The 72,089-nt window shown below is 40.0% G+C and overlaps 1 protein-coding gene across 2 annotated transcripts; it reads left to right on the top strand.

Moving 5' to 3' along the window:
- Positions 1 to 5,987: 5,987 nt before the first annotated feature.
- LOC142099237 (dimethylaniline monooxygenase [N-oxide-forming] 2-like) lies at positions 5,988 to 51,809 on the top strand. 2 transcript variants are annotated; one of them, XM_075182485.1, is made up of 9 exons: positions 5,988 to 6,095; positions 22,926 to 23,065; positions 23,180 to 23,368; positions 25,355 to 25,517; positions 34,109 to 34,251; positions 43,424 to 43,620; positions 44,785 to 45,140; positions 45,249 to 45,321; positions 51,126 to 51,809. In XM_075182485.1, exons 2-9 carry the CDS (start codon positions 22,934 to 22,936, stop codon positions 51,469 to 51,471), a joined length of 1,599 nt encoding a protein of 532 aa, XP_075038586.1. In that variant the 5' UTR covers positions 5,988 to 6,095; positions 22,926 to 22,933; the 3' UTR covers positions 51,472 to 51,809. The 2 variants fall into 2 exon arrangements, with proteins under 2 accessions (XP_075038586.1, XP_075038585.1); XM_075182484.1 differs by having other exon boundaries at positions 6,043 to 6,111.
- Positions 51,810 to 72,089: the final 20,280 nt, after the last annotated feature.

Consider the following 72,089-nt stretch of genomic DNA (forward strand, 5'->3'; position numbering starts at 1 on the left):
TCCCTATCTATGCCACACACTAGCTTTGCGATACTAATTACCACCACCAAGGTTTTTCGGACAAGAGTTGACGCTCTTATTTAGGAAGCCTTCGGTTCTCCCTAGCATTAATCTAGCACAATTTACTTTAATCAGAGTTCACATAAACCACAAGGTTTGCACAGTTTCAATTAGGTAGCGTCTTGACCAAACTGTTGCGTGAATTCGTAAGAACACAGAGACTAGAACTAGTGTAATTTAATATGGAAAATACATCCACAATGCTGAAGATAAAAAGATAATAAAAGACAGACAAATATAGTGCAATTGTTTCTTATAAAATAAATGGGATGAAAGTACAGAGCATTACTTACAAATAAAAATCCGTATGCCTGGGGCAGGCAGGAAAGATGGACAGTCCTTCAATTAGATTGATTCCCCAAGAAGCTGACAATTTGTCCCTCCAGACACAGGTTTTTAAGCAAACTCAAATGGGACGGCATTCACAGTGGCAGCATGAATGCTAATGTGGGGGGCAGAAATGTCCCCTGGGTGTTACCTCAGGTTTGGTCAAACTATTCCTAAGTTTTGACCTGTTGGTAATTCTTCACAGATATATCTCAGAGAAATAACACCCCCCTCAATAAACCGGTCATAATCCCCCGCATGTTTAAATACCAAACATAATGGAATTGCAACAATATCCAATCTCATCCTGAAATACATGTGCCTATGGCTGTTCCCTGTGTAGTTGGTATCTGTTTTAAACCCCTGGGTGGTTTTTTCCCCTTAGTACAGAGCGGCATCCAGATTTCCCAAAATATGAACTATGACAACATTTTCCTTTGAAGGTCATATTTCTATATACCTGTATAGGCTTTCATATGCTGCCTACCAGAATCTCCAGCTGTGATTAGCACCACAAAGTCTATTCAAGTTTCTAAAGCGAACATCCTGGAAGCTGCTAAAAGTGACAGGCTTATCTCCTCACACTGGGATGTAAAAAGCCATCAAACACAATTACATCAGACTCTGGGGCATATTCAATTAGCTTTTGGATTCGCGGTAACGCGCGTTCCCGCGAAAAGTGCGCGTTCTTGCGGGTATTACGGTACCGCATTAATGCAGATTTTCGTTCGCAACCCTATGGGCTGCGAACGAAAATCCACGTTATTGCGGTACCGTGTATTACGTTTCGCGGCTGTTCCGGCGCGTTACCGCGAATCCAAAAGCTAATTGAATATGCCCCTCTGTGTCTTTTACTGTTACACTAACTTATCAATGGATTCATTTGATACAACCTATTTACCATGCAGTTATGAATTATCCCTTAGAAATAACTGCAAGCTCTCTATGTTCACGACAATATCTTTATCCTGTATTGTAAAAATATTGATAATTCTCTGCTGGAGTGTGTATAGGAATTAGTCCCTAGAGTTATTTTATAATATTCTTGCTAGTGCTTACACGCTGAAGATATAGATATTGGAGTCATTTGAATAAATCTTCTTACCGCTGTAGCGGCTATTATGAAGAGAAAAAAAACCCCCACAGATGTCCTCAGGGGTAATTAATTCTGGCTCCTCATCAGCACGGCACATCGATCCAAACAGAAAATAGAATAGGGTTTTACCTTAACATCGCCAAAGCGGTATCATCGGCATGTATAAAAAGCAATTTTCTTCGGTGCGCACCTTTAAACAATCCCGATGATTGACACTTGCACATTGAAAAAACTTTCGTTTGTAACAGAGTATATTGATAGAGTTCAACTCAATATCCAAGAGGCAGCATCTAACAAGCGACGCGTTTCGTCTGTACACAGACTTTCTCAAGCTATCAAACTGAGACTCAGGAGCTGCCTTTTAAGGGAGAAATATCTCATTACTTGTAATTCCAAACACATGGGTCCAAAACTAAGGGATTGTGAAAATGCTCATATGTCTCTCAAGGAATCTTCCAATTCATCTGATAAAGACTTATATGAGTGTGAGTTGCTTAGGCAATATCCTATTCATTGATTTCCAATTTATATACATATGATCTCATGACCAGAATCACTAATTAATCGCATCAATCAAACCCAAGTAATAATAATAATAAAAATGCATTTTTAAAAAAAAACATATATATGACATGTATAAAAAACATATCTGTATTGAAATTAAACACATATGCATATATAAATAATAAATAAAAACATATACCAAACATGTATTAAATGGTATATAAAACTCTAAAAATCCTGTAACAAATATACAGTATAAAGCATATGATCAAAAAAATATACACAGACACCATACATAATGGTCTTGTGTATATATAAAAATATTTAATTAAATTGAGTATAAAAACAAATGTATACATACATAAAAATATAAAAATAATAAACAAAAGATATATATATACATAGTACATGAAGGTAATTGGCACATGAACTATACTGTATCTAAATCCTATATAAGCAATAAACATACAAATGCCACATGTGGTTTTGATCCATGATTGTCTCCAAACCTAAACCTAATGGTAATAGATATGTATTTGATAAGAAATAACTATAAAAAATATATATATATATATATAGAAAATATAATGTATTTCCACATATAGATCTAATATTTCCTTCTTCATAAACTAACAAAAATGGGATATAATCTATAATATAAAAATAGTAATGATGATAACTAACATTTATACATGACTCCCCAGAACACAGATTAATGTACACTAAATTAAGACTCCTAATCGTTAAATTCTATAGTTTCATTGAGGCCCTCTGAATGTAGAGTTTGTAATCTAAACATCCATAAAACTTCGCTTCTACATAATCTTTTATAGCGGTCCCCACCTCTTAATGTTGGATCAATTCTTTCGATACCAATAATTTTCAAGCCCCTGGGATTACTCTCATGGGTCTCCGTAAAATGTCTAGAGACACTATGTTTCTGATAACCTTTGATAATATTGAGTCTGTGTTCCCTGAAACGACTTTTGAGGGAACGGGTTGTCCTTCCTAGGTACTGGAGGTCACAAGGGCACTCCAGTACGTAGATAAGGAATGTTGTCTCACAATTGATAAATTTAGAAATAGCATATTCTGTGCCATTTTCCCTAGATTTAATATTAGTCACCGACCTGCCGATGTAATCACAAGTGAGACAAACATTTCTGTTACAACTAAAACAACCCAATATTCTAGAAGGTAACCAGGTTTTCGATGTATCTGTAACAACTTTTGTGGTTTTCAAAGCACTTGGAGCTAACAAATTTTTGAGGTTGGTATTTTTCTTAAATATTATTTTCGGAGCCTTTTCAAGGACATTGCTTAGAATGTTATCTTGATGCAATATCTTAAAGTTATTATTAATAATACGTTTTATTAAATGAGATTTGTTATTATATTTGGAAATATACATGAGGGAGATACCTAAATTGTAATAAACCTATATCCTCCTCTCCTCTCTAGTGATTTTTGTTACAGCAATTGGAATAAGGAATATTGTATTCTCTGTCCCTGCTCTAATCAGCCTGTGACTACACCCTGCTCTCTCCCTCTGTCAAATGGCGATGGATTGCTGTGGAGGCGTGTATTCATAATCTTGAAGTATCGCGAGAACCGAGCCCTGAGATCCGACGACGTCACGATGACGTTCGGCCTCGATTTGGATTCAGAATGGGCGGGAGAGTACCGAGCTACTCCGCTCGGTACTCGGATACCCAAAGTTTGGGTGGGTTCGGTTCTCGGGGAACCGGACCCGCCCATCTCTAACCACTACTGACCCTGCATATATAAGCAGCTGCAAATTAAAAACAGGTGGAGTGGGAAAAAGGAAATTGAAAAAAAAAAGAAAGAATAGAGAGACTAGTGGAGAAAATCACACACCCAGCAGCACCAGCAGCTCACCATACCAGAGGTGTACATGCTCATAAGGCAAAAGAGGAAACAAAAGGGGGGAAGCGAAGGTAAAAGGCCTTTGTAAATTAAGTCTAAACTTCAACAAACTCTGTCTTGAACACTCTACCAGCCTAGTAGCTTCATACGAGGAGCACTGCTTGATCACATGCACCCAGCGGTGCCATGCATACCCCATGTGTATCTGTATCATCATACTCTACATGTATCCGATCACCATATCTGTATCCGTATCATGTCTCTGCATATTTATCTGTATCTGTATCAGTACCTATCTTTGTCAACGCCAAAATATTCACTTAACAGAAAAATTTGTCCCCACAGATGCAGATAGAACAGCAAATTCAGCGATTTTCTCGGGAAAGTTGAAACTCGCAGATGTATGAAGCTGAGATTTCATGTAAAATCGCCAGAGTTGTGCTTCTGTCAAAATTGCTATTTCCAAAATCGATAGAGATCAAACTCCCGACTGTTTGCCACTACAGCTATACAAGTCTCAAATGTATGAAGCTGCGATTAAGCAAACTCAGTAGAGTTTGCTTTTAAACACGCCAGCAGCGTGTTGTATAAACACATCACTGTTACACTACCCTGTCTTACTGCCGGAGCTCTGGCGGCTGTGAAAACTGTAAAGAATAGATCAAAGTTTTAAAAAAAAGAAAGCGTGGGGTCCTACCTCTATTCAGTCTTAACCCTAGTGCTGCCTGACTACCGCTGGTTCCGTGAAAATCGGGGGAAAAATTTTGAGTGGGGTCCCCCCTATTTTCACAGAACCAGCACTAGGCAAACCAGCCTGGGTTGGTGGCACTATAGTAGGGGGACACGCAGCAGGGGTCCCCCTGCCATAATGACAAACCAATCCCAGGCTGTTCAGCGCTGGTCTGGATTCTCTGGGGAGTGGGGTCCGCCGAAAAAAAAGGAGTGCCCCATCCCCACTAGGGACACCCAGCCCAGTGCTGATAGCACTAGTGCTCTTCCTACACCCCTGGGCGGCGGGTGTAGGTTAATAAACGGCGATTATATAGTTAAAAAAACAAACTGACGCCATTTTGTTTTGTGGAACTACAAGTCCCAGCCAGCCAGGGTGCCATAAATAGTGTGGGCATGCTGCTACTTGTATAACTACAAGCACCAGTATACCCATGGCAGCCAGGGCATGTTGGCACTTGGAGAACCACAAGTGCCAACATGCCCTGACACCCACGACTGGCAGGGACCTGTAGTTCCACAAACAAAAATGTTTACAAAACCACAACAGTGGGAAAATCCCCTAATACTATAATTAGACCTAGCTAAGCTCATTGCGTATCGGAACTTCTACCTAGTAGAAGCTGTTTTGACATCGTAGCAAAGTACCAGAGATGTCCAGCGATTTTGAAGATCAGGGTAAAAATCGCAGCTTGATACATTTGAGAATTTTTTTACTAAAAATTGCGGGTTGACGCGATTTTAACACGCTGGAAAAAATCGGAGCTTGATACATTTACCCCCAGATGTGTAGTTAAGCCTACATAGGATAAAATACACACACTTGTTTATAGTGTTATAATATCATTGTAGATAAGGTTAAACTTTAAATAACTTATTACAACTCCCCTTCTTCCTAAAGATTAGAAACTTTTCATGTGAGTGTAACTAATGCACCTTCAGAGTCCTTCATTTGGATGTTACTGCAGGGAGTAAACCAGGATTTCAGCAGTCAAAATACCACTCACCTTTCACACATCTTATAGAATTAGATGGCAAAATTCTCCATGTACACCTAATCTCTGCTAACACCTTGTAGCAGAGTAATAGGACCCCAAAATACTGTCACACAAATGTACATGCTGTCTCACACTATGTTGCTTGTTAGCAAAAAGAGCTAACACATCAAACGCTAGCACACAAAAGGTTAAAACAGTCAACACTAAAAGGCATAACAATATTTTGCTTCATAAAAGTTTTATGAACTCATCAGAGTATGAAGGTCAAAACATAATACATTTTAGATTTCATATAAAAAGGTAAAGAGCTTTGGGTATAAGAAAAATATTACATGGGGTGTGTCTTCATACTGGTTACTTAAGCTCATACGAAAATAGAAAAAAAAGGATTAACTAACTTGTTTGTTCACCCTTTCTCTCATTTCATTCAGTTTCATCCCAGCTGTTGAAAGCTGACAAATCTGGAATTGACAAAGGAACAAAAAAACTTGCAGGTAATGTTGCCCAACTGTGAGTATGTACGCCATAGTGCTAAAGTGACTTTTAATGCTAGTAAATCTTTTATAAAGGAAAATACAGGTTACATTTAATTTTAAATCTACATTGCCAACTAACAGAGTCATGTATGTGTGTGTATATATATATATATATATATATATATATATATATATATATATATATATATAGATGCATATATATATATATATATATATATATATATATATATATATATATATATATATATATATATATATATGCTATAGAGAAGCTGTTGGGCTGTTACCCTAATCCATGGAATTATTTCACTTTATGGGGGAGATTCAATTAGTAAAAAATACACGCAAAGTATCTCCAGAACGGCCACAATGACACTTTGCACGGTTTTTTTTGCGTGGAATATCCACTGATTTTAGCTTGCAACCTCATAGAAGTGTGAGCAAAATTTAGAGTATGTTTTTTTCCGAACTACTGGTAAAAATGCACAGCCGCTATGTCCTCAAGAACATTGTGGTTAACTGAATCTCCCCCTATAAGCTCAAAGAAAGGCAAATTAAAAGAATTACTCCAGACATATGATTATTTCCACTTAGTAAATGCAACAGTATAGGGCAATTTTCTCAGTGACCAATGGCTGCAGTGTTATCCACTGGCCAATGCGCAAAAAAGAATAACCAGAACTGCTTATGCTAATCCTTCAACAAAATAAAAACCAATAGTATGAATTTCAGTTATTTTATTTAACTACTCTTGCAATGCTTTGCTGTGTTAGTGCTATCCTACTCCTACTTTAACCACACCAAAGAGCAGAATGAAAGAGAAGAAATTAGAATTTACAAGTATTTTAGAAGAAACATTTAAATGTTGAGAAATGTTGCAATTAATTATGGGTTGTCCAAAAGTGATAGTAAATGTTTTTTTTTTTATATTTGAACCCACCTAGGCCCCGACACAGAATATGGTTGGATAAATTGTTTGTACATCTCTTCAAAAAAGCATAACTAGAGTGTGCACCTATCATTATCATCGTCATCATCATCAGTTATTTATATAGCGCCACTAATTCAGCAGCGCTTTACAGAGAACTCATTCACATCAGTCCCTGCCCCATTGAAGAATACAGTCTAAATTCCCTAACATACACACACACACACACACACTGAGACACTAGGGTCAATTTTGATAGCAGCCAATTAAACTACTAGTATGTTTTTGGAGTGTGGGAGGAAACCGGAACACCCGGAGGAAACCCATGCAAACACAGGGAGAACATACAAACTCCACACAGATAAGGCCATGGTCGGGAATTAAACTCATGACCCCAGTGCTGTGAGGCAGAAGTGCTAACCACTAGGCTACTGGGCTGCCCATATGTATGTGCATGATGGTCAATCAAATGCTTTTCTGTAAAAATGTATGCACTACAAGCTCACAGTTTTGCAGCTTTGGAAATTGCCTTTAATGTCTCAATAGATATTATTAACTGATCTATAACTATTAAATAAACAGCCATTCATGACTGCACCTTTTGCACCTTTACCTGCTTTCATCACTTTTACATAACCATCTGTATATTTAAGTATATCTATCTAATTAGACTGCAGTTATGGGCAGGGACCCATTTCCTGTTATGCTCAAATGACTTAACTTGCTGTGACTCCTGATTTGTTAGTCTATGCGGTAAGAGAGTTAATTATAAAAGTGCAAACAACTCTGCATAAAAATCTGCCTATTTATTGGCACCATTCATAGAGTACATAGATGTATACCCACATTCCAGTGCTTGGTACTGTGCTCATAAAACACCACCAAGGTCTATGGTAGTGTCACAATTTCTGTCACTGATGGACAGACACTGATGACTGATTAACTACATAAAATGAAACGTGATCCTATTCAGTGTATTCTGTTATGTAACATATCACACGTGTGGCATTGGGCCAAAAAATTGTGAACGCATAGTTAGATTAGATTGGAAACGTAATGATTTAGCTGAGAAAACTAAAATATTTTTTAGAATGTTTCCTAGTCCATAAATTAACATTATTTGTATTTAAGCTTGATATGCACAACACTAAGCCAACTTTTCGTACACTTTGTGTTGTGAAATATTTACTGAAAGACTGCTTGTTTATTCATAATATTTAACTGTGGGTTAATGTTACTAATGCTAAGGGTCATCTATGAGGCTGCAGAAATGCAGAATCGCATCCCAAATACTGTTTAGTCACATTATACACCTATTTCTGTGCTATTGCCCTCATTTGCACAGAATAAAATATAGTTTTACTTACCAATATTGTGGAAACAGTAGGGATACAAAAAATTAATTATTTTTAGAGGGAGGAGGTGGGCCGAACAGGGAGGTCTTGCTCAATGTATGAAACAGAAATGGGTCTCACATGCACATGCCACATGCAGGGCCCTCTTAACAACATCTTGGGCCCCCGGGCACAGCAGTGCACTGGGGTCCCTATATATACATATATATATATATATATATATATATATATATATTAAAAAAAAAAATTTATATATATGGGCCCTGCAGCCCAGGGGGGCCCATCGGAGGCAGCAAAAAAAAAAAAAAAAAACCTGGAAAAAAAAAAAGACAATACTTACCTTGCGGTCAGCTGGCGATCCGGCCCCCTTCATGGTCTCCTCCTCCGTCGTGCTCCACAATGGATGTCGGGCGGGCGTGATGACGTGCACCGTGAGCGCCGTACGGAGGAGGAGACCATGGAGGGAGCCCTGTGCTGCAGGGCCCCCGGGCACCTACCCATTGTGCCCAATGGGAAAGACGGCCCTGCCCACATGCAGAATTGAAATTTTGTGTTACAGAAAGCAAAATTTAAGCATTAAGGGGTGAAGATTTTGGGTTCATTCCATATTTCTATTTCAGCAAACTGACTTATTTTTACACATTTTTGAACGTGGCAAAGCTGAGGCCTCAGTTTCTACTTTATTTTTTATTCACAGAGCACCTTATTGTGCTGGTTAACTATTACCTTCCAAAAATACACAAATCTTTACTTGCACCACCTTGTGGATTATTATTTGCAAGGTCATGTCTCCCGTCTTAGATCACATATCAAAGATACATTGCATGTATTGTAACTTTTGGAGAAAGTCGAATAGAATGACAGGTATGACCTTTTAACTTAAGAAGTGCAGGCACTATACACAAATATTCCTCATGAAGGGGGAGAGAAAGCTGCCCACACTTTCTTAGAAGCAGATGTGAATATCTCGGATGGGAGATGTGATTTTATCCTTAAAGTGATACTTTTTTATTTTGACCCACAATTATTTTTTATTTAAAAATAACATTTATTTACAGGTCCTTGGAATGGCGATGGGGACTAGGTTCGCATCAAGTTTTGCCAAATTGAATATGGGCCAATTTGAAAATCAGTACATCTTGAATGGTCCTTTTGGAGCAAACCTGGTCCTCTTCGGCCGTTACATTGATAAACTATTTATTATTTGGAATAGGGGTTTGGAATATGCACAAGATTTTGTTTCTTTTTTGAACACTAATACTTACAATGTTAAATTTACACACACTTTTGATTTTCACCGGGTTTATTTCCTGGATATCACTCTTTCTATTTGTAACAATCAAATTATGACTTCTAATTATAATAAATCGGTTGATACGTGCAGTTTTTTACACTACAGAAGTAGTCATCATACTCCATGGATTAATAATGTTTCTAAAAGTCAAATAGGAAGACTGAGATGTAACTGTTCAAATTATATAGATTTTTTGAAGCAAACTAGGACAATGTTGGATAGCCTTAGAGATTGGTGCTATCCAGAATCATTGCTGACAGAAGCTGAAGCCTTTGCCCTGACTTTAGATCGTAACTATCCTATAAATGAGGAATCTAATAGGACAACAATAGATAAAGGAATCAGGGATAGACCTTTATCTATTTTTATCTACAATACCAAATCCGTAAAATCAGAAGTATCATCAACAGAAGTTTTGACATTTTGAAAAAGGATAATATATTACACTACAAGCTCACAGTTTTGCAGCTTTGGAAATTGCCTTTAATGTCTCAATAGATATTATTAACTGATCTATAACTATTAAATAAACAGCCATTCATGACTGCACCTTTTGCACCTTTACCTGCTTTCATCACTTTTACATAACCATCTGTATATTTAAGTATATCTATCTAATTAGACTGCAGTTATGGGCAGGGACCCATTTCCTGTTATGCTCAAATGACTTAACTTGCTGTGACTCCTGATTTGTTAGTCTATGCTGTAAGAGAGTTAATTATAAAAGTGCAAACAACTCTGCATAAAAATCTGCCTATTTATTGGCACCATTCATAGAGTACATAGATGTATACCCACATTCCAGTGCTTGGTACTGTGCTCATAAAACACCACCAAGGTCTATGGTAGTGTCACAATTTCTGTCACTGATGGACAGACACTGATGACTGATTAACTACATAAAATGAAACGTGATCCTATTCAGTGTATTCTGTTATGTAACATATCACACGTGTGGCATTGGGCCAAAAAATTGTGAACGCATAGTTAGATTAGATTGGAAACGTAATGATTTAGCTGAGAAAACTAAAATGTTTTTTAGAATGTTTCCTAGTCCATAAATTAACATTATTTTTATTTAAGCTTGATATGCACAACACTAAGCCAACTTTTCGTACACTTTGTGTTGTGAAATATTTACTGAAAGACTGCTTGTTTATTCATAATATTTAACTGTGGGTTAATGTTACTAACGCTAAGGGTCATTTATGAGGCTGCAGACATGCAGAATCGCATCCCAAATACTGTTTAGTCACATTATACACCTATTTCTGTGCTATTGCCCTCATTTGCACAGAATAAAATATAGTTTTACTTACCAATATTGTGGAAACAGTAGGGATACAAAAAATTAATTATTTTTAGAGGGAGGAGGTGGGCCGAACAGGGAGGTCTTGCTCAATGTATGAAACAGAAATGGGTCTCACATGCACATGCCACATGCAGGGCCCTCTTAACAACATCTTGGGCCCCCGGGCACAGCAGTGCACTGGGGTCCCTATATATACATATATATATATATATATATATATATATATATATATATATTAAAAAAAAAAAAATTATATATATGGGCCCTGCAGCCCAGGGGGGCCCATCGGAGGCAGCAAAAAAAAAAAAAAAAAACCTGGAAAAAAAAAAAGACAATACTTACCTTGCGGTCAGCTGGCGATCCGGCCCCCTTCATGGTCTCCTCCTCCGTCGTGCTCCACAATGGATGTTGGGCGGGCGTGATGACGTGCACTGTGAGCGCCGTACGGAGGAGGGGACCATGGAGGGAGCCCTGTGCTGCAGGGCCCCCGGGCACCTACCCATTGTGCCCAATGGGAAAGACGGCCCTGCCCACATGCAGAATTGAAATTTTGTGTTACAGAAAGCAAAATTTAAGCATTAAGGGGTGAAGATTTTGGGTTCATTCCATATTTCTATTTCCGCAAACTGACTTATTTTTACACATTTTTGAACGTGGCAAAGCTGAGGCCTCAGTTTCTACTTTATTTTTTATTCACAGAGCCCCTTATTGTGCTGGTTAACTATTACCTTCCAAAAATACACAAATCTTTACTTGCACCACCTTGTGGATTATTATTTGCAAGGTCATGTCTCCCGTCTTAGATCACATATCAAAGATACATTGCATGTATTGTAACTTTTGGAGAAAGTCGAATGGAATGACGAGTATGACCTTTTAACTTAAGAAGTGCAGGCACTATACACAAATATTCCTCATGAAGGGGGAGAGAAAGCTGCCCACACTTTCTTAGAAGCAGATGTGAATATCTCGGATGGGAGATGTGATTTTATCCTTAAAGTGATACTTTTTTATTTTGACCCACAATTATTTTTTATTTAAAAATAACATTTATTTACAGGTCCTTGGAATGGCGATGGGGACTAGGTTCGCATCAAGTTTTGCCAAATTGAATATGGGCCAATTTGAAAATCAGTACATCTGGAATGGTCCTTTTGGAGCGAACCTGGTCCTCTTCGGCCGTTACATTGATGAACTATTTATTATTTGGAATAGGGGTTTGGAATATGCACTAGATTTTGTTTCTTTTTTGAACACTAATACTTACAATGTTAAATTTACACACACTTTTGATTTTCACAGGGTTTATTTCCTGGATATCACTCTTTCTATTTGTAACAATCAAATTATGACTTCTAATTATAATAAATCGGTTGATACGTGCAGTTTTTTACACTACAGAAGTAGTCATCATACTCCATGGATTAATAATGTTTCTAAAAGTCAAATAGGAAGACTGAGATGTAACTGTTCAAATTATATAGATTTTTTGAAGCAAACTAGGACAATGTTGGATAGCCTTAGAGATTGGTGCTATCCAGAATCATTGTTGACAGAAGCTGAAGCCTTTGCCCTGACTTTAGATCGTAACTATCTTTTAAATGAGGAATCTAATAGGACAACAATAGATAAAGGAATCAGGGATAGACCTTTATCTATTTCTATCTACAATACCAAATCCGTAAAATCAGAAGTATCATCAACAGAAGTTTTGACATTCTGAAACAGGATAATATATTAGGTAACGTCTTGGAAGGTAGACCTACTCTTATTTTCAAAAAGAACTTAGAAGACCTTCAAAGGATTCTAGCTCCAAGTATGTTAAAAATGAAACAGAGTTTCTGGGGAGTCTTATACTCCTTATACTTCTATTCCTGCAAGACCCAATAATTGTTTTTTGTGGTAACAAATCAGTCTGAATTACCTGTAAACACAATATTAACAAATCTAAAGGAATTAAATCAAGTTCACGGGGGGTGGAATTTCAGATAAAGGGTTTTTATCAATTGTGAAACCGTTTATGTCGTCTATGTTCTAGAATGTAGCTGCAAACTTCAATATGTGTGTCAGACGCCGTCCCTGCGCCTCCTCCTCGAGCAGGGACGGATGTCTGTCTCCAGAGCGCCCCGTTGCCAAGCAACGGGGACGCCTCTTCCGGCGACGAGGTGCGCAGGCGCGCCCGTCGCCATAGCAACGGGACGCGTCTCTCTAGTTCCTGTCGGCGGTCAGAACAGCTGACCGCCGATTCCCTGCCCACCAATGAGGAAGCTTCACTTCCTATTTAAAGCCTGCTCTGACACCATTAGGGTGCCAGAGCAACTTGTTTACTTAGTCTCAGTGTCCCTGTATAGTAACTTCTGGTTTCCTGTGTTTTGACCCGGCTTCCTGACCTCGCTTTCGGATTCTCCATTTGTCCCATCCTGATATTCTGGTTTGACCTCGGCCTGCTGACCATTCTCTGTCTTCTGATTCGGTACCTCATCTGCCCGGTTGGTTCCTGACTCTGCCTGTTTGACTACGTCTTTCTCTATATCTCGCAAGTAGCTACCTGGGAGGGCCGCGACCTGCACGTCGTTGCCGCTAAGTCCAAACTTCCTTGCGGGGGTCCCTGGTGAACACCAGCGGCGTGTTAGACTCCGCGCCTCCTGGTGTAGTAGTGCCAATACTTGCAGGTACTAAGGTCACGTCTGTGACAGTTTGCTCTGGCCATGTCAACCGACTCATCTAATGAACCCTCTGCACGTGACCTTCTACTCCACTTGGCTCATAGGGTGGAGAAGCAAGAAGCAGAGTAGGCACAGTTACTTCACTGTATCCAAGGAGTCGCAACTCGTCTTGAGACCCTCCAGGTCTCCATGGCTTCTGCTCAAAATGTTCCCGTGACTACCGCGGTAGTCGCCGCCACCTCCTCCTCTCCTGCAGTGGTTTCCTCTACAGCCCTGAGACTCTCTCCACCGGACAAGTTTGATGGCGAGCCTAAAAGATGCAGAGGATTCCTTAATCAGTGTCTGATCCACTTTGAGTGTAGTCCTGCATCTTTTCCCTCTGAACGCATTAAGGTGGCGTTTATTATGTCCTTATTATCCGGACAGGCCCTTGCTTGGGCCTCCCCCCTGTGGGAGCGAGATGACCCTATGCTGTCCAACGTCACCACCTTCATTGAAACCTTCCGCAAGGTTTTTGATGAGCCCGGACGCATCTCCTCGGCTGCCTCCAGTCTCCTGAACCTCCGCCAGGGATCCCTGACCGTCGGGCAGTATGCCATACAATTCCGCATGCTGTCCTCTGAGCTCAGTTGGAATAACGAAGCCTTGGTAGCAACCTTTTGGCAAGGACTCTCAGACCGAGTTAAGGATGAGTTAACTTCCCGTGAGCTTCCCGCTGATTTGGATTCCCTGATTTCTTTATGCAATCGCATTGATCTACGTTTCCGTGAGCGGACTCTGGAACGTGCCACTTCCAGACGGTCCTCTACTCGCCTTGCTCCCATGTTTCAAAACCCGGTCCTTCCTGAAGAACCGATGCAAATCGGCCGTTCCCGGCTGTCCGCCGAGGAACGTCAACGTCGCTTCAAGCAAAACTTATGTTTGTATTGTGGAGATCCTGGTCATACCATCTCATCTTGTACCAAGAGACCGGGAAACGCCCCCTCCTAATCGGTGGAAGGGAGGCCGATTTAGGAGTTGGAATTATTACTCCCTACACCATTGCTAGTAACGACTGCCTCATGCCCATCTCCTTGCATACCTCTGTCGGCCCCTTTGAGACCTTAGCCTTTGTGGATTCCGGCTCTGCCGGAAATTTCATCTCTGCCACTCTGGCATCGCAACTCCAATTAACTACTATCAAATTGCCTCAGCCGTTATTCCTCACCGCGGTAGATGGGAATCGGATCTCCAATGGGTCTGTTTCTCACGCCTGCGCCCCAGTTCGGCTGACGGTAGGGGTGCTACATTCTGAAGTCATTGAGTTCCTGGTTCTTCCTCGTTCTGTCAACACCGTCATTCTAGGATTACCTTGGCTCAAGCTTCATTCACCCCAATTGGATTGGAATCGTGCGATGGTTACTTCTTGGGGCCCACAATGTTTTAAGTCCTGTTTGTCTGGTCTAAAACCCAGCCAGACCTCTCTTCCTTGTCTTCTGATATCTCCACACGTTGAACTGCCACTTCCATATATTGCTTATCAGGATGTGTTTTGCAAAGCTGCGGCCGAGGTCCTGCCCCCCCATCGGCCCTGGGACTGCTCCATCGAATTACTACCTGATAAACCTCTTCCTAAGGGCAGAATCTATCCCCTATCTCTCCCTGAGAATACTGCCATGACCACCTATATTTCTGAGAATCTTCAACGTGAATTTATCAGGAAATCTTCCTCTCCCGCGGGCGCGGGATTTTTCTTTGTCAAGAAGAAAGACGGTTCCCTACGGCCGTGTATTGACTACCGGCGATTGAACGCCATCACTATAAAGAACAGATACCCGTTACCTCTCATCTCTGAGCTCTTTGATAGAATCGCAGGATCCAAGGTCTTTACTAAGCTAGACCTACAGGGGGCGTATAACCTCATTCGTATACGCTCAGGAGACGAGTGGAAGACTGCATTCTGCACTAAAGAAGGCCACTTCGAATACCTGGTCATGCCCTTCGGGTTGTGCAATGCCCCCGCTGTTTTCCAATCTTTTATTAATGAGATTTTCCAAGACCTTCTCTACATCTCCGTAGTAGCTTATCTGGATGACATCTTAATCTTTTCTTCAGACTTGACCAGCCATCGTGTTCATGTAAGTGAGGTCCTGTCTCGTCTACGAGCCAATAAGTTGTATTGTAAGCTGGAGAAATGTGTATTTGAGAAGCCACAGATTCCCTTCCTGGGCTACATCGTGTCAGGCTCCGGTCTACAGATGGATCCAGTCAAGCTATCTGCCATCCTCAAATGGCCTAGACCTATGGGTCTGAAAGCTACCCAGAGATTCATTGGCTTCGCCAACTATTACCGGCAGTTCATTCCACGGTTTTCTTCTATCATCGCACCAATTACCGCTCTGACTAAGAAAACTGCTAATCCTCATGTTTGGCCCACGGAGGCCATCGACGCCTTCGAAGCACTCAAGAAAGCCTTTTCTTCCGCCTCTGTAATTGTTACAACCTCTTCCGATTCCTGATCGCCCATGGTCCAGCATCTCGATGGATTTTATTACTGATTTGCCACCCAGCAGCGGCTTTGACACCATTTGGGTCACAGTAGACCGGTTCTCTAAAATGGCTCATTTCGTTCCTCTAAAAGGCCTTCCATCTGCATCCAAATTGGCACAAGTCTTCATCAAAGAAATCTTTCGTCTCCACGGGTGCCCTCTGGAAATAATATCTGACCGAGGTGTCCAGTTCGTGTCTCGCTTCTGGAGAGCCTTCTGCAAAGATATAGGTATTACCCTCAAGTTCTCCTCTGGATATCATCCCCAGACGAACGGCCAGACGGAGCGAGTAAACCAAGACCTGGAGGCGTTCCTTCGTTGTTTCTCATCTCTTAACCAATCTAATTGGAGTCTTCTGCTACCTTGGGCCGAGTTCACACACAACAATCATGTCCATTGTTCTTCGGGGTTTTCGCCCTTCTTCACTGTGTATGGGACGCATCCTACCCTCCCCACGTTCTCTTCCACCTCCTCCACGGTTCCTGCCGCCCATGCCATGACTCAAGATATGGCTAAGTTATGGGCTACCACCAAAGAGAACCTCCTGAAATCCGGACGGCATTATAAATCTTCTGCCGATCAGCATAGAAGAGTTGTGCCAGCTCTCCAAGTGGGGGACAAAGTGTGGCTGTCCACCAGGAATCTAAAATTACGGGTTCCTTCCATGAAACTGGCACCTCGTTTCATTGGTCCTTTCCCAGTAACTCAAGTAATTAATCCAGTTACGGTTCGACTCCAACTTCCTCCACAGATGAAGATTCATAACACCTTCCATATTTCCCTCCTCAAACCGCTGGTCCTAAACAAATTTGTTCATACCTCCACTGTCCCTCAGGCCATTTCCACTACTACGGGCAATGAATATGAGATTAGCCAAATTCTTGCTGAACGCAAAGTTCGAGGTCGGTTCCAATACCTAGTACACTGGAAAGGCTTCGGCCTAGAGGAGAGATCTTGGGTCTTTAAAGAAGATTTGCATGCCCCTAGGCTACTGGCAGACTTCCTGAAACATCGTTCTGTACCCAGTGATTCCCCCAATTGTAAGGAGAGGGGTACTGTCAGACGCCGTCCCTGCGCCTCCTCCTCGAGCAGGGACGGACGTCTGTCTCCAGAGCGCCCCGTTGCCAAGCAACGGGGACGCCTCTTCCGGCGACGAGGTGCGCAGGCGCGCCCGTCGCCATAGCAACGGGACGCGTCTCTCTAGTTCCTGTCGGCGGTCAGAACAGCTGACCGCCGATTCCCTGCCCACCAATGAGGAAGCTTCACTTCCTATTTAAAGCCTGCTCTGACACCATTAGGGTGCCAGAGCAACTGGTTTACTTAGTCTCAGTGTCCCTGTATAGTAACTTCTGGTTTCCTGTGTTTTGACCCGGCTTCCTGACCTCGCTTTCGGATTCTCCATTTGTCCCATCCTGATATTCTGGTTTGACCTCGGCCTGCTGACCATTCTCTGTCTTCTGATTCGGTACCTCATCTGCCCGGTTGGTTCCTGACTCTGCCTGTTTGACTACGTCTTTCTCTATATCTCGCAAGTAGCTACCTGGGAGGGCCGCGACCTGCACGTCATTGCCGCTAAGTCCAAACTTCCTTGCGGGGGTCCCTGGTGAACACCAGCGGCGTGTTAGACTCCGCGCCTCCTGGTGTAGTAGTGCCAATGCTTGCAGGTACTAAGGTCACGTCTGTGACAGTGTGGATAGGACTTCCAGATCCCTCAAAGCCCAGTTCAGAGAGCACAGCAGGAGGACCATAATATATAACGTATTGGTACACAGTGTGTCTAGGCTTTTTTCTACTGTACATGGGGGCAATCCTAAAGGTTTAACAGTAGTAGGAGTAAAGTTTATAGATAATACGGTTAGGAGGGGAGACAGGTTTACTAAACTATGTCACAGTGTCCTCTTGGATTTTGAAACTTGCACTCTTTGTCCCTTGGGACTTAATGAGGCCGTAGATCACAATTGTTTTAAACTCTACTGTGGCAAGATGTTGCTGTCATCATCCTCAGCCTCATCCTCCCCCTCATCAGTGTGTATATCATCCTCACACATTATTAATTCGTCATTGCTGGAATCCACCATTACAGAAGTGTCTGTATTTTGATGTAATTGGCGGGAAAGGCCTTCCCCGTGGAAATTGTAGTTCATTTTCATGAACATCATCTTTTTGATATTTTGAGGAAGTATCGCTGAAAATGTTCCCGGCTGTGCTGAAAACTCTGAGTACACAATGATCGTTTTTGCGAGCAGTCACCATTCAACAGAATATTGACTGCTCTGGCCGCAATCTAACAAGTCCCGAAAAAAAATTTTTTTCGGGAACTTGTCTTGATAATGTACGCCAGCTGAAGCTGGCGTACATTATCAGAATTGAAGAAATCCACTGCTGTCAGCTCTGCTCCGAAGAGCAGAGCTGGACAGCGCATGTGTGGAGGGATCACATGATCCCTCCCTGTCACTCACCGCTCTCTCTGTACAACGATAGTAGTAATTTTTTTTTTACCTTTTGAATTGCATGATTTTTTTCACTCTGACATTTTGTCCTTTTATTAATAACTTTACTGACAATTTGCATGATCTTTGATTCAGGACTAAATTACTGGTTGTTTAGTTAAAGAGAACTCATATTCTAGTGTTTCCCAAAACATACCTCATTGGAAGACTTTGGATTCTGATTAATGTGCTTAACATTGGGACAGCCACTAAGGGCTAGATTTACTAAGCTGCAGGTTTGAAAAAGTGGGGATGTTGCCTATAGCAACCAATCAGATTCTATCTTTCATTTATTTAGTACCTTCTACAAAATGATAGCTAGAATCTGATTGGTTGCTATAGACAACATCCCCACTTTTTCAAACCCGCAGCTTAGTAAGTCTAGCCCTAAATGTCCAAAGCTTTTAAAACTTCTGGCAAACATTATAAGCAAAGATGCTCAAATCATCTGCATATCATTTCTCAAACCAGTTTGTCAAATTTGTACAAAAATGTAAAAATGTTCATGATTAAAACAGACGTGAGAAAATTGAGAAGTTGAGCCTGTTTGGCCATGATTGAGCCACTTTGACCATGTTCAAGCTGGCATACACATGTACAAACCGGCTCAAAAACGTTATTCATTTTAATTTTGCAGAATGAACAGCCAACTTTATTTCGCAATTCAAATTTAAAAATATGTTTAAAAACTTTTTAAAAGCATTTTTTAAATAGTTTTAAAAGTATTTAAAAACACTACTACGAGCAGCAAAAGCTAAATGGTAAACCTGAAGTAGTCATTTTGAATCTAGAATGAGACTGGCTAAAGTGAACTGTGAATGGTGAACACAAAGTGCAAATAGTGAACACATGCCACGATTTTTAAACCTTTTAAAATTCTCAAGTATCTCAAATTATAACTTTTTTTTATCCTTTCCAATAAGATGAATAAATGAACATACCATATCTTTCTCTGGTAAAATGAAAGTATACCTTTGTGTTAATTATTTTTATTCCATGGGTATTCGTGCAATTACAATGCACTTAATTGGCATCAAATGCACCTGGATGGTAAAAAAAAAATATATCTTATTTTAAATATAGGATGTCTCTGGTTTGTCAACCTCTGCACACTTGCACTAATTTTAGAATTTCATATATTATATATATATATATATATATATATATATATATATATATATTCCAAAAATATACTAGTAGGTTAATTGGCTGCTATCAAATTGACCCTAGTCTCTCTCTCTCTCTCTGTCTGTGTGTATGTTAGGGAATTTAGACTGTAAGCTCCAATGGGGCAGGGACTGATGTGAATGAGCTCTCTGGACAGCGCTGCGGAATTAGTGGCGCTATATAAATAAATGGTGATGATGATGATGATATATATATATATATATATATATATATAGGGAATAACAAAATAATAACAAAATCTAATTTTTGCATGTGGCAGCAAATCGAGGGGCATGGGTAAACCTTATCCCCATTTTGCTACAAAAGTCCTGATATGCCCAGTTGATTTAATCGTAAAATGCATAAGTTTGCAGTCCCTGCAACTGCTGACATTATGTTATGCAGATTCATTCCTTCGTGTAAAAATTTGCGCATTTGCATGAAAATAGTTGAATGATGTCACAAAATGGGAAATACATCATGGGAGAACATTTTTGCACTTTTGAAAATTACACTTATTGTATACATAATTAAATTATGTGTGCACATGCAACTACATTTATACATCATCATCATTTACCAGAGTGGTAAATTTATCAAGATGCGGGTTTCAAAAAGTAGAGATGTTGCCTATAGCAGCCAATCAGATCCTAGTTATCATTTATTTAATACATTCTACAAAATGACATCTAGAATCTGATTAATTGTTATAGGCAACATATTCACTTTCTCAAACCCACAGTTTGATAAATTTTCCCCTGAGCAAATCTAAGGTCAATTTAATAGCCAATTATTCTACTAGTATGTTTTTGCCGTGTGGGAAGAAACTGGAGCACCCGGAAGAAACCCACATAAACATGAGGAGGACCTACAAACTCCACACAGGTTAGGCCTTGGTCGGGAATTGAACTCATGACCCCAGTGCTAACCACTAAGCCACCGTGCTGCATATGATAAAAAGTACTTGTTATGCATCAGGGATAGTGCTTTGTAAGTTAATGGTAATATTTACCATCAAGATATGTTACACTTTATTATATGTATGCATATTTCTATATTGTTTTTATGTATGTGTCAATATATTATATTGTTAGCAGCATAAACAGGATGTATTTAGGGGTGTACAAAACATTCATAAATAGTTTATTTAGTTGATGGCTATAGTTTTTGATTTGATGCCCAACCACCAATATATGATTGGCTAAACAGCTAGAGTGACATATCAAAGCAACAATCAAGATGAAGGGAGCTGATCTCGAAATACATAAATAAGAACCTAGTGACACCATCCTATGATATACACTTGAGAAAGTCTTCTAATAGACGAAATGCGTTTGACATGCCCATTGCCTCGTTCTGTAACAGAAAACAGGAAGATCCTCCATTCTGAACACCTCTAACATTTCTTTTGTAACATAGAAGACTGGGTACCCAGTCCAGATAGAGACTGACAACAAACTGCAAGTATTACTGCTTATTAGCAGCGGAACTATTCACTTTAGACTTTAGGATCTGACATCGGAAAATAGTCCTGTTTGAGACATTAATATTGTTGAGTACTACCAATGGAGTTCCATTTTAGCCGGCTTGGAATACTCAAATTTTAACTGGTGCAGTAGATTTTTCCTTCTGCTTATTGAACAATTATTGCTTGCTTATCATTTGGACTTTTACAACTATCCATATTAGGACTGTGTTTTGGACCTTTAGGGCAAAGTGCAATCAAGTGTTTATGCAATATGTAGAAAGTGTTATACCATTTTTGACCTTTACTCATTGAAAACTTTTTAGTTATTTGTTATGTAATGAATATGTGTGTAATTTTAATTGAAGTTTAGTCCATAATATTTTAGATATTAAAGTTTTGATTAATTGGAAATACTGGTAAGAGTGCAGTACATTATAAGAACAAGATCTCATTACTAACTCATTACTATAGTGAGGTGCATACCCAATCTCAATGCTACATCAGCAGCAGCTATTTATATAGTGTTACTAATTCCACAGCGCTGTACAGAGAACTCACTCACATCAGTCCCTGCCCCATTGGAGCTTACAGTCTAAATTCCCTAACATGCACACATAGACAGACAGACACACAGACTAGGGTCAATTTGATAGCAGCCAATTAACCTACTAATATATTTTTGGAATGTGGGAGGAAACCAGAGCACCCGGAGGAAACCCACGCAAACACGAGGAGAACATACAAACTTCACACAGATAAGGCCATGGTCGGGAATCGAACTGATTCCCGACCATGGGCCAATGCTGTGAGGCAGAAGTGCTAGCCACTAAGCCACCGTGCTGCCCTTCTACACTTGTTTATCAACTACACATACTCTCAGTCAATGAGCGCATCACTTCTGCTGTTGATATTTTAAGTTACTTATACTTTAAGTACAAATTAGAGTGGATATTACATTTTATAAAGCAGTTATTAGATATCTGCAGTATGTACACATTTTTATTGACCTTGTTATGATCTACAGTCATTGGCAAAAGTTTTGAGAATGACACAATTATTTTTTTCACAAAGTCTGCTGCCACAGTTTTTATGATGGCTATTTGCATATAATCCAGAATGTCATGAAGAGCGATCAGATGAATTGTAATTAATTTCAAAGTCCCTCTTTGCCATAAGAATGAAATTTATCCCAAAAACAACATTTCCACTGCATTTCAGCCCTGCCACAAAAGGACCAGCTGACATCAGGTGAGTGATACTCTCGTTAACACAGGTGAGAGTGTTGATGAGGACAAGGCTGGAGATCACTCTGTCATGCTGATTGAGTTAGAATAACAGACTGGAAGCTTTAAAAGGAGGGTGGTGCTTAATCTTAATGTAATTGTCAATAAAACCCTTTGACACTTATGAAATGCTAAAATTTTTTACTTCAGAATACCATAGGAAAATCTGACAAAAAGGTATAAAAACACTGAAGCAGCAAACTTTGTGAAAACCAATTCTTGTGTCATTCTCAAAACTTTTGGCCATGATTGTATGTTTGGTGCTTCACCATTGGTTGAAATATGTGACTCGTTTGAATGTAAGACACAAATGCACAGTATTTTCTTCAATCTGTAGATAACACAATGGTTAAGACTGTTGCAATCATTGGTGCTGGAATCAGCGGTTTGGGAGCTATCAAAGCATGTCTGGAAGAAGGACTGGTACCCACCTGCTTTGAAAGAAGTGATGACTATGGTGGTCTCTGGAAGTTCACAGTGAGTTCAGTTCTGCTTTATTGAATTTACTAATAACATATTAAAAATCTAAATGTCAGAAATATAAACTGCTATTGTGTATCATATTGACATATTAAAAATACAATGTTTTAGGATAGAGTGGAGGATGGAAGAGCCAGCATCTACTCGTCATTGGTCACCAATTCTTCCAAAGAATTAATGAGTCTCAGTGATTTTCCAATGCCAGATGATTTTCCTAACTTCCTACACAATAGCAAATATTACGAATACATCAAGTTGTATGCTGAGAATTTTAAACTGTTGAAATACATCAAATTCAAGGTAAGATATAGACCACACACACACACACACACACACACACACACAGTCATTTTACAGAAATCCTAACCTAGTCACTAGTTGTAATTACACTTGATCCAGTAATTTCAATTGGATGCCTTTTACCCTTTTGAAGAATTTAATAGCATAACTGTGTTAATATTCACTCGTAAATAATGTGAATAAAATTTAAAAATCAGAAATAGTGGCAGTGTCAGCATTCACTTAGCCTCTTATATTCTACAAGACATACAAGGAGGTCAAACAAGCAATATTTTAGGAGCAGAAAGAAAAATATTGTAAATAATAGAGAAGGGATCCAAATGTTTTACAAGGTAGCACTTTGAAGTAATGTTTTACTTTTGCCAACATGAGTGTTTCTGTCACTGGCGAGAGATCAAATGACTAGGCAGGAGAAAATCATAAATAAGGATGAGGTGTACAGTCATGGGCAAAAGTTTTGAGAATGATACAAATATTATTTTTCACAAAGTCTGCTGCCTCAGTTTTTATGATCGCAATTTGCATATACTCCAGAATGTCATGAAGAGCGATCAGATGAATTGCAATTAATTTCAAAGTCCCTCTTTGCCATGACAATGAACTTTATCCCAAAAATAACATTTCCACTGAATTTCAGCCCTGCCACAAAAAGGACCAGCTGACATCAGGTCAGTGATTCTCTTGTTAACACAGGTGAGAGTGTTGACGAGGACAAGGCTGGAGATCACTCTGTCATGCTGATTGAGTTAGTATAACAGACTGGAAGCTTTAAAAGGAGGGTGGTGATTGAAATCATTGTTCTTCCTCTGTGAACCATGGTAACCTGCAAGGAAACACTTGCAGTCATCATTGCTTTGCACAAAAAGGGTTTCACAGGCAAGGATACTGCTGCTAGTTAGATTGCATCTAAATCAACCATTTATCGGATCATCAAGAAATTCAGGGAGAGAGGTTCAATAGTTGTGAAGAAGGCTTCAGGGTGCCCAAGAACATCCAGCAAGTGCCAGGACTGTCTCCTAAAGTTGATTCAGGTGCGGATCGGGGCACCACCAGTGCAGAGCTTGCTCAGGAATGAGGTGAAGACTTTTGGAGGATGACCTGGTGTCAAGAAGGCCAGCAAAGTAGCCACTTCTCTCCAGGAAACAGGGAAAGACTGATATTCTGCAAAAGGTACAGGGATTGGACTGCTGAGGACTGGGGTAAAGTCATTCTCTCTGCTAAATCCCCTTTCAGATTGTTTGGGGCATCTGGAAAAACACTTGTCCGCCGAAGGAAAGCTGAGTGCTACCATCAATCCTGTGTCAAAACATCCTCCAATAGCAAATCCTCCCAACCATCCAACAACAGATTGGTGATGAACAATGCCTTTTCCAGTATGATGGAGCACATTGCCATAAGGCAAAAGTGATAACTACGTGGCTCAGGGATCAAAACATCAACATTTTGGTCCTTGGCCAGGAAACTCCCCAGACCTTAATCCCACTGAGAACTTGTGGTCAATCCTCTAGAGGTGGGTGGACAAATAAAAACCCACAAATTCTGACAAACTCCAAGCATTTAATAGGTAAGTATGGGCAGGCAGCAATCAGTATGTGGCCCAGAAGTTGATTGACAGCATGTCAGGGCGAATTGCAGAGGTCTTCAAAAAGAAGGGTCAACACTTACATATTGACTCTGCATAAACTTAATGTAATTGTCAATAAAAGCCTTTGACAATTATAAAATGCTTGTAATTTTACTTCAGTATACCATAGCAACATCTGACAAAAGCAGCAAACTTTGAGAAAACCAATACTTGTGTCATTTTCAATACTTTTGGCCTTGACTATACTCTAATTTATATTCATAACACAAAGTTTTACACAAAATAAAGTCTCCTGTACCTCTGTATTTTTCTAGTATGTTGATGACCCTGATGAATTTTTGATGCATTCCACTTAATATCCAGATGTAAAAATTGCTTATTTTGGTTGTGTTTGTGCTCAGACAGCAGTTTGCAGAGTGGAGAAGCATTCTGACTTTCCTATTACTGGACAATGGTTAGTTACTACAGAAATGAATGGAGACAAAAAGACAGACATCTTTGATGCAGTTATAGTTTGCACTGGTCAACATGCGCAACCAGTGTTACCAGGGAACACCCTTCCAGGTAATTTTTAGAATGCTTAAATCTAAAATGTGTTGCTGGTCCTCAGAAAAGGCGACCTATATTCTATGTTTCCCTAATAAATTCAACAATCTGGTATCTCCCATGTTTCAAAGCTGTTATTTTCCACACTTTCACCCCACTTCACCTCATAAAAAATGAAAACGAAAAGTACATGGGGCTCATGTAGAGTTGGTGAACCTGCAACTTGAACATTAGCAGGAAAAGATACATGCATGAAATAGAGCAAATGTCCAGCTCTATAACATCAGGATATGCACCAGGTTTACATCAGGATCAGCAAATGCAGTGCAGAGAAAGCATAGATGGGGACTGGCAGTGATAGTAGTAGATATGGGTCAAATTTCCCTATTAATACACAATATAATAATGTAATGAAGTGTCAAATACACAAGAGGAATGGTTCTTGACAGTGTTATTGATAAATGTGAAAGTCACATTAACTATATAAAATAAAATACAATGAACTACAAGTGCAAATAAAAGTATACACTAAATTTAATTATATTTAGTGAACTTAAATGTAATATAAATCTCTGCTGTTTTCTCTTTCAAAATCCTTTTCTATTGCAGTCCAAATGGAAATGTCAATTAAGTAATGTGAATAGACGGATGCAACTTCATATACTATAGCAGCCACACTAATAAATGAAGAAATATCAGTTTGAGAGGTGATTCCGTAAACATCCATTTAGAAGTGACTAGTTAGTGTTGTCAATCATCATCATCACTGCATCTTGTGGCACCAGCACTGCAGCACACACAAAAGATACGGCTCCTGACAGGTGTATATGCATCTGCATCCAGGCCTAACGCAGCTGCAGTTACGTGAACAGGGTACTCCTGTTCCTTGCCTACACTTCAGGGGCATAACCAGGATTTGTAGATAGGGTTTTCCACACCACGCCACCAGTGGGTGTGACCAGCATGCGTTGTGACGTGGCTATAATTTTAGACAGTGCTTGGCTGATCTCCAACTCTTCCTATCCCCATCATATACACGAGCAATGCTGCGTGCACTACTGCTAGGTGCACGCAGCTCTCCCTTTTCGAGCAGAGCCGTGTGAAGTGGGCCATACCACCCAGATGTCCCTACCATCACAAAGCTCTAACTGAGTGTGTTACCAGAGTTTTAAGACTGTCCTGCTCTCTTCTACCTATTCTTGCTGCTTTCAATACTTGTTGCTGCTGCTCATATCCTAAGCTCAGTTGCTGCTTGTCTGGATCCTGGAATGTTGGGTCGCTGTTTGGAAAAAGGACAAGTACCTAATATAGAAATCCCTGCTAAGAGTGAACATAGTAGGCCTCCCTCCCCCAAATCAGCCTGATATTGAATCAAAAGCACCCACGTTTAATAATTAGGCCTCCCAGCAAACAGTAAATTAATGTCATTCATCTTTAATAAAAAGATCCATTTCCCACCAACATTAAATTAATAGTATTTTCATTTAATAAATAAACCTATTTCCTCCCAAACATTAAATAATTAGCACTTTTAAGTAATTTCACTTTTAAGAAATAGCAATCCTTCTCCCCAAACTCAGCCACACATTCAATTAATAGCAACCAAACCACCCCAACATTAAATGAATAGTCCCATCATCCCACCCTTAATTGATTCACCATAACCCCACTATTAATTTAACTATCCCCAACCTTCACCCCACCAATAAATTAAAAGCTCCCACTCTCAACCAGGGCCATCTTTTCCATTGGGCACAATGGGCAGCTGCCCGGGGGCCCCAAGGGCAAGGGGGCCCCATAGGCACGGCTCTTAATGATAATAAATAATCCTGCAAAAGAAAAAAACCTGCAAAAAAAAAAACCTTCAAGGGTCACTGAGCAAGTACATCTATCTATCTCTATCTATATATATATATATATATATATATATATATCTATATCTGTATCTGTACACATCTATATATCTATATCTATATCTAGGGGCCCCTGTGCACTGCTTTGCCCGGGGCCCATAATGTTTTTAAGATGGCCCTGCTCTCAACCTACTATGAAATTAACATTTCACACCCCATCCACATCACATAAAATACCCTACCCTACCTACACTTACATTAAAATTCCTTCTCCCCCTCCCTCCAAGCCTATGTTTACAAAGGAACTATTGCACTTATACATTAAATCCCCCCACTTACATTAAATGTACATGAGAGCACCCCCCACACACACTCACATTCACACACTCACACACTTACCCTCTTCATCTATTGCTGTGTCTTGTGTCCTTCTACTGCACACATGAGACTTGTTGGCAGTGGGAGAGAGGGATGGGGACACACAGTAAGAGAGAGGGGCTGGGACACACAGCTGGGGAGAAAGGGGTGGAAACACACTGCCGTGGGAGAGAAAGGAGCAGTGCAGACAGACATGATCTGCACACAAGCTGCAAAGTGGCTGGTCCCGGGGCAGGGTCCAGCCACCTCAATTATACAGTGCCCCAGGCTTGGATGGGGGTTTCCAGGCACTAGGAACCCCACTCGGTTTTCCTATGCACTTGGCTGCCTCTTCATTTACCATTCTGTCTCCACAGTCGTAAGGAGATGCCAGTGTAAAATGCTACCAGATTTGCATATGGAATTGGCTATTTTATGCAAATAATGCAGACTTGTGTCCAAATCTACATGAGCCCCATAGGTCTCTTTATGACAATAATATTCACATTTTAGTAATGTATTATTAAAAATGTTAAGAATTTCTTCTGTATAATTAAATAATTATAATTTATTTTCACATTTAATTTCTAAGACTGCTTGTTGTTTTATTACTTTCATAGCCTATTTTCCTGTAATAGAAATATTAAAATAACAGATTTGGGGTTATGTGCCACTATTACATGGGGAGCCCACAATGTGGCTCCTTGTTATAGAATGACCAGCCCAGTCTGTCATAAGCTGGTGCTGGTCACAGCATTTTGTGGGGAACCCCACACTGTCTGTCCCCATGAACAAACAGCTTAGGCTATGAGTGCTGGCGCTTAGATCATTTTTTCATCCTTTGGGGGGGAGGGGTGTTTTTAAACATTATTTAGTTTTTTAATTTTACATTAAAATGACAGTGATCACCATGGCATTGATGATAAAGACTGGAATCTCAAAAGCACCATGATACTCTTAAAATGTCTCACACGTTTTAATCATTCAGATATATTTAATATACTATGCAGAGCCTCACTCATCTTAAGACACGTGTGATTCAGAATATACGTCCAAATCTGTTAAAACGCAGTGTCAGGCCCACAGTATACAATTGTTAATACTATCTTCTTACTAGGATTTTACTTGTTTGCAACTGAGTAAAAATGAACACATACTGCAGCTGCCACAAAACAGAAATAATACTTATAGTATCAGAAATTATTCATTGCTATTATACATTGGTCAGCGCCATGAGTCCAAAGTTCAAGAAACTATGGTAGCATCCTCAAAATAAGTTATATACTATTGCTTTAGCATAGTTATTGAGAGTGAAATAATTATAAGGGTGATCATCATCATCATCACTATTTATTTAGCCACTGATTCCGCAGCGCTGTACAGAGAACTCACTCACATCGGTCCCTGCCCCATTGGAGCTTACAGTCTAAATTCCCTAACATACACACACACACAGACAGAGAGAGAGAGATAGACTAGGGTCAATTTTGATAGCAGCCAATTAACCTACTAGTATGTTTTTGGAGTGTGGGAGGAAACCGGAGCACACCCACGCAAACACGAGGAGAACATACAAACTCCACACAGATAAGGCCATGGTTGGGAATTGAACTCATGACCCCAGCACTGTGAGACAGAAGTGCTAACCACTTAGCCACCGTGCTGCCCCAAAATTCATTGTCCAAGCAAACAAAACCTAATATAAAAAATTCTCAGACTATCATTAACATTTGGCACAAGGTAATTGAATACAGTTAGTTATGACTATTAGCAGCAGGGATGGATTGGCCGTAGGCCTTACCAGGAATTTCCCCGGTAGGCCGGTAGCCTAATGAGGCCATCCATTTTGCACTTTTCATAATATTTTTTTTGTGCTATTATTTTTAGTGATAGGGCACCGGGCACACATGCCCCGGGACCCCCTCTTTCAGTTGCCCCTCGAACCAAGGATGTCAGCCATAGGGACAGTGTGGTAGATGGTGGCTGGCCCTTTCCTTGGGACCAGCCACTTTCCCTCTAGTGGCCATGTTCTATCCTAGAAGAAACAGACGTCACATGGGACGCCACCATGTGTCAGGTGTTCTCCCATGTGTGCAGCGCAGCTGGAACTAGGTAAGTGTGTGGCTGTGTGATGTGTCTGTATGTATGTTTGTTGCTTATACAGGGTTGCAACATTGGACTTCTCACCGCTGAACTCCACATGATTTACCAGCCATTTGCCATGAGTATACAAGATGCATTGCCATCGTCATTGCACGCACCTAATTAGAATACCCCGTTGCAGAGATCTGTGCAGAACCTGCATATTATATGTTTTCTGTAGTTCTGGAAACATTCAGCACTTTGAAAACAGTGTATTTTTGAGAAAGCAGAGATGGGGTTTTTTTTTTTGTTGTTTTTTTTTAAAGTTTTATTTTTGAGAAGGTCAATAATGAGCATCAGTCCAAGACAAAATCTGTTACAATCAGGTTAGAGATGTGTTTTTTTTTATAAAAAACAAAGCAAAAAAAACCCAACACTTAAAATTTTCATTTTGCAGTAACTCACCCTCCTTCCAACAAGTAGAGCCACTGGGTTGAATTGCTTAAGAACCCTATTGTCCAAGAAATCTCACTCCTGCTGGGGTATACAGCTCCTTGATGCTCACAGGTGTGCAACCTTGAGTTTAAATGTGAACTCTGCAGCCGGGGTCAAGATACTCCAAACTCATATGAGTGTGTGTGGGCAGGGAGGCGTAGGGCAAAGTATTGTGTGTGTGTGTGAGGGCAGGGGGGCTTATGCAATGTATTGTGTGTGTGTAAGGGCAGGAGGCTTATGGCAATGTCATGTAGGTGTGTGGTAGGTGGTGGCTAATTAATAAGTGCTGTTTTATTTGTGGGGTGATGGTGGGAGAATTTAATTTAATAGCGGGGCCTATTCATTTAAGATGGGGTGGTTTTTGAGGTATTAATTGAATGTGGGTTGAGTTTGGGAAGAATGAGGTCTATTTATTAAATGTGAATATGAATTATTTAATGACAGTGATGGTTGCGGGAAATAGGTATATTTATTAAATGTAAATGCTATTAATTTACGGGGGGCGTTCTTCACTGTAATCTGGTTGGGAGGTAGGCTATTAATTTAATGGTGTACTGCGGGTCGGAGATAATTATTTAATGGTATGTGCTATTAGTTTATTTGTGGGGTGATGGTGGGGCTATTTAATTTAATAGAGGGACCTATTAATTTAGGGTGAAGTGTTGGGACCTTTATTGTAATGCTGGGGTGGTTTGGGGCTATTAATTTAATGTGGGGCTGAAATTGAGAAGGAGGGTTATTTATTAAATGTAAATATGAATATATGTATGTACATATATGTAATATGAATCTAATGCCGGGATGGTTGTGAGAAATCATTATATTCATTAACAGTAAATGCTATTAATTTATTCCTGGAACTGTTTGGAGGAAGAGAAATAGGCTTATTTATTAAATGGGAATACTATTTATTTAATGTCAAGGTTGGTTGGTGGGAAATAGATCTATTTATCAAGTGTGAATACTATTTTAATACTGGGGCTGGAGAGAGGCCTAATAATTATATATAGTTTTTGATTTAATTCCAGAGCTCGTTGGAGTTTTCTAGATTTCATGTACCTATTTTTTTTCCAAATAGGGTCTCCAACATTGCAGGATCCAGACAAGCAGTAACTGAGCAAGATAAACCAGCAGTCACAGGTAGGGAAAGCGACAAGAACAGGTAGGAGAGGGTAGGACAGTCTGTCAACTGTATTTTTCTATATTGGCAGTTCCTCTGCACCATGATATTAAATAAACACAAATATGTATATTGCGATTACATTGTCTGTTACTGGTTTACTACTGATAAATTCAGTTGCTCATTCCTGTTTCTATGTTATTCAAAGTGTACCTATCACTTGTACACAGAGGAGGCAGCCATTATGTGGGTGAATCAATAATCATACCTCACAACTGTCCCGATTTCAGTAGCACAGTCCTGAGTTAGGACATGTTTGTCCCACTTTTGGGAATGTTGGGGGAAGGGTAGTATGTAATGGGCAGTCTAGCACTTTGCAGAGCTAGGCAACCCTCTGCGGGTATAGCCAATTTTGTGCTAATCCCACCTCCTTTTGCGTTGGCCCTGCCTATAGTTGATTTGGTCCCACCCACATGAGGCCACTTCCAAACTTTTTTCCAGGGCCACTATAAGTTCCCAATCTGCCCTTGATTAACAGAGTACATTTTGACAATTTGATTTTGTCTTTTTTTAAATATTCATCACTGGAACCGTGGAACCTAGCATAAATTAATGGAGTTATTAGGATATTAACATAGGGAAGTAAATGAACTCACAAGTATATCACTGGAAGGGGCTACCATTGAATGCCCTGTTGTAGCAGTGGACAGAAAACATATCCAGTTGTGTTGCACAAGCCCTGGCTAATATAACATATTTTAGATCATTTAGAAGAGGCTTAACAAGTATTAATACTTTAAAATGCAGTAATACATTGAATTTTATTTTTGACATTTACATTTAATAATGCATTATTTTATGTATATAGAATAAACTATATAAATTCTTGCTTTAACTTATCCAGACCAAAAGGTTATAGTACAATTATAGTAAAGTAGGGTTTACAGTAGTTCAAGAATGAACAAAAACTCCCAGCTTTCTGTCACGAATGCCCAGCCTACCTCAGATACAGCAATCAGAAACAGCTGGCCATGACTGGAATCACCTTAGTCACTAAGCAATAAATACACCTTTTCTGCCACCACAAAGGAATTACTATGAAGTCCTTGCGTTTACCAAAAAGACTTATTAATGTTTCAAACTCATATCACATACACATGTAGCATGGGCCCCTTTTGGCTTTGCTAGTTCACAATGAATCACGGAAAATATGCTAGATTGAATGTATTTAATCCGAAAAATGTTTCCAAGTCTTAAGTACAAAATAGCCAATAACAAGCCATACAAAATAATTTGCACAAATAAGTTTCAGAAATAAAATAGGAAATAAAACCAGAATCGCTTTTACTAGTTTAAGACTTGGCTGGAGAGGAGTACACTTTGGAAAAAATGGCACATTCCAACCTGGACAGGTCTCCCCATGCAATGAACAACCTTACTGGGTAGACAGCTGATTTTTAACTTTCCTCATATTGTCCCCACCCCCAGCTTTGGAAACTCTCCTAATGTCAGGGCAGATTGGTTCCCAGAAGGACACAGGGCTTTCATAATGAGTCATCTATTTCCTGAGATATAGGTCTGGCATCTCAAATGGACAGGATTTCTCATCTCTTTGCTTTGCCTGACTGGCCAGAGTTTTTACACAAACTCTGTAAAGCCTCAGAGATGTTATCTGTCTGGCATTGCTACTTCGACACGTGCACTGGTCACACTCATGTCTATCAGCAAAGCCCACTTATTTTACAAGGTTACATACAAAATCCAAACGGGCATACATGAATATTCAGGGGAACAGTAACAATCAGTAATTAGGTGCAATACATAATCACCACACTTTCTTTCATGTTTTTGTATGAAAAGATTCTGCACAAAAATTAGATTTTAGAGATGCTAAAAAAGAAGTTCCTCCAAAATTACCCCTTAAACCAAGTACAATAACTTTTGTTCCCTATGATCTCAATTAAATTACTATGTCAGTAACCCTGTGCTGTTTTAATTCATTAATAACAGCATGTTTTTTTTATCATCAAGTGAATAATTCGGGTGTAGTACCTATTAAAGGTACTGACTACACATACACCAAAGAAAATGACATGAGGAGTCCGATTGCATACTACAGCGACCTGCAAAAAAAACCAACTACTTACCACGATGCAGATGACTTGATGGGCTGACTCACATTGTTTCCTACTCTACTAAATTATGCAATTTGTCTTAAAGCGGTGATGGACGAGCCCCACTGTAAGTATTATTTTAGGGGTTAGGCTTAGGGTTAGGGTTAGGATTAGGGTTAACTCCTAACCCTAATATCCCTAACCCCTAAAATAATACTTACATGACATAAATGACAGTGGGGTCCGTCCATCACCGCTTTAAGACAAGTCGCAGTTTCTGATGACGTCATTTAGTAGAGTCTGCAACAGAGCAAGTCGTCCCATCAAGTCATCTGCATCGTGGTTAATAGGTTTTTTTGCAGTTCGCTGTAGTATGCAATCGTGCTCCTCATATCGTTTTCTTCAGTGACTGGCTGACTACCACCGAATAATTCACCATAGCATTAATTAAGGTCATGTTGGAGGATCAGAAAAACGATTGCGTTAATTATATATTCCAAAGTACAAGCCATTTCTTGTAATCATTTTGACTGATATTCTCAACTCGGCATAATCTAGTATGGATGTCATTGCCTTGTTTCCATAAAGGTATTGAAAAGTTTAAAGGACAAGTTCTACGTTGTCAAGAATACAAGAGGTCAATTGGATTTGATGGTAAACGAGTATTAATAATTGGAATGGGTAACACTGGAGTTGATATCTCAACAGAACTGTCTACACGAGCATCCCAGGTACATTTCACTGAACTCAAGATTTTCATTAAATAACAAGTGAATTGTGTTCTTCTTATTCATTTCCAATTGACAACTGTGGTTTCTAATAAAAGAGGGTCATAATATTAATTGTAACATTTCTATGTGTAGTTTTTTATTGCAGAGCATTCCAGTCAACAGAGGAAGCCCATTTGATTTGTAAAAACAACACAATTTAGCACATTCTGAACTTACAAACCTGGCTCACTGAATTTGAACAACATTGAAGTATACAGGGAGGTATTATAGGTGTGTCAAATGGGATGATCTTCCCTGGGGCCCTCACAGAGACCGAGGGTTATATAATATTACATCCTATTTACAGCAGCTCAGTGTCTGAGTTGTACGCGATGACACCAGAAGCATTGAGGAAGCTTGTGTGTCCAGGTTTTACTTTCTATACGGACCGTTGATTATTACACTTATAATGTCATTAGCTTACTGTGTGCAATATATACTATTGTTTTCGCCCAGATACATTACTGCATGTATACAGGGAATTTGACAACTACTGTGCTGAAAACCTCTATTGTCCTGAAAACATTTGCAACCCATTTCTATTTAGGGCATTCTGTTAATGATTTATGATACCATAGACTTATTTTATACAATACTTTTCTTTGAGATACATGTTGAATTATCAAGTACCCATTTTTACAGCTTGGTGCAACATTAAATACAAAACAATTCTTCAGATTTTTGCTAGGTCAAAGTCCTGTTCCTTTTTATGATATCATGCACCTACTTTTGCATTACTGAGCTCCTCTATTCTTCTGTAAAAAATGTAGTAATAAGGCTTTCCAAGGTAAGATGGTCAAAACTAGAGAAAAATGTTGTTGTGCAAATGAGAGCGTTCCACAGAGTGGTCGCAACTCGAAAAAAAGTCCTGCAGCTGAGTGTGAGCAGGTGATGAGGTGTGGATGTGCACTGGGGTCCAATCAGTAGATATTTTCAAGCAAGTGAAGAGTTCCATGTTGTTGCAGTGTGCTTATGGTCTTTGTTAGTAGAAGTATTCCATAATGGATTAGATTTAGGCAACCAAAGTAGGGATGGACTGAGCAGAGCAGCAGTGGAGCAACATTTTGTGAGGAAAATTAGTCTAGCCTCTGCATTCAAAGGAGATTATAGGAGTGAAAGTCTGGTTTGGGGAAGATCAGTAAGGAGGCAATTACAACAGTTAATGCAGAAGATTATAAATGTATGAATTCAAGATTTTGCAGTTTCTTGTGTGAGATACATGCATTTTCTGGCAATGTTTCTTAGATTTATGTAACAGGATTTGGATTCAGATTGGATGCTGAGAAAATAAGACTGTTCTAAGTTAAGTATAACACCTAGGCAGCAAGCTAGAGGGAGATGGGTATAAATTTCCTACAACAAAAATACAGACGTAAATAATACTGACACGAAAATCCTGACAGTCTAAATACTGACATGGACAAAATACCTACAGTTTAAATACTGACATGGAGAAAAAACTTACAGTCTTAATACCTACATGGAGAAAACACTGACACATAAAATACCGACAGTGTGATTTGCCGGGAGTGAAAATGCAGACAGACACAATGCTGGCATTTAAACGGCAATACGTGCAAAAAAATAAAATAAAATAATGTACCGCCCCTCCACTTCCCAAGTCATATTTAGGGCTGCCAATAGGAATTCAGGTCCCCGGTACAACAACTTAACGGGGCTCCCCTTATAGTCGAGGATGGTAAAAAAGTTTGCGTCGCCGCTCAATAAGTGTAATCATGCAATTGGGGGTGTGGCTGTGTATCTTTGTGGGCGTGTCTAGCAGGTGAAAAGCACTAGGCCACCCTCCCTTTAGAAAAATACATTACTCGCAGATGCCCCCTCAGCTCACTTGCTTTAATCTCACATGACCCCTCTCTGCCCATATGCTTTAATCACACATGTCCTCTCTCTGCCCAGCAGCTATAGTATACTTGCCAACTTTTCCTTGTTGGCTTCAAGGAGATCCAAAGGGAGGTGGGCGTGTGGGACGGGCTTGACAAATCACATCATTTTGACCCTGCCCCCTAAACAATTGTCACCATTTTGGCCAATTACAGCAGGGGGTGGGGATAAGATTACACAATATTTGCATCATTGAGCCCCGCCCCGACACTTATCTATTGCGGGGGCGAGAACCGGGAGTTTGCCCTGCTCTCCCGGGAGCCCGGGAGCTCTCCCAGAAAGTCTCCCAGAAATGAGGGAGTCTCCTGGACATTCCGGGAATGTAGGGAACTATGCGTTAAAGAAAAGCAGCTAATGAATCTCTAGAGACTGAAGTGTCTTTTACATTTCTGTCTCCATTACTGAAGTCATGTTGTCTTACCTGTCAGTCTTTGATTAAATCTTGGTTTCCATGAAAATGACCACCTCCATAGGCATCAATACATGGACATAGGACACAATTTCTGAACTGTGTCATCATGCCACAGATGGCGAAGCCAACCACATCTTGTACTGGCTCAGCAACAGGGAGAATGCCAGACTCTTCAGTGAGTGAGGGAGATCACCCCTATTTCAGGGAGTCTCCCTGCCATTCAGGGAGAGTTGGCAAGTAGGAGCTATAGTCACACATGTCCCTCTCTGCCCAGCATCTTTAATCACACATGCCCTTCCTGCCAAGCAGCTATAGTGACACATGCCCCTCTCTTCCCAGCACCTTTAGTCACACGTACCTCCTCTCTGCACAGCACCTTCACACATGCCCCCTCTGTGCCTAGCACCTTCACACATTCCCCCTTTGTGCCCAGCATCGTCACACATGCCCGCCTTTGTGCCCAGCACCTTCACACATGCCCCTTCTGTGCCCAGCAGCTTCACACATGCCTCCACTGTGCCCAGAACCTTCTCACATGCCCCCTCTGTGCCCAGCACCTTCTCACAAGTCCCCTCTGTGCCCAGCACCTTCACACATTCCCCCTTTGTGCCCAGCATCGTCACACATGCCCGCCTTTGTGCCCAGCACCTTCACACATGCCCCTTCTGTGCCCAGCAGCTTCACACATGCCTCCACTGTGCCCAGAACCTTCTCACATACCCTCTCTGTGCCCAGCACCTTCACACATGCTCCCACTGGAAATTAATATTATTGAGGTTAACAATAATGTAGAAACAAAAAAGAGCCAAATTATGTGATTGTAGCATTTATTAGCAATTTTTGCAAAACAAATACAGATCCAAACCGAAACCAAAACTAAAACCAAAACACAGGGTTCAGTTAGCACTCCTAATATATATATTGTGGCAAGAGCCCGCTACTGCTGAAGCACACGCGAACAACTTCTTCCTTTTTATGTAGTTTTATTGTCAGGACAGTAAATGTTTTGACACCGTATACTTTCACAGCAATTATGGAGACCCTAAATGCTAGCTATACATAGACCAGCTCTCTCTCAAGACCAGCCAGCTTCCCCAGCATTTGTCTTCATGCACAAATGATACAAACAAGCTTGTATACCTGATTCTCCTCCCCCAGCCTTAGCTTGATGGACTGGTGACACACCCACCTTCTCTTTAAGAGGAAATGCCCATCCCTGGCTCTGTTTGCACTAACAGACACACCCTGTCTGTTTAACCAAACTTAAACTATTAATTTTCATACATAAGTCTTTACATTCAATCTAGGTGCATCACTGCACAAATGTTTTACTCTACTTCCCTGCTTTCATTGCATATTGCCAGCTAAATGCCTCCTTTTGTTACAATATATATATATATATATATATATATGTACATACACACATGTGCACAGCTACCTCATTATTTTTGGAAAATTTGGAAACCCCCCTTAAAAAATCCTGAGAATCTGATTGGTTCCTATATCTCCACTTTTTCACAACCGCAGCTTGATAAAATTACACCTAGGTATTTTCTCCATGTTCATATTTACACTCTCGGGATGTTCGTGTCACTATTATTTCCATCTGTATTTTCAAAATCAGAAATGTGACACCGGCAAGAGGGATAGGTTTGAGGTGGGGAGAGGACATCTAAGATGAAATGGCAAAAAGACATTTAATAAAACACACCAACACAGATAGTGAGAGATCTGTAGAGGATACATACGATACTGAAATCCAAAGGGGCTTATTAGTTTTCCAGGAAAATTGCTCTAGATAGAAAAGAGCAGATGACCTAGGACTGAGGCTTGTGGTACTCCAACATATAAAAGGAAGCAAGGAGGAGATGGATCCGGACAAATGATAACCGAGAGGATGATTCAACTTTGGACGCAACCTGCAACTTCGTTTTAAAAATGTAAGCATGCACATGTTCTTTGCTAGCTAGTGGCACGCGTATGTGTAATTTTGAATGCAAAGAATATGCCGTGTCAGTCATCACTATCATTTGGCACTTACACTTGCCCTGTAGCTGGCTAAATAACACATACTTTAGTTAATCCCAGGATACACATGCATTGGCATGCCATTACTGTAAATTGCCAAAGTCCATGTGCCCCTTCCCTCCCATGTTCAGCCCGTCAAGTCAGGGCCATCATAACAACATTATGGGCCCCCGGGCAAAGCAGTGCACCGGGGCCCTTATATATATATATATATATATATATATATATATATATATATATATATATATACTATATAGATATATATAGATATATATAGATATATAGATATAGATGTATAAAGATACAGATATAGAGATAGATAGATGTACTTGCTCAGTGACCCTTGAAGGTTTTTTTTTTGCAGGTTTTTTCTTTTGCAGGATTATTTATTCTAATTAAGAGCCCTGCCTATGGGGCCCCTTGCCTGTGGGGCCCCCTGGCACCTGCCCATCATGCCCAATGGAAAAGATGGCCCTGCGTCAAGTTGTAGGCAGTCATAAGTGTCCTTTGTGCTTCGACATGAACTGAATGCAATTGTGTACATTGTTGTAAGATCTGTTCCTGAGCATGTGCAGAGCTGTTTCACGCAAGATTCGGCACGGAAAAATGAACGTGCGTCTGAAGATGAATCAAGCCCTGAAAAATAATTTGATAAGTAGAATGAAGACCAGGAAAGGGATTTGTCTTGAAGTTTTAATAAAATAAAAGAGTAGTCAACGGTGTCAAATACAGCAGAGAGGTCCAGAAGACTTAGAAGTGAGTAATGACATTTAGATTCCGCAGTGCTGAAATCATTGATCACCTTCATCAGTGCAGTCTTCTGTGTTGAAAGGAATCAACTGATTTGTGAGGACATATGGCCAATTGGACAGGTAGTCGGGTAGGAATATGAGAAGTGAGTTCATTTGTGGGATCAAAAAAGGAGAAGTTGCCAGAGGGTGCAGGGAAGGAATTGAACAGGTTGTTGCTTGAGGATGACAAAACCATTTCATGTCTGAACTTTTCATTCTTGTCCTTGAAGTAGAAAGCAAGATCTTGTGTATTGATGGTAGCAATTGGTATGGGAGCATTGAGAAGAGATTTACATGTATAAAGAAGTGTTTGAGGTTAGAAGCCTGAGAACTGATGACAGAGAGGGAGTATGTTTTATTTCATCTAGAACATTTCGATAGAAGTGGCCATTAGCAGTATATGTGAGGAAGTCATTAAATGTAAGACTTTTACAAATGTTGTTCTACTTGGTGAGAAAGTTTTCAAGGTATAATGTTTCTTTAGTGTGCCATGGCTAACGTTGCCGTTGAGATGGAGTGTAAAGTGTAGCTGGAGCTACTTGAACTAGGCTGTTTAGAGTTTGCTTAAGATGTCATACTGCCAGATCAGAAGATAATCAGATATAATTTGGGGTGAGAAGTTGTAGCAGAAAGGTGGAAAATTGTTGATAATTAATAGAACTGTGAATTCTGTGGGAAAGAGGAGGATTGGTAGAGTTCTACAGCAGAGGTTAAAGTAATTTAGTAAAGCTTGAAGGTGATAAAGTTCTGATCTGAGCGGGAGGTGGGGGGCGGAGTATTGAAGAAATTTTACATACTCTAGAGCAGTATTTCCCAAACCCAGTCCTAACAGTGCTTGTTTGCCATATCATTTTGCCGGAACACAGGTGTATTCCTTACTGACTTACACATTTTGAAAGATCCACAAGCGGTGATAATTATTTCACTTGTGACCTGAAAAACCTGCACTGTAATAGTAGAAGCACTTGGATGCCCTACCACTTAATGGTGGCCTGGGTTTCTTGGGATCTGTTGTGAACCACGGACAAAGTGACTAATTAATTCAAAATTTTATTAACCCTCACCCACTGCATCAGCGGTGTGGAACAGCCCTAGTGCTAATAACATGGGGCTGTTTAATCCTAGGGGGCCTGATCCTACCAAGTAATTTAGCCCCATGCTGACCGGCCCGGTACTATGACAGGGGGACCCCATGCTACGCGTTTCCTTGTTATAGTTCCACCAGACCTGGCTGGCATAGATAGTCTACTGCTGTTTTTGGAAATTTCAGGAGGCTCCACTCTGTTCATCCCCAGTTTTTGGTAATACCAGCTTAAGGTAGCAGAACTAGTGCTGGTTAAGGTAAGGGGTTTTTGTCCCCCAGTTTTGCAAAATACCAACCTAGACTGGCAGACTGGCAGTACTAGGGCTGGATAAGCTAATGTGGGTAGGTGGGAGGTCACACTTTTATTTTCCTTTTCTTTTAACAGAACAATGCAACATGGATCTTGCTATAGGGGGGTAGCAGTCACAAAAGATTAATTTCCATTTTGACTAATGCAGGAAATTGGCAATGTAGTGCTGTTTGCATTTATTTAAATCTTAATTAATTAAACCTTTTATGGAATTTGTGATGTTCACATTTATTAATACCACTGTAAACACACTAGTCTCTCTTGTGAAAATGATGCTTCATTTTATGTCCAAAAAGGTAATGCAATGTTGGCATTTATAACTAACACTGTCATGACGCATCTGTGCACTATTGTTGTGTGTAAGTATATGCAGTTGTACACCTGTAACTGCGCTTTTTATTTTTGCATTTTTACATTTAAATTTTGCACATACATCTGTGATATAAAAATACTTCAAACTCTAAATCAGGCCTATGGAGAGGAAAATACTATTATAGTCGAAACAGTGCCACCCATATCAGCTTTGGAAAATGAGAAAGGCTGTTCCCATGCAATTGTAAACTGAAACCGATCCAAACAAATAAAGGAAAAGGGTCTGGTCTGAAAGCAAACAAAATAACAATTACTGGGCAGAAATTAGGCACAAGACAACCCAGAGCAAAACAAGAACTGACAATTTGAAGCCATATTAAGACCAGGGGGGATATGTATCAAGCTAAGAGTTTTCCAGCTGGTTTGAAAAACCAATCAGATTCTAGCTATCATTTATTTAGTACAATGTACAAAATGATAGCTAGAATCTGATTGGTTGCTATAGGCAACATCTCCACTTTTCAAATCCGCCGGAAAACTCTCAGCTTGATACATTTACCCCCAGGAGGTAAATTTATCAAGCTACTTGTTTGAAAAAGTGGAGATGTTGCCTATAGCAACCATTCAGTTTCTTGTTATCATTTATTTAGTACATTCAACAAAATGATAATCACAACCTGCAAGGTGATTCTGAGCTCAGCTGCCCTAGGATTGACAGAGAGGTGTCTAAGGGATGGTTCTGGGTAGAGTGGTTGAGTAGCCCCACGTGGAGTTATGCTGGTATGGTGCCTAGAAGTCTTCTGGAGAACAATGAAGGATCAAACTAGATACTGCAGCGATTAATCCAAGGACACACATAGCAATTCCTTGTTTTAAGACTTTTCATGCAGTTATGATGTGAAAGGGACTCCAACTGTTCCAGACTTCCTGTCCTCACTGTGAGAGGAAATAACTGACCATGACTGAAATTTTGTAGTCCAAATAAGATGTGTGCAACCCATCTGGCCACATTTAAGAACAAGGGGCCTGATTCATTAAGGATCTTAAATTAAGAAGTTTCTTATTTAAGTCTCCTGGACAAAACCATGTTACAATGCAAGGGGTGCAAATTAGTTTTCTGTTTTGCACATAAGTTAAATACTGACTGTTTTTTCATGTAGCACACAAATATCAACTTTAAATTTCAGTGTACAAATAAGCTATCAAGTATTTGTGTGCTACATGAAAAAACAGTCAGTATTTAACTTATGTGCAAAACAGAAAACTAAATTGCACCCCTTGCATTGTAACATGGTTTTGTCCAGGAGACTTAAAAAATAAACTTCTCAATTGAAGATCCTTAATGAATCAGGCCCAAGGTGATTAAGTGTAAGTCCATCCCTGGTAGGGGGTATCTATGGTTAGAGGTTACAACAATGGGATAAGTGAAACTAAAAACAATGTTCATCTGAACAGATCAAACAAGCACACTCCATCTTACGTTTTCAAAGTGACAGATGGGGAATATGATGACTGTCAGACCCATCCTGTTACACCCAGAAATACCCTATTCTGATAAGCCCTACGGGTGAAGTCCTGGAGGTAACAAAACCTAATGGGCTTTGTCCTTAATAAATTGCCATTTCAAAAAATTACTGCAAAGTTCAGAGAATCAGAGGTTCGTCTGAACTGCCGCTTAGTAAATATACCCCTAGAATTTCACTGCATGCAATTGGGCAAAGAAAGGCACCCCTGTTCTACATTGTGAGGAGCTATTTCTTATCCATTAGGTGTCACATATGCAAACATTAAGAAGATGATCTTTCAATCAAAATAATATTTGATGATCAAACTCTCAGGTAAAATTATGGAAATCGAAGTATAACATTGAAACCAATAGAACTTTATTTTTTTCTGCTATGTTTTGAGCATTTCGATCCATGAACTTGTACCAGAACCGCAATGTATTTTGTAAAGCATTTTATTGTATAAATGGAGAAATAGCTCCGGTGATTTTCTTGTTAGCAATGTATGCCAGTACCCAGAATATAATATACACAAAATAGAAGGAAAATGTAGACTATTAGCAAAACAAATATAATTAAAAAAGCATAGATTTTCCTGATTAAACAGATTGTAAAGTTTGATTATTATCTTTACCCAATATTTAATAAATATATTAGAATATTAGCTCTAATGTAATATAATATTAAGCTTCTGTTTAATATTGCACTATTACCCATAGTCATTTTGTATTGATGATCGTTTACTGCATATCCCTGTATTTAATCTCACCTATGTATCATATTCTACAGGTATACCTGAGCACCAGAAAAGGAATATGGATTATTCAACGACTTGGAAAAGGAGGATTGCCTTATGATTTGTTTTTTCTGCGCCGTTTTAAAAACTGGATCCAAAACTTAGTTCCAGCAGCTGTAGCCCGATGGATGATAAAGGAATACATGAATAATCAATTTAACCATAAACTGTACAACATAGAACCTGAGGGGTAAATTGAAGTATGGGGTATTTGTATACCTGATGGCATTTTTAATCAATAACTTGATGTAATAATGTCTAACAGAATGCTTTTGCTTCTGAATATATAGGGATCTTTTCTTTTTTTTTTTTCTTGCTGTAGATGAAGAAGCAAATTTCAGTGTAAACAATATTTCTTGATTTGGGAAATCAAGAAGAAATTATGGAAGCAAGTGATGACTTCAGAAACCATTTTCCAAAAACAAACTATTCTAGGGCCTTAGATGTTTTTTTTTTTTTTTAACTCTAATGCCCTAAGTATTGTGAGTAGATACATCCTAAAGTAATAATTTTGTGCTCAAAATGCTCACTATCCATTACTCTCTCCTTCATTAAACTTAGTGGGAGAAAGAAGTCTCTGTTAAAGACCAAGAAAATTAAATGGGAAAAAAGTAAATTAAACTGGCATGACATAATTTCAATGCTACCCCCTAACAATTGTGTATTAGGCATGTGCTTTGTTTTAGTTTACCTATATGGTACATACAACTCTAGGCACAGAGACATTGGCTAATGAGTAGTTAATGCTACAGTAAGACTGAAGCATTTTAAGTACAAAGCTAGACGCATACACACACAGCAATATTGGCAACAATATTGACATATTGGGCTAATGTAGATTTGAGTGTGTTCTAAAATGATCAGCATGTCTGGGAGTTACCTGAAGGAGGTTGATGAGATCATTTTTGGCATGCTTTAAAATATAGTCAGCAGATAATTGCTGCCAGGCTGTGAGCTTGGTCATCTGTCCCCCCACAGTAAGCCAACCTTATGAATTCCAGCCACTTGTCCCAATTGCAAAATATTTTAGTCTGTCCAATTTGATTACCCACTTTTTTGGTTTTATTGGTAACTCATACTGTTGTTTAGGGATTTAATCAAGCAAATACTTAGCTCATTTGTTGCCTGCATAACAGAAGTCACCACCAGAAATCATAAGCTTTCATATTTTAGTGTCTATCTTTACATAATCTTCCTACTCTTCAGTACCCTTTGGGACACAACTTAGTGAATAGAAAATTTACAGCAATTTGCTTTACTGAATATTTTACTGAATAATTGAATGTTGCATTCCATTCTACATTTATTTGTAACATTTCTTTCGTTAACGGTATAAAATATATTTTTATCATAGAATTGAATGGAGGGAGCCTTTGGTAAATGAAGAGCTTCCAAGTCGTGTTCTCTCGGGCTCAATTATTATCAAGTCAGAAGTGACAACATTCACCGAGACATCAGCCCATTTTGCAGATGGTTCTGTTGTGAATGATCTAGATGTTGTCATCTTAGCCATGGGATATGACTACAGTTTCCCTTTTCTGGATGAATCACTTGTTAAGAAGGATGAAAGCAAAGGATCTTTCTACAAAAAGATAATTCCTTTGGGCATTGAAAAGCCCACGCTAGCATTCATTTCCTTTATTCTTCCAGTTGGGCCAACCGTGGTCGTTTCTGAACTTCAGTCTCGATGGGCTACTAGACTTTTCAAAGGTAAGGAATTGGTAAATATAATAATGAACAAACTTAAAGGAAAATAATTGAAGCATAAATAGCTCAAACTTAGTCCCATCCTTTTCATACAATAACATTATTTTTCAGGATTACACAAACTTCCAAATGCAGAAAAAATCAAAGAAGAAATGCTAAAGAATGAAAAACTGAGAAAGAAATGGTGAGAAAAAATATGCAGCAGTTATTAATTTATTATTTAATAATATTATACAAATAATTAATTAGTATATTTAATAACTTTTTGACTACAATGAATACATTGACATAACCTGTCAAGTCATGGACTCCACAAGACTTCTGAAGGTGGCCTATGGTATTTGGCATCAAGAAGTTAGCAGCAGATGCTTTAAGTCCTGTAAGTTGTGAGGTGGAGCCTCCATGGCTTGGACTTGTTTTTCCATCCCACAGATGCTTAATTGGACTGAGACCTGGGGAACTTGGAGGCCAAATCAACACCTTGAGCGCTTTGTCATGTTCACAAACCATTCCTGATCAATTTTTGCAGTGTGGCATTATGCTGCTAAAAGAGGCCACTGCCATCAGGGAATGCACTTGTTATGAAGGGGTGTGCTTGGTCTGCAACAATGTTTAGGTAGGTGGTACGTGTTGAAGTAACATCCACATGAATGCCAGGACTCAAGTTTCCCAGCAGAACATTGCCTGGAGTATATCACTGCCTCCGCCTGCTTGCCTTCTTCCCATAGTGCATTCCGGTGTCATCTGTTCCCCAGGTAAAGGAAGCCAACACACACAAGACATTTCACATGATGTAAAAGAAAATGTGATTCATCAGACCATACCACCTTCTTCCATTGTTCCATGGTCCATTTGTGGTTCACATGTGTCCATTGTAGACACTTTTGGTGGTTGGCATGGGTCAGCGTGGACACTCTGGTCTGCTGCTACACTGCCCCATATGCAACAAGCTGTGATGGACTGTTTGTTCTGACACCTTTCTATCACAGCCAGAATTAATCTTGTCAGAAATTTGTGCTACAGTAGCTTTTCTGTGGGATTGGTCCAGACAGACTAGCCTTCGCCCTACACGTGCATCAATGAATGTTGGTCACTCAAGACCCTGTCGCTGGTTCATCATTTGCCTTTCCTTGGACCACTTTTGATAGGTACTCTCCACTGCATACCCACAACCTGTCGTTTTGAAGATGGTCTGAGCCAATCGTCCAGCCATCACAATTTGGCCCTTGTCAAAATTGCTCAGATCCTTATGATTGCACATTTGTTCTGCTTCTAACACATCAACTTAAAGAACTGACTGTTCACTTGCTGCTTAATATATCCCACCCCTTGACAGGTGCCATTGTAACAATATACTCAGTGCTATTCAGTGGTTTTACTGTTGTGGCTGCTCTGTATATATATCATGTCATTATGTAGGTAACTCCCAGGAGAGAGCCACTTGGCTGTGCTGGCTGTAGATTCTGAACATGTCTGTCTGCAAATTGAAGCATAGAGGGGTGAAGGGAAGATGGGATGACCACCAGGTGTAATTTTGGAACAAGTAAAAGGAGTCCTGGGGGTAAATGTATTAAACTGCGGATCTTACAAGTCACTGATGTTTGAAATTCGGGGAAAATTGAAACGGCAATGTCTTCAAAGGCCAAACTTGTAAAGTACCATAGAACTACTTGAGGGATTGATTAGTATGCTCCATCCATAAAAAGTGAAATTCCAAGCCTTTGCAAATGACTTCTTAAACTGGTTCCCTCAGTCATAGATGATACACATGGGAAATTCTGCTGGAAGGGTGCTTCAGATTCCATGTTTCTAGATCAGTATAATATAATGAATTCAAATTTAGTAAGGAATTGCTCGCACCATGCCTGCTAAGAGTTTAGGATGATGGCCAGTATCTACAGGTTTCTAAAGTTGTAGTTAACCACAAGTGTGATGATTTTAAAAGCAGGATCAGGGTAAATTACATCATTGCCACCAGTGACTGGTAACACTTTTCCATCTTTGTGAATAGTTGGTTATCCTGGAGCTTGTGCATTACCTGTTTCTAGTAGTTGTGATGTTCCTCAAATATGCTGGAGAAAATGAAGATATCATCAAGGTAGATGAGGGCCAATGTCTCCAGTGGAGTTACCCTGGCCAAATCACCAAATTGCATGCCCTGTTATTTGTAGTGGACATCCTTTGTGTTGAAGATCACCTTCACCCAGTCCCGGAAATGGATCAGGGTGTAGACCCCTCAGTCCAGTCTGGCAAAGACTATGGACTTACAGATAATCTCAAAGTGATCAGAGATCAGTCAGAGGGGGTATAGATTCTTTATAGGAATTTCATTGAGCCCCTAAAATAGTTAAAGCAGTGTCTTATAGAACCATCCTTCTGTACATTGAGAAAGAACCCTGCACTGGTCAAGGACCTGACTCCATGCTGAACCCATGATCCAAGCTCTCCTGTATGAAGGTGGCCATGACACTTGACTCAGGCGAAGACAGTGGGTGTTTTCTGCCCCCTGGTGGCAAGGTGCAGACATCAGGACAATTGGGTAATCCCATTCTCTTTCAATTGGATGCACCACTTTCCATAAAAGTCTGTAAGCCTCTATGTCCCCTTTCGTTATCTCAAACACATCCCTATTAAATACTATAGTGGTGCTGTGCTGCTACCACATAGTTTCTTCACTAGAACTTCATAATTGCCAAACACTCTTTTTCAATTGTGGCATACTCCACCTCCCGGTGCAGCAATTTCCTGCTTAAATAGGCCACGGGGTGCTCCTGCCCATCTGGGCAGGCTGAGTGGCGCATCAGTTTGTACAATAAAATTCCCTTCATAATCAGGCTCCATTAGTACTGAAGCTCGCACCAGGGTCTCTTTCATTGACTCGAATGCCAGCTCACAGAAGTGTGTCTAGTCTTCTGTCTTCAGGAGTTGTTTCTTATTAAGATCTGCCAGGGGCTTCACTACAGCACTACAGTTTGCAACAAAATGTCTGTAGTGTACTGCAGATCCTAAGAAGGCCAGTACTTGTTGTTTGGTTGTGGGCTAGGGCCAGTCTCGGATGGTTTCTACCTATGCTAGTTCAGGCTTAGCCCTTCCTCCCCCATATATTGCCCCAGGTACTGCAACTCTGTCCCTGATTCTACCGTCCTTTAGGGTTGGCTGTTAGCCTGATGCTTCAGGGATTGTGGCCTTACCATCACTCAATGATCCGTCAACTGGGCGGGTCATCCCAAATTGGCTGGCTTCTTGTCCAGCACCCATTCTTTCACCTCCATGGTGCACCAGCAGAGAAACTCTTCTTGGCACATTAAGTCAATTACACCCTCTACGGTCTGGACACCAGCTCAGGGCACCCACTTTTTAGTGGACTCTCACAGCAGGTTGGCAAACTGCTCATGGGTGACGTAGGGGTTCTTGGCAAAGTCCCAAAACTTTTGTCTGTAAATCTCTGTGGTGATAGTTACTGTTTAAAAATAACCCTTTTTACTATATCATCGTCTGCATAGTCGTCTGAGGGCACTATATAGTGTGCTGCAAATGAGTGTTCTGTTTTGCACATAAGTTAAATACTGACTGTTTTTTCATATAGCACACGCATATCAACTTTAAATTTCAGTGTACAAATAAGCTATTAAGTATTTGTGTGCTTCATGAAAAAACAGGCAGTATTTAACTTATGTGCAAAACAGAACACTCATTTGCACCCCTTGCAATGTAACATGGTTTTGTCCATGAGACTGAAATAAGAATCCTCTTCATTTAAGATCCTTAATGAATCAGGCCCTTCATCTGTAGCTTGTATCATGGTGGACACTCACACATTGTTAATGTTGAAGGTGCACTGCCACCTGATATCTCTACCTGTATTGTGGCAGATCCTCACAATTCTCCAATGCATAATACTATTTGCATGTTTTATATTTGCATGTTTTATTAGTACTGTCAACTTGAGGGTCTCCTACGCATCATGAAAGTCATTGATAAGATTCAATATCCTGCTGCTCTCTATTGTCACTAATTCATTCATTGCAAGGTGTACAGAGATATTTAAAGAATGCTTAAAGTACTTTACATGCACTCATCACACACAGTATTATTAGGTTGAATGAGAAATGTCTGCAATGCATAAATATAAAACAACAGTATAGTTCCAATCCCAAAAAACTATAATCAAGCTCCAGCGCTAGACAGTTTGGGCTGGTAGTAGTCTGTATTCCCCAGCCGTTATACTAAGATAAAATATTAAGTAATTAACTTAAACACTGACACAAGGGGCAATACGATGTGCAGTAGTCCCATTAAAGCAGTATGACCTCAAGCCACCAGAGCTGACTTCAGTCGGTCACATTAATATGATCTGTTTAATGTGTGCACTCCCCCCCCCCCCCCCCCCAATGTACAGGGAAGTTACTGAAGTGTAGTTTAACTATTACACCATTTCACAAATTGACTTTCCCTTTGTAAGTCCTTTCAAACGAAAGGTAAACTTTATGAATAAGTAAGTAACTGTAAAAATGTACCTACTAGTCTATAATAAATTCAAATATATATATTTTTTTTTTGTGCATTTGTTGTATTTCCACCATACATTTTTTAAAGTACTTTGCAGTAACTACAAATATATCCCCACTTGTGCGCTGGATTCTCAACATAACAATTAATTGACACAGTAGTAAAACATGTAGGAGAGCAGAAATGTATTCAATTTTGTTTTTATTGTTTATAAATTTGTCAAAGTCCTGTGGCAAGACCTTAAAATTCTAAATAGGTGATTTATCAAATTATTACAAATTTATTGTTTTAGGATCTTGTAGCAATTGTTTTTTTTCTCTGCCAGCAGCTCCTCATTTTTTTGTTTGTTGTTGTTTTTACGTTTTTCCACTTTCCGGATTTAGCTTTTCATTAATGGCTACACTAATTTAATTGGTTGAAAATCACATGCACTATAATAAAATTAACAAAATTATAAACAGTTTTCATAACAACACAAGCAATTCAAGTCTGTACATTAGTGTGCTACTGTAATGTGCTGAATACCAACTTACTCAGAAGGGCAGTATGGTGACTTAGTGGTTAGCACTTCAGCCTTACAGCACTGGGGTCATGAGTTTGATTCCCGACCATGGTCTTATCTGTGTGGAGTTTGTATGTTCTCCCCGTGTTTGCCTGAATTTCCTCCGGGTGCTCCAGTTTCCTCCCACACTCCAAAAACATACTAGTAGGTTAATTGGCTGCTATCAAATTGACCTTAGTCTCTCTCTTTCTGCCTGTGTGTATATGTTAGGGAATTTAGACTGTAAGCTTCAATGGGGCAGGGATCAATGTGAATGAGTTCTCTGTACAGTGCTGCGGAATAAGTGGCGCTATATAAATAACTGATGATTATGATGAAGGTGTGCAGGCTCAATTGATGCCATTCTCCAACAAGAAAACTGCAGAGGTTTTAAGTCATTGTCTTGGAAATGAGGGTGGCCCACGGTCCATGTTTTCAGGATGTAAGAGATGAGGACCCTACACACCATCTATTCCTAGAAAAACTGCTTCTTCATAATGCAAGCTAGACTTTTTTCTCACAGAAAAAATAATATTGAAAAGTATAAGTATAATATACCATCTACTGTAGAATATAAAGAAAATAATAAAATCGGTATATAAGTGTGAATATAAGTGTGAGCAAGCTACATACTAAGAAATGATACAAAGTAGAAGTCACGTCAAGCACATAGATGGAATTTAGTCACCAACAGTCCCCAATGTCCAGAGACAAAGGCAGATTTTATATATTGGCCCCTAGTTTTCATTTTTGCCCAGCTGCACAGTATAATTCCTCTTATTCTGCATGCTGAAACAATTCTTAATATCTATTCAAGTTTTGCAAACACACCACTAGTGCATGAGGGTTTGCCTAAACAACCTTATGTTTGTTGACAACTATGCTAGACATGAATCTTGTTAATTAAATTTTGATATTACTTTTGGTTATCCTTTAAGGTTTGCCACAGCTGAAAATAATTTTCGACGTACTGATTACATTACATACATGGATGATCTTGCCTCAGATATAGGCGTGAAACCAAACATATTCCAGTTGTTCTTGACAGACCCACTTTTGGCATTCAAAGTTGTTTTTGGACCCTGCAATTCTTATCAGTACCGTCTGACTGGTCCAGGAAAGTGGTCTGGCGCTCGAGAAGCCATTTTCACCCAATGGGAACGCATTGAAAAGCCCCTAAGAACACGAGTAGCAAAACATGATTCTAAATCACCATTGACAATGCTTATGCTCTATGTTTTTTGCTTTGTGTTTTTGCTTGCATCAGTTTGGCTAAAAGACTGAAATGTAAGAAACCTATATTCTATGGTGTATAAATGGTTACTCAAATAGCAAAGCTGGAGTTTTGTACAAGTGTTTGAAGATTCAGTATATATTTGAAGTATTTACTACATTTTCTTGATTGCAAAAACACATTAATGAGAAAAGTATTTTAACAGTAAAGTATTCTAAAGTTTGGGGATTTATAACACAACTAGTTAAAAGCCCGTCAAAATGGAATAAGATCATGTTGGACTGTTAATTTGGTAACTGTTAAATCCTGTGCATCATTTATCCCACGAATGTGAAATTAACAACCAGCTCAAAAAAAATAAAAAGAACTTAACACAATTCCTATTTCACACATGTTGTCAAAAAATTTCTTTTAATGTTATAACTGTCCTTTCATTAATTACTCAATAACAGCGGCAGGCATAATTGCACCTATTTTCACTGTACCCTAATGGCAGCATTGATTGAATAGTTTGTCAGATGGCTGCTCAGCCGTAAAATGCTTAGCGTAGCAAATTTCAAAATACTGTTCATGGGACCACAGTTATGAGCTTTAATATTTGTTTCATCAAAGTTACCTACATCAAGAATGGCGTGGTATCTTGTTCACTGACCTTCACCCACCCTTATGTAAGATATTGAAATGGACACGTACAGTTTAACAAAGCATGCACTCCAGCGACAAGCAGTGCCACTTTTGTGGATGAAGTGCTTGGTTTGTTTGGGCCACCACTAAACAAGCTAACAATGGGCTTAAGGCACCTAAGCAAACAGTGCTGTTAATGAACTCTACTGTGACAAGTCATGTACCAGTAGAAGAAGTTCTTGCCAGTGATAAGAAGAAGGCCATTGTCATGCCTGGGCATAAGACCAAAAAATCCACCTCATATGTGTGGAATTATTTTTACACAAATCCTGACAACAGTTGTCTGGCCATTTGTAGCATTGTAGTAGATGTAGGACCTTAACCATCTAGGAACCTCATCCATGTTACGCCATTTGAACAGACAGTAGAGGTAGGACCTTAACCATCTAGGAACCTCATCCATGTTACACCATTTGAACAGATAGTAGAGGTAGGACCTTAACCATCTAGGAACCTCATCCATGTTACGCCATTTGAAGCAAGTTCATGGAAAGCTTTTGTGAAAATCAGAAACTTATGCTTAAAAATACCAGCCAAACAGTCCAGCACAGCTACCTCTCTTCTCTCAGCTAGATGCCAGCACCTGCAATCTACACCCCAACACCTTCTTCATCAATATCCTCACAAGTGATCGGAGTTAGTTCTGCATCCAAGTTTCTAAGGCAAGATGACACCTCCCCTATGCAGGACTCCTCAGAAGAATCCTTCAGCGTTAGGCCCACTGCTGCGGCTGCTGCTCCTGATGCTGGGGGTGGATTTTCAACCCAGAAGCAGACCAAGAAGAAGACTACTAATAGTTTACAACAATTGACTGTTAAACAATCCTTGCAAGAGGAAGCAAGTATGAAAGCTGTCACCTAGCGTATCGCAGATGCCATGGCGTCTATGCTAGTATTAGATCTGGGTCCAATATCCACTATTAATGCAGCTGGTTTTAGTTACTTGAGGTCTTCTGTCCCCGTTACCAAATTCCATCACAACACCATTTTACTAAAAAAACTATTCCTCACCTCTACCAGAAGGTTAGCAAACATTTTATTATTGGGCTACAAAATGCCATTCTACCGACTGTAAACTTTATCACAGATATGTAGGCAAGCGGAACTGGGCAATCTAAAGATTATATGATTGTGACAGCCCACTGGGTTGGTGATTCGCCTTCACCAGCAGGGACAGCAGTAGCATGTACCCAAGAACGTCACATTTTTCAGAGGCAGGCTACTCTGTGTATCATCTGCTTCACTAAGAGGCATTTTATTATTATTATTATTATTATTATTATTATTATTATCGTAGATTTGCAAGGCAGTGCTCCACAGCGCCGTACAGTAGGGAAGACAAGGACATACATAAAACAGACATACGTAAAAAAAGAACAGACAAGGTAGACAAAATGACTGGAGACATGAAAACAAAGGGTATGGAGGACCCTGTTCTTTAGAGAGCTTACATTCTAAAGGGAAGAGGGCATAGCTGAAACAAGAGGAGCGAGTGTGGCCCAGAGTGGAGATTGGGATAGATGTGAGGGTGCATTAGTGTGAATAGTTATCGAGGATAAGGGCACCTCTTAAATAGAGATGGGTTTTCAAAGAGCATCTAAAGATTTGAAGGCAGTGGGAAAGTCTGATTGAACTTGGTAGGGAATTCCATAAGTGGGGAGCAGCACAGTAGAAGTCTTGAAAGAGGGAGTGAGAGGTGGTTATTAGAGACGAGACAAGGTGCAGGTCAGAGGTAATACCGCTGACAACCTATTTGAAAAACTAAGGGATGTCATTGCAACATGGCTTATCCTGCTTGGACTCTCCTGAGGATATGTGATTTCTGATAACGCCACCAGTATTGTTAGAGCATTACAGCGGGAAGAATTCCATCACATTCCGTGTTTTGCTCACACAATCAACTTGGTGGTATAGATCTTTTTAAAAAATGACAATGACATACAGGAGATGCTGTCTGTGTCCCGAAATATTTAGGGTCATTTCGGGATTCTGCAATACCATGTAGGAGAATGCAGCAGCTGCAAGAAGAATAGATTTTAGGGGTAATTTATTTTAGTCCAGTTGTCACTTACCGGACCGTGAGTGCCTCTACACTGGTGCGTGGCTCCCTAGCTTTCCTGCCGGCACCTATCTTGAACCGCGGCCGTCCGCCATCCTGATGGACTGCACATGCGCAGCACCCAAGAACTCTTGTGACTGTTGCTTTTAATCTAATTGGTTGATCAGGCAACTCTCCCTATTTAAGGCACCTGTGCTTATTACCTCATTGCCTGATCTTAAGTCTCATTCCCTGTGAGTCTCTGAAGGTGTCTCCTGTGTTCTACTAGTGTTCTACTCATCGCTGGTTTCCATACCTGCTACAGTCTCCTGTTTCCTGCCTGTGTCCTCAGCTGGACTCTGATTACCGGATCTACTCACCTGTGGTTCCTACACTCGTCTCTGCCGTTCAGCGTCTCTGCAGTCCCTGCATCTTCCTGTGGACAGACTGTTCTACTGAATAGCTGTATGCCTATCTGTTATTGACTTTCTACGTTTACTCTGCATATCTGCTAGGACAAGTTTCCACTCTCTGCAGCGGTATCCATACCCGCTATAGACTGTTATTGTTACGCTGCATATCTGTTTGGAATTACCGTACTACTCAGTCGTTATATGCATAATTGTGATTAACTATCCTTTATTGGCCTGCATATCTGTGCTGAGCAAGTCTATACCAAGCAGCGCCACATACCGTTATAGACTTTGCTGGATACGCTGCATATCTATTGGGATCAAGTTCCTTTGTGCTCTCAGTGTCTGCATCCTATTATCCTTTGTATGCCTCCACTCATCGACACCTGTACACATCCTCACCTATTAAGCAGTGGTACAACTTGCTGTACGCAGACCACTGACTTCCCCGCTACCTACCTGCACCTGGACAAGTCTTCTCACCATAAGCAGTGGTACAACTTGCTGTACACAGACCACTGACTTCCCCGCTACCTACCTGCACCTGGACAAGTCTTCTCACCATAAGCAGTGGTACAACTTGCTGTACGCAGACCACTGACTTCCCCGCTACCTACCTGCACTTGGACAAGTCTTCTCACCATAACAGTGGTACAACTTGCTGTACGCAGACCACTGACTTCCCTACTACCTCCCGCATCTGCTCACGTCCATCCTGATCTCCGTGTTCAAATCTGCCTTTCCACTATATCAGCTAGTCGCTGACTCATTGATCAAGATTGCTGCAAGTCACTGACTTTCCTATTCTTTATTGGCATTCTCTCTCCATTTGCTGTGATATATGTTCCGCTAGTCACCCTGCTACCAGAGGACTGTTGTGTTAACTTCACCACTCTGGTAAGCCCAGTCATCTGGTGAATTTCTGGGCAAGACTCCTAGTGCCCGTGACACCAGTGCAGTGGAGAATACTTTACATATTGTGCAAGGTGCTGAAACCACTCGAAGTAGTCACCTGTGAAGGGAGTGCAGATACTATTAGCTTGAGTCAAGTGATTCCCCTAATTAGACATTTTGAAAAGCAGCAAGAGAAATTGAAGGAGGAAATGAAACAATTAAATTCTGCTAATTATGTTGGATTAAGTACTTTATTCGCTTCACTAAGATCCAAGAGTTATCAACATCTTGAAATCGGATCATTACATTTTGGCAACTATGCTTGATCCTAGCTTTATGAGCTATGTTTTCTCTTTCTTTCCAACTGACCCATATTTCAAGAGATGCAATGAGCTCCTGACAGCTCAAGTAGTACATTACACAATGACGTCTTCAGTTTCTCTGGAAATTGCTGCTCGGAAAAAACTTAGCTTTCCCAAGACACCCAGTGGTGACGCAGATGAGTCTACACAACATTTTGACATTTGATCTGGTCTAAAAGAATTGCCCAAAAATCGTGACAGCTCTTCCATAAAATGAACTACAAATTCCATGAGGAAGGTCATCACCGCCAACTACATCAAAGTACACAGACTTCTGTGAGGGTGGATTCCAGCGGGGATGAATTAGTATTGTTTAAGGATGATGTACACACTGATGAGGGTGAATATGATGACAGTGTAGATTGCAGGTGCTGAGATCTAGCTGAGAGAAGGGAGCTAGCTGATGCTGGTATGTTTGGTAATATTTTGGGTAGAATGGCATGTTGGCAATATTATGTTTTTCTACAGTAATCTTTCATCTTTATTAGAGAGGTGTTTCTTTCTTTACAAAGGTACAAGCTTTATATTTACATTTTTGCTTCCCTGACTTAAAGCCACTATGCACTTGACCATAAGCTTTAGCACATGAAGTAGTGGGATTAGTATCATCATGACTGAGACAGGAGAGTAACAAGAACAATGTGACTTAAAATTGGAGAGTGACAAGAATACTGCCACCCCTCCTGTTTCGGTATGAGCTATGGCACAGTAGAATGTGACTGGAGACTTTTAATAACACTGCCAGCCCTATTATTTGAATTTCTGTTTCAGCACTAAACACTGCCACCTCTCTTATTTCTGGGTGAGCTTTGGCACAGTACAATGTAACTGCAGATTTTGAAGATCACTTGCAACCCTATTATTGCTATATTAGCAATGACAATTAGCAATGGAGCTCTCCTGTTTGCGTGTTAGCTATATAACACTGTACAATTTGATTTCAGATTTAGACCAAGACTGCCAGCCCCAATTTTTTCTATTTCAGCAATGACAATTAGCAATGGAGCAATGGAGCTCTCCTGTTTGTGTGTTAGCTATTTAACACTGTACAGTTTGACTTCAGATTTAGACCAAGACTGCCAGCCCTATTATTTCTATTTCAGCAATGACAATTAGCATTGGAGAAATGGAGCTTTCCTGAATGTCACTGGAGACTTTGAAGAACATTGCTACCCCTCCTCTTTCTTTTCTACCTGTGACACTGCCCAACTGCTCCAGAGACTGCCAAGAACAGTGCTACTACTTCTGTGTCCCTCCCTGAAATGGCGCTGGATCGCCGTTAAGGGCGGTACTTATAGAATCCAAAACTCGCGAGATGCGATGATGTAACAATGACATTTTGGCTCATTTTCAATTCTGAGGGCGCGCAAAAGTACTGAGCCAGCTCGGCTCTGTACTAGGATCTGCTAAGTTCAGGTGTTTTCGTTCTCGGGAAACCGAGCCTGAGCATCTCTATATAGTACCAGCCCTTTCAACTAATAAACAGCACCACATGTCCCATCTCCCACACAAATACAACACCAGAAACCAACCCCCACATGTCATTAATACACCACATATACATCCCCTATACACTTTAATATCCCCAAGACAGTGACAACACTTACTTATTCTGCTATACTCCCTGGACCTACCTGTGTGCAAAGGAGAAAGGTGGGGGGGTAAAGTGGGAACGAGGGGGGCGAAGGAAGGGGAGAAATGTATCACTGATCTGTGGTGCAGTACATAAGTGGCTGTTCCCAGGGAGGTTCAGCCACAAGAAAAAAAGAGTATTGGTGAGGCAAGCAACACCCCTGCCATCCTACAACCAGAATCCAGGCCCTTGCTTATACTGAGGAAGGGCCATAGTCACATATTAAAATATAGGGTGGGTTACTGTGGACCACCCATTAGGTGACCCAGGCACCCCAGGGCCCAACAAGCCTGAATGACAGATAATCTGGACCTGTTTTGCCATTGGAGTCTTATAACATGATACATTTAGTAACTACAGTACAACAGTAAGAAAATAGGGAGATGCTCAGGTATTCCTCCCTGGGAAAATAATATTCAAATAATCCTGTCTGGGAAAGGGACTTCTGGAAATGACCATTTATATCACAGCCCAGTAAGTTACTATCCCTCTAAATTATTTTAAAAGCATGACATTGGCATTGTTTGGCTTATTTAAATATTTTTCCAGTATGAATTTCCTGAAAGTTTCCTTATTGTTACTCATTCTCCTAGTAAGCCTACATCTAAGACAAGGCCAAAGCAGGTTTAAATGTATCTACCTGTAGATTAATGATTTATAATAGCAGAAGCCTATATCTCATTCTATAAACCTAGAGAGTGAGGCATTGACTTAGAGGTGTACATTTTTTCTTTGCTTGCCATTCCGTTTGTTATACAGATCTTTTATGCAGGTCAGTTATCTCTCCCTCTGAAGGCTGAATGGAAGGCTGCACTTTATAAGCTCTCACCTGTCCTGCACTCATTGCCAGTGATAGCATTACATGCTAGCTTCTTGTGTCGTGTGTGTGATTTTGACTGTGCATCAAGCAGTTCCTGGCTCTGCATTCAGTAGTATCCTGGTTCCTGATATGTGGTTTCGCAACTTATTGTCTCAGGGTTCCTGATATCTGGCTTTGCAACATAGGGCCGGATTCAAGACTTAATGCAACTTGCACGTAAATTACGGTTTTAAAAAAAAAAGCACAGAACTTGAGTGTAGTTGTGTGACCATATTCAGATTCAAGTGTATCTTAAGATATGTTTCCTTTTAAATCTGAGTATAAGAATGAAGTGCCTACACAGTACTTGCTGTGCTTAGACAGAAAGAACAGACTGAAGTATGCACACAAGCGTATGATGTGCAATATAAGGTCATAAAGAATACTAGATATTTTTCACACAGATACAGTGGCTTGCAAATTCAGCCCCCTAAAAGTCAAAACATTTATCTGTATTATAAATGACACACAGATTGTCCATACATAATTTTTATTTCAAACCATTAGGCCCTTAAAGTAAATTTTCAAACTCATAATTCATTATTTGTCTGCAGATTTTTTTTTTACATACATTAAGTATTCAAACCCCTGCAGATTCTAATTGATAGAACAACCTTAAGATTTTAAGTCTGTTGAGATAAGTTTCTTCCAATTTTCCACACCGCTTATGGGTGATATTTGCCCATTCTTCTGAGCAGATCCAGGTTGGTTGGATGATGGTTGTGGACTGCAATTTTCAACAGTTCCCCAATTGGAGTGAGACCTTGGGGTAAATGTATTAACCTCCGAATTTGCTGGTAAAATTTAAAGTGGCAATGTGTTTAAAGGCAAAACTTGATTTGCTAGATTCGAAGGTTAATAAATTCACCCCCTAGATTTTGACTTAGCCATTGTAGTACATTCACCTTTTTTTTTGTTCATCCTCGCCAGTGTTGTTTTGGCCTTGTGCTTGGGATCATTGACCCACTGAAAGGTGAACTTTCTCCCAGGATTTACTTTCTAGCAGACTGAAGCAGGTTGTCTTTCAGTATCTCCTTGTACTTTGCACCATCCACCTGATCTGATCATGATGCTGCCACCCCTTTACTTTACTGTTGGAATGGTGTCTGCTGAGAAATGGGCAGTGTTAGGTTTGTGCCACAAATACGGTTTTGAATTTTTGTTTCATATGACCACAAAACCTTATCCTTCACTTTAGCTGGATCATTCTGATGTTTTATGTTAACCGTCAGATGTGCTTTGATGTGATTTTTCTTCAATATTAGCTTTTTAGCCACCCTAAAAATTAGGCAAGTTGTATGCAGAGCTCTTGATATTGTTGACTGGTGCACGTTAAATCCAATCTCAGCCACTGCACTCTGTAGCTCCTTCAAAATTATATTTGGCCTCTTTGTGGCTTCCTCGCAAGTCTCCTTCTTGCTCTGATTCTGTGGTTTTGAGTAGAGATGCTCAATGACCCACATGTTTTGGTTTTGGTTTTGGATCTGGATTACCTTCGTGTTTTGGTTTTGGTTTTTGCCAAAAACCGCCCTTGCGTGTTTTGGTTTTGGCTTTGTTTGGTTTTGTTTTGCTATTGTTTACAAAATTGCATTTTTGGGGATAAAGTCACATAATTTAGGTATTATTTTGTACCTACATTATTATTATTAACCTCACTAACACTAATTTCCAGTCATTTCTATTCAATTTTGACCATCTCACAGGTCACAATTTACTTTTCATACACTTTCAGCCAAATAGTGCAGCGATCTGTCTGGATGGCAAGCGACAGAGCAATGACTCAAACACACGGCAGTTCCTACCACATCTAGGAAACATTGCAACGTCCGCTTCACATGTTTCTTGGATAAGTGAGGTAATTCTACAGCTAATATATGGCAACGAGTGCTCCACCTGTTACTTGGATAAGTGAGGTAATTCTAAAGCTCATAAATATCAATCAAGCGCTGACCCCCCCGGGATGTGTGCTTTTATCAGACACACACCAATCCAGGGTGCAAAGACTGTACAATAAATAGAAATGGCCAAAGCGGCTATAGTGTTTGGGTGTATATTACACCCAAACCTTATTAGTGCAAATTATGAAAAATACAGTTTAATTTGAGCGTTGCCCCCCCCCCCCACACCGGGATGTGTGCTTTCATCAGGCAAACACCAATCCAGGGTGCCAGACAATGCACTAAAAAGAGCTATTGAAATTCATAGCAAAAAAGGCAGTTGGGTGTCTAACTGTATATTACACCCTACACTTATAATGAAATAGAATAAAATCAACCTGCAAAGACTGTACAATAAATAGAAATGCCCAAAGCAGCTTTTGGGTTTGGGTGTATATTATTCACATGCACTAAAAGTTAAATAGAAAAAAAGTAGCCTGCAAAGACTGTACGATAAATAGAAATGCCCAAAGCAGCTTTTCTGATTGGGTGTATATTATTCCTATGCACTAAAATTTTGATAGAAAAACAAACAGCCTGCAAAGACTGTATGATAAATAGAAATCCCCAAAGCAGCTTTTATGTTTGGGTGTGTATTATTCATATACACTAAAAGTAAAATAGAAAAAAAAACAGCCTGCATAGACTGTACGATAAATAGAAATGCCCAAAGCAGCTTTTGTGTTTGGGGGTATATTACACCCTACACTTCTAGTGAACGTTTTATAAAGATGTTGTCTTCGTCATCTTCAGCATCATCCTCACCCTCATCAGTGTGTACATCACCATCACAGACTATTAATTCATCTCCGCTGGAATCCGCCATTAGAGAAGTGTCAGTACTTTGATGTATTTTCCGGTAAAGGCCTTTCTCGTGGAAGATGTAGTTCATTTTGATGAGCATCGTCTTTTCCACATTTTTAGGAAGTAACCTCCTACGTCAATCACTGACATGGTTCCCGGCTTTGCTGAATACTCTTTCTGAGTACACACTGAAGATTGGGCAGCTTAGGTATTGCAAAGCAAGTTTGTACATGGATTTCCAAATGGTTTGTTTTTCCTCCAAGTATGGAAAGGGACTGTCTGACATTTCCATATCAATTGACTCCTGAAAATAATCCTCCACCATCCTTTGCATGTTAATAGTATTATTGGATGGAGTTATGGGCAAGGTCACACATTTTTTGGTAAAATCTTTCAAACCAGCCCAGATGTCAAACTGTTGTGGTCTGCCACCTGCGTCATCCCTGCTTGTCTTTGGAAAGTGCAATTTTTTACGAGCAGCAGCTGCCTGAGAAACTGAAGGAGGAGACGTCATCAAGCCAAGGCCCAGTTCAGCGGACAACTTGCTGACCAATAACTCATTGCAACTGTTCAGATCTCGGTCATTTGGAAGCATAGAATCGATGTAAATCTTAGACCTCTGATCAAGCACAGTTGCCAAAACGTAATGATCCGACTGCAAGATTTTAGTAACTCTTGGATCATTGCGAAGCAAATTAAGTACTTGATCTACAAGGCCAACATACTTTGTGGAATTGCTTTCTTTCATCTCCTCCTTCAGTTTGTCAAGCTGCTTTTCCAAAAGTCGAATTAAGGGAATGACTTGACTCAAACACGTAGAGTCTGCACTCACTTCACATGTCACAACTTCAAATGGTTTCAGCACCTTGCAAAGCACTGAAAGGATTCTCCACTATGCAAAACGGAAATACATTCCCCCTGCTTTCCCAATGTCATGGCTTGTGCAATATGATTGTCTCGCTTCGCCCTGTTCCTCCATCCTCTGAAGCATGTACAGGGTTGAATTTCACCTTGTTAACACATCTTGCTTAAGTTGGTGACAGGGCAATTTAAATTGTTCTTGGAACTGCTGCAATCTCCTACATGCTGTGGCAGAATGCCGGAAATGTCCCGAAATTTTACGGGCCACCGAAAGCATCTCCTGCACTTCACGGTTATTTTTCAAGAAGCTCTGCACCACCAAGTTTATTGTGTGAGCATAACAGGGAATGTGATGGAATTCACCCAGCTGTAATGCTCGCACAATATTGTTGGCATTATCAGAAATCACATATCCTGGGGAGAGTCCAAGTGGTATAAGCCATGTATTAATGACATACCTTAGTTTTCGTAACAAATTATCAGCTGTATGCCTGTTAGTGAAGCCGGTGACACAAAGAGTAGCCTGCCTGTGAGAAATGTTACGTAGTGGTGTACATGTTGCTGCTGTTCCTGCTTGTGAAGGTGAATGACCAACCCAGTGGGCTGTCACAGTCATATAATCTTTGGTTTGGCCACTTCCACCTGTCCACATATCTGTGGTTAAGTGTACAGTTGTTAGAATGGCATTTTTGAGCCCAATTACTACATTTTTACGAACGTTTTGGTACAGTTGCAGAATAACTTGTCGTGAAAAATTGTGTCGCAATGAAATTTTGTAACGGGGACACAAAACATCAATTATCTGTGAAAAACCAGCTGCGTTTATAGTGGATTTTGGACGCAGATCTAACACTAGCCTAGTTGCCATGGCGTCTGTGATCCACTTTGCGACTGGGTGACTGCTGTCATATTTGCTTCCTCTAGAAAAATATTGTTTTACAGTTAATTGTTGTAAAGTACTATTGCTTTTCTTGGGCTTCTTTTGGGAGGAAGATTCGCCCACAGCAGCAGCAGTGCGACTAATGCTCAAACATTCTTTAGAGGAATTAAATATAGTGCAGGAGTCATCGAGCCTTACCAAGTGGGATGCAGGGCTAACTCCGATCGCTACTGAGGATATTGAGGAGGACGGTGTTGTGGGTGTAGATTGCAGCCGTCGGGATGTAGGTGAGAGAAGGGTCCTAGCTGATGATGGAATGCTTGTTGCTATATTTTTGCCATAACTTTCAGCTTTTCCCAGCACCTTGCCATGAACTCTCATCAAATAGCGTAACATGGATGAGGTTCCAAGATGGTTAAGGTCCCTCCCACGACTGACTGTGGCTTTACATACACTACAAATGGCTATACAACTGTTGTCAGGATTTGGGTAGAAATAATTCCACACATAAGAAGTGGCTTTTTTGGTCTTATGCCCAGGCATGACAATGGCCTTCTTTTTGTCACGTGACAGAACTGCTTCCTCTGGTGCAGGACTAACACAAACAACCTCATCCTCATCAACATCATCATTAGCACCCTCGTCGGCTACACAAATATCCCCCTCATCCTCTTCCAATTCCAAAGTGGCATCCTTAATTGATGTATCACCGGGTACACTCGGGCTGTTCAGGCACACATCGGCAGAAATTCTGAAAGGGCCCTTCTTTATGGGTACATTATCAGAATGGTCACGATTACTCATACCACTCGTGGATGGACTCTCCTCAGGGATTGGTGTCATTTCTGATTCTGAGCATACATTTTCCTCTAATGCCTTACTGTTTTCCTGCAGCTCGGCTTTCACACGTAACAGTAGTTGTGCACTACATTTGGACTCCGAATTACTTGGTCTTGCTTGGTCACGATTGACCTTACAAGAAGGAGCTTTAGTAACATTTTTAGATCTCGCACTAATAGAGAAAGGTGAAGGCCTCATTCATTCTTTGCCACTGCATGTGTAGAATGGCATGTTGGCAATTTTTTTTTATCAGCAGTTAACTTTTCCTCTATTACAGCTCTTTTTCTCTTCAACACGGTAAAAGGTGTTTTTTTGTTGGATTTTTTTCCCTGACTTCAAAAGACTATGTACTTTTACATAAGCTTTACCTAAAGATGTACAGGGAAGACTACCATCAGGACTGCTGGCAGCAGCTGCTTGCTGCTCATATGTGAACTGCTGTGAATTCATTTTAATGAGACCCCAAACACTTGTAGTGCAAATTCAGAAATATATAGTGCTGGTATATTACAATTTCAGCACCAGAAAATATCTTTTTTAGAAGAGGAGGAAAATGTGACACCCCAAACACTTGTAGTGCAAATTCATAAATATATAGTGCTGGTATATTACAATTTCATCTGGCAGAAAATAGTTTTTTTTCAGAAGAGGGGAATATGTGACACCCCAAACACTTTGTAGTGTAAATTAGGAAAAATGCCTCCTCTATACTCATCTCTTCCTGCTCTATTATTGCTCTCTTCCTGCTCTATTACTGCTCTCTTCCTACTCTATTCCTGCGACCTAACCCTTTTCTCTCCCTCTCTCAAATGGCGCTGGATCGCTGTGTTTATTCATTCTAAAAATCGCGAGATCCGAGATCCGACGACGTCACAATGACGTTTTGCCTCGTTTTGGAATCCAAATAGGCAGGAGAGTACCGAGTTGACTCGGCTCGGTACTCGGATACTGGAAGTTTGGGCGGGTTTGGTTCTCGGGGAACCGAGCTTGCCCATCTCTAATTTTGAGGGTCAACCTTTTCTAGGCAGTGCCTGGGTGGTATGATGCAGCTTCCATTTCCTCACAATTGATCCAATAGTGCTCACTGAGAAATCCAAGCACTTGAATATTATTTTGTAGTTTTTTCCTATCTGTGTGTGTCTATAAATTTATTTTTAATTTTCTTAGAATGCTTCCTTCAGATTCACAATATGTCCAATGTTATTTGTGTTAGGGTTTTTTTTTATTCATAAAAGCTTACCTTTTAAAATGATTCACAGGTAGATGATAAATGAAAGCTAACTGTTAGGGCAATATCTTTTAACTGTGTAAACTTGGAGCTTCCACAGTACAGGGAGTGTGAAAGCAGCATTTTTTCAGTTTTCATTAAAAAAGGTGCAGGCAAATAATGAATTTTGAATTTAAAAGGACTGATCGTAACGCTCACCTTTCCTTCTCCGGACAAGCGTTTTCGGTTCCCCTCGTCCCGACCTTTGCCATGGAGACGGTCAGGACGCTTTCTGATACAGCGCCGTGTCCCGGAAATGCTGAGAGCCGGACGCGTGCGCAGAGTAAAAGAAACAGTCTGCTGGCTAATTAATTATTCTTGAATAAATTAGGCACGTCCTGGGGATAGTTTCAGGCTTCAGTATTTCAGGAAGGAAGGGCTTAACCTTCCTGCTGGTTATAGCGTTCTGTTACCGGTTTTTCTGACCTGCTCCTGTGCTGTGTTTGGTGAAAAACTTTGTATTGACTTCTGTGTATGACTTCTGACTGGATCCTGATACCTGCTAGTTGCCCTGACCTTCTGCCTGTTACCTGGACTTGAACCATCGCTTTTTGCCCTGACCTTCTGCCTGTTACCCGGATTTGCATCTTGGCCTGTGCCCCTGACCCTGCTTGTATCTGATGTTTCCGCCTGTGGTCTGTTAGGCCAGTCAGACATTGCCATCTCTGTTCCAGACAGCAGACCTCTGACCTGTCCCTAGTCCGTGTATTACCTCCCACTCCTGAGTGCTGCTGTGTGACCATAAACTTGTACTACACTGAGTTTAAGACCTGGGGGCATCTGAGTACCTGTGAGCATAAACAGTCTCTATGGGAAAGGCGGCTGCTATAGATGAAGACCTCTTCCGCTAGTTCTACAAGTTTATGACACACTGGTGGCCATAACATTGGGATAGAGTTCATTGTCGTGGCAAAGAGGTACTTTGAAATTAATTGCAATTCATCTGATCACTCTTCAAGACATTAAGGAGTATATGCAAATTGCCATCATAAAAACGGAGGCAACAGATTTTGTGAAAAATAATACTGTCATTCTCAAAACTTTTGGGCATGACTGTATATACTGTCTATTACTATTAGATATATGCAATGCAATGCATTAACAGCAACCAGTAGCCACTAGTCTGTGTAAAGTGCGGCTCATTGTAATAGCTTGTGAAACAGCTTGCAAACTTTAGTGAACTGTGAGAATCAGGTGAGTTAGAATACAGAAACAGGTGCACGTATATTGATGCTACACTTAACATCTGATACAATGTTTGGAGTAGTGCAGTGCAGTGGATGTAATGCTTTTGTTTTGCAAGAAATTTTCTGGAAACTCAGCTACTGTCCAATCTGTAGGCAATTTTCTTTGTTGCGGGTGGACATAGAAAAACTACAGGCTGAGGTATGTAGAATGTCTGTATCCTTGAGACCACCACTGCCTCAGAGAGCCCCCAGAAGACATTCTGCCTGGACTACTGTGAGCTCTGAAAGGGGACAATATCCAGAGGGACACAGAAACATTACAGAAGCTGTGACGTTACAAAACTCATATTCTGCTCTTGCAGGGCTGGAATGTACAAATAATATAGGAAACACATAACATGAGGATAAGGGGAAGTCTACTAGCTCTAGGAACAGGATAATAAAATCTTCAAAAAGGGCTACACTTCTCTTGGGGAATTCCATTATAAGAGGCATACATCTGGGAAAAGCTACTGAAGTAGAGAAACAAGCAAGGTGCTTACCTGGAGCCTTAGCTCCAAGGGATAAAAAGCCATGTTAAGAATTGTGAAAGCAGCAAGAAAAGATGAGGAGATGGATGTCATTGTCCACCTAGGGACAAACGACCTGGCTAATGCTGAAGTTATGGCAGTAAAAGATAAATTTAGAAAGTTAGGGACTAGAGGTGAAGACAGAAGTCATTGCATTATAAACTTCAATGTGTGGCTACAGAAGTAGTGTTATGAGGAGAGATTTGGATTAATAGACCACAGTCATGCCATCTGGCAAGATAGTGTCCTATGCAAAAGGGATGGCCTGCACCCATCTTCAAGGGGAACCAGACTACTAAGTGAGCAGTTTGGAGGCTTCATCAGGTAATATTTAAACTATCAGAGGGGGGGGGGGCAGTGAAATAAACAGGAATAAAACAATCTGCTTCTTCAACCAAGAGATATAATTTCTGCAGGCTAATAAAACAGGAAACATATCCACAGCAACAGAAGGCAGACATTGCACAAACAAATCTCTTAGAGCAATGTGTACTAATGCTATCATCGTCATCATCATCATCAACATTTATTTACATAGTGCCAGCAGATTCCGTAGTGCTTTACAATTGGAAACAAACAGTAATTAAACAATACTGGGTAAAACATACAGAGAGGTAAGAAGGCCCTGCTCGCAATCTTATAATCTTTGGGACAATGGTTTGATACACAAGGGTAAGTGCTGCATCATATTGAATATTTGTCCAGCAAAGGTTACAAAGTATTTAGTGGGCTGTATGCTCAGTAACAAAATTATGTTGGTCAGAGGGTTGTTATCTTGTGTTAGCTGTGTAGAGGGTGGTAAAAGGGTAACCTAAGGAAATTAAGAGTATGGTAGAGTAATATTATAAGCTTGTCTGAAGAGGTCGGTTTTCAGAGAACGCTTAAAGAGATTTAAAGACTGGAGGAAAGTCTTGTGGTGCGAGGGAGTGAATTCCATAAAGTGGGTGCAGCCGAAAAAAGTCCTGTAACCGAGAATGGGAGGATGTGACGAGAGTGGAAGATAGACGCAGATCTTGTGCAGAACAGAGATGTTGAGTTGGGAGATATTTTGAGACAAGTGAGGACAAGTGTTTGTGAAATGGCTAGAAGAATGCTAGAAGCTTAGGAAATAAAATTCCAATACTAATTGCTTTAATGACAAGGGATGATCTGGATATTGTGGTTATTACGGAGTCATGGTGCAATAATAATCATGACTGGGACATAGCTATACCAGGATATACTTTATTTAGGAAGGACAGAGTGGGAAGAATCGGAGGAGGAGTTACAATGTATGTGAAAAAAGCATAAATACTACTTTAATACAATGTATTGAAGAAAAAACTGAGGCCCTTTGGGTGACCATAGAATTGGGGGATAAGGATGTTCTTCGTACTGGGGTGATCCATAGAACACCTAGTCAAGAAGAGGAACTGGAAAGGAACTTATTGCAAGACATCAATAAAATGGCATTGAAAGGAGAGGTAATATTCATGGGAGACTTTAATCTACCTGATGTGAACTGCGAGGGGTCTTTTGCAAGTTCCACTAGAAGTAGGGACATTCTGAATTCCTTGCAGGGAGCATCCTTCAAGCAAATGGTGGGGGAGCCCACTCGCAAAGACACAATATTAGACTTAATTCTAACAAATGGTTACAAAATATCTGATGCAAAATATGTGGGTGAGAACCTAGAATCCAGTGATCATCAAGCAGTATGGTTTAGTATAGTATATAGTGTTTAATATTTAGTATATGAGACCAACTCATATCACACAAAAACAAAGGTGTTAGATTTTTAGGAAGGCTGCCTTTGTAGAGATGGGAAAAGAGACTCTTTGGCATTGTGGAAAAACTTGAAAGGAGTGCAGGAGAGGTGGGAAAAATTAAAAATGCAATACTTAAAGCAACAGACCATTGTATCAAAAGCCTTAAAAGTACAAGGAAAAGGAAGTCAGTGTGGTTTGCAAAAGAAGTAGCAAGTATCCTAAAAGAAAAAAACATGGCCTTCAGGAAATCTAAGCAAACTCAGAATAATGAAGACAAAGAGGTGTATCTTGCTAGACAGGAGGCTAAGAAGGTAATCAGATGTGCAAAGGCACAATCTGAAGAGAAAATTGCCCAGTCAGTAGGTAAAGGGGGCACAACTTTTTTTAAGTATATAAGTGAAAGGTGAAAAACAAAAGGAAGAATAATAAGACTAAAGACAGAGTGAAGATCTTGTTGAGGGGGACAAGGTAATAGCAGATCATCTTAACAATTATTTTTGCTCAGTGTTCACTACAGAAAGAGCAGGCAAGGGGCCACAGTTAAGTTGCAAGTATACTCATAAAAATGAGATAGATACAAGTACATTTACAGAGGAAAAAGTCCTAACAGTACTCTCAAAACTGAAAGTGGATAAATCAATGGGGCCAGATGGGATACATCTAAGGATACTAGAAGAGCTTAAGGGGGTGCTGGTAACACCATTAACAGAATTATTCATTTAGTCACTAGCTACAGGAGTAATTCCAGAGGACTGGAAAAAAGCAAATGTAGTCCCACTGCACAATAGTGGAAGCAAGGAAGAGGCGAGCAACTACAGACCAGTGAGCCTTACATCAGTAGTAGGAAAATTTATGGAAACACTCTTAAAAGAAAGAGTTGTAGAATATCTAAAATCCAGTAACATACAGGATCCCAAACCGCATGGATTTACTGGGGGAAGATCATGTCAAACAAATCTTATTGACTGTTTTGACTGGGTGACTAAAGTAATAAATCAAGGGAGGGCTGTAGATGTAGCTTATCTAGATTTTAGTAAGGCTTTTGACACTGTCCCACACCCCATACTGTTTATTAAACTTGAAAGCTTGGGATTGGATTCTAAGATGGTTGAATGGATAATATCTTGGCTGCAGGATAGCAAAACAGAGAGTTATAGTAAATGGAGAGCATTCACAGGAGGGTAAGGTTACCAGTGGAGTACCCCAGGGATCTGTACTTGGACTAGTTCTTTTTAATCTTTATTGGAGACATTGCAAATGGTATTCAAGGGAAAATATGCCTTTATGCAGATGATACAAAGATATGCAGCATGGTAGACACACCAAGAGGGGTAAAACAAATGATTGATGATCTAGAAAGACTAGAGGAATGGTCAAGAGAGTGGCAAATACAGTTTAATGGCAAAAATGCAAAATCATGCACTTGGGTCTCAAAAATGTAAAGGCTAAATGCAGTATTAATGTTATAGTAATGGAAACTACTGAAAAGGAAAGGGATCTAGGAGTCACTATTTCAGGTGACTTAAAGGCAGGTAAGCAATGTAACAAAGCAATGAGGAAGGCAAGTCAGATGCTTGGTTGCATAGGGAGAGGAATCAGTAGCAGAAAGAAGGAAGTAATAATGCCACTGTATAGGTCATTGGTACAGCCTCATCTAAAAATACTGTGTTCAATTCTGGAGGCCATATCTCCAGAAGGATATAAATACATTACAGACTGTACAAAGAAGGGCAACTAAAATGGTGCATGGCCAACAGCACATAACTTACCCAGAAAGACTCAAAGGTCTTCATATGTATAGTCTGGAGCAGAGATGGGAAAGCGGGGACATGATAGAAATTTTCAAATATATTAAGGGTTTGAACAACGTACAGGAGGGAAACATTCTTCAAAGGAAGAGAAGTACTAGAACACGAGGACATGCATTTAAACTGGAGGGAAGTAAGTTCAGAGGAAATTTGAGGAAAAACTACTTCACAGAAAGGGTAATGAATAAGTGGAATATCCTTCCATCAGAGGTGGTAAAGGCTAATATAGTAGAACAGTTTATACATGCTTGGGATAGACATAAGAATATCCTTATAAAGAATAAATGATCAAATAAGGCTTAAGGTACCATAGGTTAATAAAAAAAATGGGCAGACTAGATGGGCCAAGTGGTTCTTATCTGCCGTAAAATTCTATGTTTTTATGTTTCTATGTTTCTAAAATGTTTTAAGAATTAAAATAAAAGCAATTGATCAGCAAACTATTGTAGCTGACTATTTTGTACAGAACTGCTTTACAATAATGTCAGGATTCTACTGCTTTTCTATGTCCCTGGTTCACCCTTAACGCTATTTTATTAGCAGAGCACCGCAGCTAACTTCCTCTTTACACACAGTCTCTTCTAAAATGGCACTTGAGAGAACGAGGGCAGACTTATATATATATATATATATATACACACAAGTTAACCTGTGCATGATACTCATGCATTCTAGTCAAATCAAGCTACTTAAGGTGTTAAAAAGGTCCTTGTCATGCATTTGGGCCTAGCCCAGGCCTCCTCAGGGGAAGAGCGTTACTTCCCGATGCAAGCGCCCTTTTTTAACGTGGTTTTGTCCACATGTCACCACCTTATCATTTTTCTCCATCACCTCATCCTTCATCTTCATCGCCACATCCTTCATCAAGCTACTTAAGGTGTTAAAAACTCCCCACTGTCACCCCCGGCAACCACCAACCACTCCCAACTGTCACTTCTCCTTCAAGAAATATATAGGTCAGTGTATAACTCTGCCCAGCAGGTGGCGCTGCAGCTTGTTTTTTTTTGTTTTTTTCACACACACCACTAGGCATTTATATAGTAGATATACACAAAAGATGATGATCCAAAACTTTCAAGAGTTTTGCAAAAAAACAAATCACTGAAATGACATTTTGAGATCTGAGTTTGGTGGGAATCATAACTCGGTTTCACTTGGATCCCCAATGTCGGATTTTGACGGAGTTCACATAATCCGAACCGCTCATCTCTAATATATAGATAGATAGATAGATTATTGTTTTTGCATTGTACTCATGTTACATATTTTTGAACATCCTTTACATTTTTTTTGCAATAATTTTTAAACAAAATAACTAAAACATTTTACAGACATATCACTATTTTACTTACCCAGCAAACATCCATAAGGGAAAGAGCCTTCTTCAAATTTCTTGGCCAGCACTGACTGCTGCAGAATAAAGGAATTATGCGATGAAACATTATTAATTATTTGCTTTGCATCACAGACCATCTGTGCATTTAGGCATTTCAGCCAAAGCATAAAAATTTGCTTTAAATTCACACTACTCATTGTCATTCTGCGAGAAATTAACAACATATGCAATGTTCTTTTTGAGGACTTGGAACAATATTCTGGAAAAAGTGGGTTAGGAAAATCCGGCAATAAGGGCCAAGATATGCTGAAATGTTCCTGATACTAAAAAATGCAAAGTAACAAGCATCTTAGGTAGAGATGTTCACTGACCCCCGTGTTTTGATTTTGGAACTGGATTAACTTTGTGTTTTGGTTTTGTAAAACCGCTCTCACGAGTTTAGGTTTTGGATCCCTATTTTTTTTTCTAAAATCCCTATTTTTTCCCTAAAATCACATAATTTGTCTCTTTTTTTGTTCCTACATTATTATTAACCTAAATTACATTAAT

This window comes from Mixophyes fleayi, chromosome 8 (genome assembly GCF_038048845.1).
Source record: "Mixophyes fleayi isolate aMixFle1 chromosome 8, aMixFle1.hap1, whole genome shotgun sequence".
Lineage (NCBI taxonomy): Eukaryota > Metazoa > Chordata > Amphibia > Anura > Limnodynastidae > Mixophyes > Mixophyes fleayi.

What these genes read in the sequence shown, in the direction of transcription:
- LOC142099237 (XM_075182484.1), top strand. An exon ending in TGAAATACATCAAATTCAAG is followed by an intron (nt 23,369 to 25,354) that starts GTAAGATATAGA and finishes GTTTGTGCTCAG; the next exon opens with ACAGCAGTTTGCAGAGTGGA. An exon ending in GAAAAACTGAGAAAGAAATG is followed by an intron (nt 45,322 to 51,125) that starts GTGAGAAAAAAT and finishes TTATCCTTTAAG; the next exon opens with GTTTGCCACAGCTGAAAATA.